The sequence below is a fragment of the Arachis stenosperma genome, chromosome 7, assembly GCF_014773155.1.
Source record: "Arachis stenosperma cultivar V10309 chromosome 7, arast.V10309.gnm1.PFL2, whole genome shotgun sequence".
Lineage (NCBI taxonomy): Eukaryota > Viridiplantae > Streptophyta > Magnoliopsida > Fabales > Fabaceae > Arachis > Arachis stenosperma.
In genome coordinates, this window is record NC_080383.1 from 14,482,566 (window position 1) to 14,554,654 (window position 72,089).

General features: G+C 35.2%; 4 protein-coding genes across 4 annotated transcripts; 3 read left to right on the forward strand and 1 right to left on the reverse strand.

The window, feature by feature from the left end:
- Nucleotides 1-26,371: 26,371 nt before the first annotated feature.
- Nucleotides 26,372-30,254, reverse strand: LOC130939447 (uncharacterized). The gene is made up of 4 exons (XM_057867551.1): nucleotides 29,651-30,254; nucleotides 29,211-29,552; nucleotides 26,908-29,097; nucleotides 26,372-26,793 (listed from the first exon to the last, which is right to left on the reverse strand). Exons 1-4 carry the CDS (start codon nucleotides 30,252-30,254, stop codon nucleotides 26,372-26,374), a joined length of 3,558 nt encoding a protein of 1,185 aa, XP_057723534.1.
- A 2,578-nt stretch (nucleotides 30,255-32,832) lies between these two features.
- LOC130940417 (peroxisomal nicotinamide adenine dinucleotide carrier) lies at nucleotides 32,833-37,069 on the forward strand. Its single transcript, XM_057868547.1, has 11 exons — nucleotides 32,833-33,077; nucleotides 33,186-33,266; nucleotides 33,784-33,858; nucleotides 34,316-34,446; nucleotides 34,536-34,590; nucleotides 34,861-34,971; nucleotides 35,491-35,559; nucleotides 35,626-35,733; nucleotides 35,852-35,920; nucleotides 36,331-36,385; nucleotides 36,554-37,069. The coding sequence occupies exons 1-11, from the start codon at nucleotides 32,997-32,999 to the stop codon at nucleotides 36,745-36,747; spliced, it is 1,029 nt and encodes a 342-aa protein (XP_057724530.1). The 5' UTR covers nucleotides 32,833-32,996; the 3' UTR covers nucleotides 36,748-37,069.
- Nucleotides 37,070-42,089: 5,020 nt separating this feature from the next.
- On the forward strand, nucleotides 42,090-44,761 carry LOC130940341 (signal peptidase complex subunit 2). Its single transcript, XM_057868452.1, has 5 exons — nucleotides 42,090-42,336; nucleotides 42,461-42,612; nucleotides 43,017-43,098; nucleotides 44,134-44,276; nucleotides 44,378-44,761. The coding sequence occupies exons 1-5, from the start codon at nucleotides 42,256-42,258 to the stop codon at nucleotides 44,472-44,474; spliced, it is 555 nt and encodes a 184-aa protein (XP_057724435.1). The 5' UTR covers nucleotides 42,090-42,255; the 3' UTR covers nucleotides 44,475-44,761.
- Nucleotides 44,762-46,678: 1,917 nt separating this feature from the next.
- On the forward strand, nucleotides 46,679-52,008 carry LOC130942024 (uncharacterized). Its single transcript, XM_057870700.1, has 4 exons — nucleotides 46,679-47,301; nucleotides 47,472-47,587; nucleotides 50,067-50,310; nucleotides 50,441-52,008. The coding sequence occupies exons 1-4, from the start codon at nucleotides 46,909-46,911 to the stop codon at nucleotides 51,770-51,772; spliced, it is 2,085 nt and encodes a 694-aa protein (XP_057726683.1). The 5' UTR covers nucleotides 46,679-46,908; the 3' UTR covers nucleotides 51,773-52,008.
- Nucleotides 52,009-72,089: the final 20,081 nt, after the last annotated feature.

Below are 72,089 nucleotides of genomic sequence, written 5' to 3' on the forward strand. Positions count from 1 at the left end.
CTGTTTTCTCTTGGTCCTGAGGATCTACTGCAATTTGGTTGTAACCTGAATAGCCATCCAAAAAGCAGTAATAATCATGACCAGTTAGTCTTTCTAGCATTTGGTCTATGAATGGTAAAGGAAAATGATCCTTTTTGGTGGCTGTATTGAGCCTTCTGTAGTCAATACACATACGCCACCCTGTGACTGTTCTTGTAGGAACCAGTTCATTTTTTTCATTATGAACCACTGTCATACCTCCCTTCTTGGGGACAACTTGTACAGGGCTCACCCAGGGGCTATCAGAAATAGGATAAATAATCCCAGCCTCTAGTAATTTAGTGACCTCTTTCTGCACCACCTCCTTCATGGCAGGATTTAGCCTCCTCTGTGGTTGGACCACTGGTTTGGCATTATCCTCCAACAGGATCTTGTGCATGCATCTGGCTGGGCTAATGCCCTTAAGATCACTTATGGACCACCCAAGAGCTGTCTTGTGTGTCCTTAGCACTTGAATCAGTGCTTCCTCTTCCTGTGGATTTAAAGCAGAGCTTATAATCACTGGAAAAGTGTCACCCTCTCCCAGAAATGCATACTTCAGGGATGGTGGTAGTGGTTTGAGTTCAGGTTTGGGAGGCTTATCCTCCTCCTGAGGAATTTTCGAAAATTCCTTTGTTTCTTGTGGTTCTTCTTGATCAGGTTGAACATCCTTGAAGATGTCTTCAAGCTCTGATTCTAGGCTTTCAGTCATATTGATCTCTTCTACCAGAGAGTCAATAATGTCAGTGCCCATGCAGTCATTTGGTGTGTCTGGATGCCGCATAGCTTTTACAGCATTCAACTTGAACTCATCCTCATTGACTCTCAGGGTTACTTCCCCTTTGTGTACATCAATGAGAGTTCGTCCAGTTGCTAGGAAAGGTCTTCCTAGAATGAGAGTTGCACTTTTGTGCTCTTCCATTTCCAGCACCACAAAGTCAGTTGGAAAGGCAAATGGCCCAACCTTAACAATCATATCCTCTATTATGCCTGATGAATGTTTAATGGAGCCATCAGCAAGTTGGAGGCATATCCGGGTTGGTTTGACTTCTCCAGTCAACCCAAGCTTTCTGATAGTGGATGCAGGTATTAGATTGATGCTTGCTCCAAGATCACATAGGGCTCTCTTGGTGCAGGCACCTTCTAATGTGCATGGTATCATAAAGCTTCCTGGATCTTGAAGCTTTTCTGGTAAACTTTTCAGAATGACTGCACTGCATTCTTCAGTGAGAAACACTTTTTTAGTTTCTCTCCAATCCTTCTTATGACTTAGGATCTCTTTCATGAACTTAGTGATGAACGGATAATTTGTACGCTTTTTGGCATTATTTTTAGTATATTTTTAGTATGATCTAGTTAGTTTTTAGTATATTTTTATTAGATTTAAGTTAAAATTCACTTTTCTGGACTTTACTATGAGTTTGTGTGTTTTTCTGTGATTTCAGGTATTTTCTGACTGAAATTGAGGGTCCTGAGCAAAAATCTGATTCAGAGACTGAAAAGGACTGCAGATGCTGTTGGATTCTGACCTCCCTGCACTCGAAGTGGATTTTCTGGAGCTACAGAAGCCTAATTGGCGCGCTCTCAACGGCATTGGAAAGTAGACATCCTGGGCTTTCCAGCAATATATGATAGTCCATACTTTGCCCGAGATTTGATGGCCCAAACCGGCGTGGCAAATCAGCCTCAGAATTTCCAGCGTTTAACGTTGGAACTGGCATAAAACTTGGAGTTAAACGCCCAAACTGGCATAAAAGCTGGCGTTTAACTCCAGAAAAGGTCTTTACACGAAAATGCTTCATTGCTCAGCCCAAGCACACACTAGGTGGACCCAAAAGTGGATTTTTACGTCATTTACACATTTCTGTATACCCTAGGTTACTAGTTTACTATTAATAGGATCTTTTGACATTGTATCTGGACCTCATGACACTTTACACGTTTCTTTGTGTACATTCCACGGCATGAGTCTCTAAACCCCATGGTTGGGGGTGAGGAGCTCTGCTGTGTCTTGATGGATTAATGCAATTACTGCTGTTTCTTATTCAATCATGCTTGCTTCCGTCCTAAGATATCACTTGTTCTTAACCCGGATGAATGTGATGACCCGTGACACTCATCATATCCTCAACTATGAATGCGTGCCTGACAACCACCTCCGTTCTACTTTAGATTGAGTAGATATCTCTTGGGTTCCTTAATCAGAATCTTCGTGGTATAAGCTAGAACTGATGGCGGCATTCAAGAGAATCCGGAAGGTCTAAACCTTGTCTGTGGTATTCTGAGTAGGATTCAATGATTGGATGACTGTGACGTGCTTCAAACTCCTAGCAGGTGGGGCGTTAGTGACAGACGCAAAAGAATCACTGGATTCTATTCCGGCCTGACCGAGAACCGACAGATGATTAGCCATATGCTGTGACAGAGCATAGGAACGTTTTCACTGAGAGGATGGGAGGTAGCCACTGACAACGGTGAAACCCTACATACAGCTTACCATGGAAGGAGCCTTGCGTGTCTGATGAAGAAGACAGTAGGAAAGCAGAGATTCAGAAGGTGGAGCATCTCCAAAACCTCAACCTATTCTCCATTACTGCATAACAAGTACTTATTTCATGTTCCTTTGCTTTTCACAATCAATCCTGATAATTTCTGATATCCTGACTAAGATTTACAAGATAACCATAGCTTGCTTCAAGCCGACAATCTCCGTGGGATCGACCCTTACTCACGTAAGGTATTACTTGGACGACCCAGTGCACTTGCTGGTTAGTTGTGCGGGATTGCAAAAGTGTGATTGCAATTTCGTGCACCAAGTTTTTGGCGCCGTTGCCGGGGATTGTTCGAGTTTGGACAACTGACGACTTATCTTGTTGCTTAGATTAGGACTGTTTTATTTTTGTTGGTTTAGAGTCTTTTAGTTGAGTCTAGTTTCATATTTTAAGTTTGGTGTCAATTGCATGCTTTTGTTTTTCTTCTAATTTTCGAATTTGCATGTCTTTAGTCCCTTTTTGATCCGTAAAAATTCTAAGTTTGGTGTCCTCTTTGTGTTTTTCCTTTAAAATTTTCGAAAATTAGTGTTTGATTTTCTAAAAATTTTAAGTTTGGTGTCTTTTTGTTGTTTTTCTCTTTCCTCTTTTCAAAAATCAAATCTTTTTCATAAAAATTTTTCAATCATATCTTTTTAATTGCTATTTTCAAAATCTTTTTAATTAACTAATTGATTCAGTTCTCAATTTGCTTTGATCTTATTTTCTTTTTGGTTTTCGAATTTTTAATTTTCTTTTGTTTTATTTTATTTTTTTCGTTTAACTCAAAAAAAAATTTATCTGTTTGCAATCATTATCATTTCCCTTTTGTCCATTATGGACCTAAGTGGGATTGATCAGTCCAAAAGGACTCTGGGGTCATACGCTAACCCCATTACAGCTGCATATGGGAGTAGCATCTGTACACCTCCCATCAAAGCAAGCAGCTTTGAGCTAAATCCTCAACTCATTATCATAGTGCAGCGAAATTGCCAGTATTCCGGTCTTCCACAGGAAGAACCTACTGAGTTTCTGGCACAGTTCTTACAAATTGCTGACACAGTACATGATAAAGAGGTGGATCAGGATGTCTACAGACTATTACTGTTTCCATTTGCTGTAAAAGATCAAGCTAAAAGGTGGTTGAATAACCAACCTATAGCAAGCATAAAGACATGGAAACAGTTATCAGACAAATTCCTGAATCATTTTTACCCTCCAAAGAGGATGACACAGCTAAGGCTGGACATCCAAGGCTTTAAACAAGAGGACAATGAATCCCTTTATAATGCCTGGGAGAGGTATAGAGGTATGCTTAGAAAATGCCCCTCTGAAATGTTTTCAGAGTGGGTACAGTTAGACATCTTCTACTATGGGCTTACAGAAAAAGCTCAGATGTCTTTAGACCACTCATCTGGTGGATCTATACACATGAGGAAGACAATTGAAGAAGCTCAAGAGCTTATAGACACTGTTGCTAGAAACCAACACTTATACTCTAGCAATGAGTTCTCCCCAAAAGAGGATGTCATGGCAGTAGTCACTGATCCTAATCCTCAGGAACAGATGATTGAGCTTAATCAACAGTTATTCCAGATGACAGAACAGTTAGCAGAATTTAAAGAGATGCTCCATGAAACTAAAGTTGCTAACAAGAACATAGAACTGCAGTTGAATCAAGCAAAACAACAGATGTCTAAACAGATAACAGGAGAGTGTCAAGCAGTTCAATTAAGGAGTGGGAAGACACTGAACAACATCACTCCAAAGAGTAAAAAATCAGATAAAGAACAATTGACAGAGGATAACCAAACCACTGTTCAAAATCCCTCTGAGGACAGTAAGAGCCCAGAGAGGAATGTTATTGGCGTTCAAACGCCAGAAAGGGAAGGAAAGCTGGCGTTAAACGCCCATTCCTTGCCCAGTTCTGGCGTTCAAACGCCAGAAAAGGGGGAAAAGTTGGCGTTAAACGCCCATTTTCCACCCAATCCTGGCGTTCAGACGCCAAGGGAGGGTCAGACACCTGATAGTGCTGACAGTAATCCCTCTAAAAAGGCTTCTTCAACCACTTCTGTAAGGAATAAACCTGCAGCATCTAAGGTTGAAGAATATCAAGCCAAGATGCCTTATCCTCAGAAACTCCGCAAAGCGGAACAGGATAAGCAATTTGCCCGCTTTGCAGACTATCTAAGGACTCTTGAAATAAAGATTCCGTTTGCAGAGGCACTTGAGCAAATACCTTCTTATGCTAAGTTCATGAAGGAAATCTTAAGTCATAAGAAGGATTGGAGAGAAACTGAAAAAGTGTTTCTCACTGAAGAATGCAGTGCAGTCATTCTGAAAAGCTTACCAGAAAAGCTTCAAGATCCTGGAAGCTTTCTGATACCATGCACATTAGAAGGCGCTTGCACCAAGACAGCCCTATGTGATCTTGGAGCAAGCATCAATCTAATACCTGCATCCACTATCAGAAAGCTTGGGTTGACTGGAGAAGTCAAACCAACCAGGATATGCCTCCAACTTGCTGATGGCTCCATTAAACATCCATCAGGCATAATAGAGGATATGATTGTCAAGGTTGGGCCATTTGCCTTTCCAACTGACTTTGTGGTGCTGGAAATGGAGGAGCACAAAAGTGCAACCCTCATTCTAGGAAGACCCTTCCTAGCAACTGGACGAAACTCTCATTGATGTACAAAAAGGGGAAGTAACCCTGAGAGTCAATGAGGATGAGTTCAAGTGAATGCTGTGAAAGCTATGCAGCATCCAGACACACCAAATGACTGCATGGGCGCTGACATTATTGACTCTTGGTGGAAGAGATCAATATGACTGAAAGCCTAGAATCAGAGCTTGAAGACATCTTCAAGGATGCTCAGCTGATCAAGAAGAACCACAGGAAACAAAGGAATTTTCAAAAATTCCTCAGGAGGAGGATAAACCTCCCAAACCTGAACTCAAACCACTACCACCATCCCTGAAATATGCATTTCTGGGAGGGGTGAACTTTTCCAGTGATTATAAGCTCTGCTTTAAATCCACAGGAAGAGGAAGCACTGATTCAAGTGCTGAGGACACACAAGACAGCTCTTGGGTGGTCCATAAGTGATCTTAAGGGCATTAGCCCAGCTAGATGCATGCACAAGATCCTGTTGGAGGATAATGCCAAACCAGTGGTCCAACCACAGAGGAGGCTAAATCCAGCCATGAAGGAGGTGGTGCAGAAAGAGGTCACTAAATTACTGGAGGCTGGGATTATTTATCCTATTTCTGATAGCCCCTGGGTGAGCCCTGTCCAAGTTGTCCCCAAAAAGGGATGCATGACAGTGGTTCATAATGAAAAAAATGAACTGGTTCCTACAAGAACAGTCACAGGGTGGCGTATGTGTATTGACTACAGAAGGCTCAATACAGCCACCAGAAAGGATCATTTTCCTTTACCATTCATAGACCAAATGCTAGAAAGACTAGCTGGTCATGATTATTACTGCTTTTTGGATGGCTATTCGGGCTACAACCAAATTGCAGTAGATCCTCAGGACCAAGAGAAAACAGCATTTACATGCCCTTCTGGCGTATTTGCCTACAGAAGGATGCCTTTTGGTCTGTGCAATTCACCTGCAACCTTTCAGAGGTGCATGCTCTCTATCTTCTCAGATATGGTAGAGAAATTTCTGGAAGTCTTCATGGATGACTTCTCAGTATATGGAGACTCATTCAGCTCCTGTTTTAATCACCTAGCACTTGTCCTGAAAAGGTGCCAAGAGACTAACCTGGTTTTAAACTGGGAGAAATGTCACTTTATGGTGACTGAGGGAATTGTCCTTGGGCATAAAATTTCAAGCAGGGGAATAGAGGTGGATAAGGCAAAGGTAGAGGTAATTGAAAAATTACCACCACCTGCCAATGTTAAGGCAATCAGAAGCTTTCTGGGGCATGCAGGATTCTACAGAAGGTTCATAAAGGATTTTTCGAAAATTGCAAAACCTTTAAGTAACCTGCTAGCTGCTGACACACCATTTGTGTTTGACACACAGTGTCAGCAGGCGTTTGAGACCCTGAAAGCTAAGCTGGTCACAGCACCAGTCATCTCTGCACCAGATTGGACATTACCATTTGAATTAATGTGTGATGCCAGTGATCATGCCATTGGTGCAGTGTTGGGACAGAGGCATAACAAACTTCTGCACGTCATCTATTATGCTAGCCGTGTTCTAAATGATGCACAGAAGAATTACACAACCACAGAAAAAGAATTACTTGCAGTGGTTTATGCCATTGACAAGTTTAGATCTTACCTAGTAGGATCCAAGGTGATTGTGTACACTGACCATGCTGCTCTTAAATACTTACTCACAAAGCAGGATTCAAAACCCAGGCTAATAAGATGGGTGTTGCTTCTGCAAGAGTTTGATATAGAAATAAGAGACAGAAAAGGGACAGAGAACCAGGTAGCTGATCATCTGTCCCGAATAGAACCAGTAGCTGGGGCGTCCCTCCCTTCTACTGAGATCTCTGAGACTTTCCCAGATGAGCAACTCTTTGCCATTCACGAAGCTCCATGGTTTGCAGATATTGCAAACTATAAAGCTGTGAGGTTCATACCCCAGGAGTACAGCAGAGTGCAAAGAAAGAAATTAATTTCAGATGCCAAGTACTACCTATGGGATGAGCCATATCTCTTTAAGAGATGTGCAGACGGAATGATCCGTAGATGTGTACCCAGAGAAGAAGCACAAAGGATCCTATGGCATTGCCATGGATCACAGTATGGAGGACATTTTGGAAGTGAGCGAACAGCCACTAAAGTCCTCCAATGTGGCTTCTACTGGCCTACTCTCTATAAAGATTCCCGAGAGTTTGTGCGTAACTGTGACAGTTGCCAAAGAGCTGGTAACTTGCCTCACGGATATGCCATGCCTCAACAAGGGATATTAGAGATAGAATTGTTTGATGTATGGGGAATTGACTTCATGGGTCCATTCCCACCATCATACTCAAACACTTACATTCTGGTGGCAGTAGACTACGTATCTAAGTGGGTAGAAGCAATTGCTACACCCACTAATGATACCAAGACCGTGCTGAAATTCCTCCAGAAACACATCTTCAGCAGGTTTGGTGTTCCCAGAGTACTAATCAGTGATGGGGGCACTCATTTCTGCAATAGACAACTATACTCTGCTATGGTTAGATATGGAATCAACCATAAAGTGGCAACTCCGTATCATCCACAGACAAATGGGCAAGCTGAAGTCTCTAACAGAGAGCTAAAAAGAATCCTAGAACGGACTGTGATAGCCCGAAGAAAGGATTGGGCAAAGAGCTTGGATGATGCTCTGTGGGCATACAGAACAGCATTCAAGACTCCTATAGAAACCTCTCCATACCCAACTGGTGTATGGGAAGGCATGTCATCTGCCGTAGAACTGGAGCATAAAGCTACTGGGCAACCAGATTCCTAAACATGGATGCTCAGTTAGCTGGTGAAAAAAGATTGCTCCAGTTAAATGAGCTAGAGGAGTTCAGACTCAATGCCTTTGAAAATGCAAAAATTTATAAGGAAAAGGCAAAGAAATGGCATGACAAGAAGTTGTCAACCAGAGTCTTTGAGCCAGGTCAAAAAGTTCTGCTCTTCAACTCTAGGCTCAAATTGTTTCCAGGAAAACTCAAATCCCGGTGGAGGGGTCTGTATGTGATTACAGGAGTGTCACCATATGGATATGTTGAGCTTCAGGATGTTGATTCTGACAAAAAGTTCATTGTTAATGGACAGAGAATCAAGCATTATCTTGAAAGCAATTTTGAGCAGGAATGCTCAAAACTGAGACTTGAGTGAGTCTCAGTAAAAGTCCAGCTAAAGACAGTAAAGAAGCGCTTGCTGGGAGGCAACCCAGTCATTAGGAGGTTATATGATTTGTTTTTACAGAGGCAAGTATCAAAAATGAAGGAATTCACAGAGTTACAGAAGGATTCAGCTCAAAAAGCAGAGAAAAAGAGCTTGCTGGCGAAAAAACGCCAGTAAGAGGCATTTTGGGCGTTAAACGCCAGAATGGGTACCATTCTAGGCGTTTAACGCCAGGAATGGTGCCATTTTGGGCGTTAAACGCCAGAATGGGCACCATTCTGGGCGTTTAACGCCAGGTGTGCAGCATCCTGGGCGTTTAGAAAAACACCCAGTGATAAAGGAATTCTGGCGTTTAACGCCAGCCAGGGCACCTGGTTGGGCGTTAAACGCCCAAAAGGGGCAACAAATGGGCGTTAAACGCCAGAATGGGTGCCATTCTGGGCGTTTAACGCCAGAAAGGTGGGGGGACCACAATTTTGTTCTCAAATCAATTTTTTTCAAACTTTCCTTTTCCTACCCATGCTTTTCTACAAAAATACATCTCAACCCTTCATCATTCACTTTCAAATCTTCAAAAATCTAAAATCATTCTTCAAATCTCTCAAATCAATCCCAAATCTTGTTTAAAAACTCACCCTTCTTTCAAATTCTTTCCATATCTTCTCAAATCTTCTTCCAAATTTTTCTTTTTTTCGAAATCTCTCCTCCCCACTTTATAAATACACGTTTGGACGCCCCATTCCCCCACACCATTCGAATTTGCTCTTCTCATCTCTCTTCTTCTTTCCTTTCTTTTGCTTGAGGACAAGCAAACCTCTAAGTTTGGTGTGCTTTTCCGTGATCACTAAAGCCAAGATTCATCAATATCATGGCTCCTAAGGGAAAACAAACCAATTTAAGAGGCAAGAAAGAAAATAATCCAAAGAATCTTTGGAATCAAGAGAAGTTCTTAACCAAAGAACATGAAGACCATTATCACAAAATAATGGGTTTGAGGTCAGTGATCCCGGAAGTGAAGTTTGATCTGAAAGAAGATGAATATCCGGGGATCCAAGAGCAAATTCGAAACAGAGGATGGGAAGTTCTAACCAATCCTGAGATAAAGGTTGGAAGGAATATGGTTCAGGAATTCTACTCAAATCTGTGGCTAACAGATAAGCAGAGAATGACTGGAACTGCTTACCATACCTACAGAACCATGGTCAGAGGGAAAGTTATGTACTTCCATCTGGACAAAATAAGAGAAATCTTCAAATTGTCTCAATTGCAAGATGATCCTGACTCCTTTAATAGGAGAATGGTGAGAGCAGATAAAGGGTTGGATCAAGTTCTAGAGGACATATGCCTCCCTGGAACTAAGTGGATAACCAATTCAAAGGGTGTCCCAAACCAACTCAAGAGGGGAGACCTCAAACCAATTGCAAGAGGTTGGCTAGACTTTATTGGGCGTTCCATATTGCCCACTAGCAACCGTTCCAAGGTCACTATCAAGAGAGCAGTGATGATTCATTGCATTATGCTTGGAAAAGAAGTGGGGGTTCATCATGTGATTGCTTGTGAGATCTACACAATTGCAAATAAGAATTCCACTGAAGCCAAACTAGCTTACCCAAGCTTGATCTCCTTGCTCTGTAAAGAGGCTGGGGTGAAGATGGGAGTAGATGAATTCATACCCATTGAACATCCAATCACCAAGAAGTCAATGGAAGGACAAATGCAAGACAACTCTATCAAAAGGAGGGCGCAGGAGTTCCTCCCTGAATTCCCTGAAATTGGCTACTGGGCCAACCTAGAAGCATCTATCAACAAGTTGCAAGAGACTATGGAGCAACTTAAGGAAGAACAGCAGAATCAGAACTGCATGCTCTGCAAATTGCTGAAGGAACAAGAGAAGCAGGGGCGTGAACTCCAAGAGATGAAACGCCAAAAGCTCTCCTCTCAAGTTGAGGGAGCATCCACTTCTCAAAATCAAGGTTGTTGAGTCCTAACTCTATGAAAACCTCTATCATTAGGAGCCTATTTTTTTTAGTTTCATTTTATATCTATATTTGAGTCTTGTTCTTAATTCATAATTAATAAAATTTATGCCTTAAAGTTATGAATGTCCTATGAATCCATCACCTCTCTTAAATGAAAAATGCTTTAATCACAAAAGAACAAGAAGTACAGGATTTCGAAATTTATCCTTGAAACTAGTTGAATTAGTTTGATGTGGTGACAATACTTTTTGTTTTCTGAATGAATGCTTGAACAGTGCATATGTCTCTTGAACTTGTTGTTTTGAGAATGTTAAAGATTGTTGGCTCTTGAAAGAATGAAGGAAAAAGAGAACTGTTATTGAGGATCTGAAAAATCATCAAAATGATTCTTGAAGCAAGAAAAAGCAGTGAATACAAAAAAAAATTTCGAAAAAAAAAAGAAGAAAGAAATAAAGTTGTGAACCAAAGCAAAAAGAGTGTGCTTAAGAACCCTGGACACCTCTAATTGGGGACTCTAGCAAAGCTAAGTCACAATCTGAAAAGGTTCACCCAATTATGTGTCTGTGGCATGTATGTATCCGGTGGTAATACTGGAAGACAGAGTGCTTTGGGCCACAGCCAAGACTCATACACTAGCTATGTTCAAGAATCATCATACTTAACTAGGAGAATCAATAACACTATCTGAGTTCTGAGTTCTTATAGATACCAATCATTCTGAACTTCAAAGGATAGAGTGAGATGCCAAAACTGTTCGGAGGCAAAAAGCTACTAGTCCCGCTCATCTAATTGGAACTATGTTTCTTTGGTATTTTGGAGTCTATAGTATATTCTCTTCTTTTTATTCTATCTTGATTTTCAGTTGCTTGGGGACAAGCAACAATTTAAGTTTGGTGTTGTGATGAGCGGATAATTTGTACGCTTTTTGGCATTGTTTTTAGTATGTTTTTAGTATGATCTAGTTAGTTTTTAGTATATTTTTATTAGATTTTAGTTAAAATTCACTTTTCTGGACTTTACTTTGAGTTTGTGTGTTTTTCTGTGATTTCAGGTATTTTCTGACTGAAATTGAGGGTCCTGAGCAAAAATCTGATTCAGAGACTGAAAAGGACTGCAGATACTGTTGGATTCTGACCTCCCTGCACTCGAAGTGGATTTTCTGGAGCTACAGAAGCCCAATTAGCGCGCTCTCAATGGCATTGGAAAGTAGACATCCTGGGCTTTCCAGCAATATATGATAGTCCATACTTTGCCCGAGATTTGATGGCCCAAACCGGCGTTGCAAATCAGCCTCAGAATTTCCAGCGTTTAACGCTGGAACTGGCATAAAACTTGGAGTTAAACGCCCAAACTGGCATAAAAGCTGGTGTTTAACTCCAGAAAAGGTCTCTACACGAAAATACTTCATTGCTCAGCCCAAGCACACACTAGGTGGACCCAGAAGTGGATTTTTACGTCATTTACTCATTTCTGTATACCCTAGGTTACTAGTTTACTATTAATAGGATCTTTTGACATTGTATCTGGACCTCATGACACTTTACACGTTTCTTTGTGTACATTCCATGGCATGAGTCTCTAAACCCCATGGTTGGGGGTGAGGAGCTCTGCTGTGTCTTGATGGATTAATGCAATTACTTCTGTTTCTTATTCAATCATGCTTGCTTCCGTCCTAAGATATCACTTGTTCTTAACCCGGATGAATGTGATGACCCGTGACACTCATCATATCCTCAACTATGAACGCGTGCCTGACAACCACCTCTATTCTACTTTAGATTGAGTAGATATCTCTTGGGTTCCTTAATCAGAATCTTCGTGGTATAAGCTAGAACTGATGGCGGCATTCAAGAGAATCCGGAAGGTCTAAACCTTGTCTGTGGTATTCTGAGTAGGATTCAATGATTGGATGACTGTGACGTGCTTCAAACTCCTAGCAGGCGGGGCGTTAGTGACAGACGCAAAAGAATCACTGGATTCTATTCCGGCCTGACCGAGAACCGACAGATGATTAGCCATATGCTATGACAGAGCATAGGAACGTTTTCACTGAGACGATGGGAGGTAGCCACTGACAACGGTGAAACCCTACATACAGCTTGTCATGGAAGGAGCCTTGCGTGTCTGATGAAGAAGACAGTAGGAAAGCAGAGATTCAGAAGGTGGAGCATCTCCAAAACCTCAACCTATTCTCCATTACTGCATAACAAGTACTTATTTCATGTTCCTTTGCTTTTCACAATCAATCCTGATAATTTCTGATATCCTGACTAAGATTTACAAGATAACCATAGCTTGCTTCAAGCCGACAATCTCCGTGGGATCGACCCTTACTCACGTAAGGTATTACTTGGACGACCCAGTGCACTTGCTGGTTAGTTGTGCGGGATTGCAAAAGTGTGATTGCAATTTCGTGCACCACTTAGCATAAGAAGGTATTTGCTCAAGTGCCTCTGCAAACGAAATCTTTATTTCAAGAGTCCTTAAATAGTCTGCAAAGCGGGCAAATTGCTTATCCTGTTCCGCTTTGCGGAGTTTCTGAGGATAAGGCATCTTGGCTTGACATTCTTCAACCTTAGATGCTGCAGGTTTATTCCTTACAGAAGTGGTTGAAGAAGCCTTTTTAGAGGGATTACTGTCAGCACTCTCAGGTGTCTGATCCTCCCTTGGCGTCTGAACGCCAGGAATGGGTGAAGATTGGGCGTTAAACGCCAACTTCTCTCCCTTTTCTGGCGTTTGAACGCCAGAACTGGGTAAGGAATGGGCGTTTAACGCCAGCTTTCCTTCCCCTTCTGGCGTTTGAACGCCAATAGCATTCCTCTCTGGGCTCTTACTGTCCTCAGAGGGATTTTGAACAGTAGTTTGGTTGTCCTCTGTCAATTGTTCCTTATTTGGCTTTTTGCTCTTTTGAGCAGTGTTATTCAGTGTCTTACCACTCCTCAGTTGAACTGCTTGACATTCCTCTGTTATCTGTTTAGATATTTGTTGTTTTGCTTGATTCAACTGCAGTTCTATGTTCTTGTTAGCAACTTTAGTTTCATGGAGTATCTCTTTAAATTCTGCTAACTGTTCTGTCATCAGGAGCAATTGTTGATTAAGCTCAATCATCTGTTCTTGAGGATTAGGATCAGTGACTACTGCCATGACTTCCTCTTTTGGAGAGAACTCATTGCTAGAGTACAAATATTGGTTTCTAGCAACAGTGTCTATAAGCTCTTGAGCCTCTTCAATAGTCTTCCTCATGTGTATAGATCCACCAGCTGAGTGGTCTAAAGACATCTGAGCTTTTTCTGTAAGCCCATAGTAGAAGATGTCTAACTGTACCCACTCTGAAAACATTTCAGAGGGGCATTTCCTTAGCATACCTCTATACCTCTCCCAGGCATTGTAAAGGGATTCATTATCCTCTTGTTTAAAGCCTTGGATGTCCAGCCTTAGCTGTGTCATCCTCTTTGGAGGGTAAAAATGATTCAGGAATTTGTCTGATAACTGTTTCCATGTCTTTATGCTTGCTGTAGGTTGGTTATTCAACCACCTTTTAGCTTGATCTTTTACAGCAAATGAAAACAGTAATAGTCTGTAGACATCCTGATCCACCTCTTTATCATGTATTGTGTCAGCAATTTGTAAGAACTATGCCAGAAACTCAGTAGGCTCTTCCTGAGGAAGACCGGAATACTGGCAATTTTGTTGCACTATGATAATGAGTTGAGGGTTTAGCTCAAAGCTGCTTGCTTTGATGGGAGGTGTACAGATGCTACTCCCATATGCAGCTGTAATGGGGTTAGCATATGACCCCAGAGTCCTTCTGGACTGATCAATTCCACTTAGGTCCATAGTGGATAAAGGGAACTGATATGGATTGCAAATAGATAAATTTTGTTTTTTTTTTTTGAATTAACCGAAAAAAATAAAATTAAAATAAAACAAAAGGAAAATAAAATAAAAAAATTCGAAAATTAAAAGAAAATAAGATCAAAGCAAATTGAAAACTGAATCAATTAGTTAATTAAAAAGATTTTGAGATTAGCAATTAGAAAGATATGATTGAAAAATTTTTATGAAAAAGATTTGATTTTTGAAATGAAGAAAGAGAAAAACAACAAAATGACACCAAACTTAAAATTTTTAGAAAATCAAACACAATTTTTCGAAAATTTTAAAGGAAAAACACAAAGAGGACACCAAACTTAGAATTTTTACGGATCAAAAAAAGGACTAAAGACATGCAAATTCGAAAATTAGAAGAAAAACAAAAGCATGCAATTGACACCAAACTTAAAATATGAAACTAGACTCAACTAAAAGACTCTAAACCAACAAAAATAAAACAGTCCTAATCTAAGCAACAAGATAAGCCGTCAGTTGTCTAAACTCGAACAATCCCCGGCAACGGCGCCAAAAACTTGGTGCACGAAATTGCAATCACACTTTTGCAATCCCGCACAACTAACCAGCAAGTGCACTGGGTCGTCCAAGTAATACCTTACGTGAGTAAGGGTCGATCCCACGGAGATTGTCGGCTTGAAGCAAGCTATGGTTATCTTGTAAATCTTAGTCAGGATATCAGAAATTATCAGGATTGATTGTGAAAAGTAAAAGAACATGAATTAAGTACTTGTTTTGCAGTGATGGAAAATAGGTTGAGGTTTTGGAGATGCTCCATCTTCTGAATCTCTGCTTTCCTACTGTCTTCTTCTTCAAGCACGCAAGGCTCCTTCCATGGCAAGCTGTATGTAGGGTTTCGCCGTTGTCAATGGCTACCTCCCATCCTCTCATTGGAAATGTTCAACGCACCCTGTCACGGCACGGCTATCCATCTGTCGGTTCTCAATCAGGCCGGAATAGAATCCAGTGATTCTTTTGCGTCTGTCACTAACGCCCCGCCTTCAGGAGTTTGAAGCTCGTCACAGTCATTCAATCATTGAATCCTACTCAGAATACCACAGACAAGGTTTAGACCTTCCGAATTCTCTTGAATGCCGCCATCAGTTCTAGCTTATACCACGAAGATTCCGGTTAAAGAATCCAAGAGATATCTACTTAATCTAAGGTAGAACGGAGGTGGTTGTCAGGCACACGTTCATAGTTGAGAATGATGATGAGTGTCACGGATCATCACATTCATCCGGGTTAAGAACAAGTAATATCTTAGAATGGAAGCAAGCATGATTGAATGAGAAACAGCAGTAATTGCATTAATCCATCAAGACACAGCAGAGCTCCTCACCCCCAACCATGGGGTTTAGAGACTCATGCTGTAAGAAGTACACAAAGAAACGTGTAAAGTGTCATGAGGTACAGATACAATGTCAAAAGATCCTATTAATAGTGAACTAGTAACCTAAGGTTTACAGAAATGAGTAAATGACAGAAAGATCCGCTTCCGGGCCCACTTGGTGTGTGCTTGGGCTGAGCATTGAAGCTTTCATGTGTAGAGACCTTTTCTGGAGTTAAACGCCAGCTTCCATGCCAGTTTGGGCGTTTAAATCCAATTTTTATGCCAGTTCCAGTGTTAAACGCTGGGATTTCTGAGGCTGATTTGCAACGCCAGTTTGGGCCATCAAATCTCGGGCAAAGTATGGACTATTATATATTGCTGAAAAGCCCAGGATGTCTACTTTCCAATGCCGTTGAGAGCGCGCCAATTGGGCTTCTGTAGCTCCAGAAAATACACTTCGAGTGCAGGGAGGTCAGAATCCAACAGCATCTGCAGCCCTTTTCAGCCTCTGAATCAGATTTTTGCTCAGATCCCTCAATTTCAGCCAGAAAATACCTGAAATCACAGAAAAACACACAAACCCATAGTAAAGTCCAGAAAAGTGAATTTTAACTAAAAACTAATAAAAATATACTAAAAACTAACTAAATCATACTAAAAACATGCTAAAAACAATGCCAAAAAGCGTATAAATTATCCGCTCATCAGTTTTGCAGTTCCTAAATTTCATCTCATCATTCTTTTCATGATTTTCATTGCCATCTATAGGGAGTCTACACGGCCCATCAACAAGGAATGTTGCGGGAAACGTACAATCCTATCCAACTCACCAAATAGAGGCAAGTTTTACTTTGTAGCTGTAACTAATATTGTTCGATTTTCATTACTATAGAGCTATCCATTTATGATTTTTAGTACTTGTTCAGATTTCTATGCAGCCATTATATTAGCATCTATTGTAATAAGAATGAATTTTAGTACTTGTTCTTGTTCAGTACTTAAATTTATACACACATTACTTAAGACGAAATGCATATCCAGCATATGCCAGCAAGACCCCATTCTGGAATCTTAACCAAATCTCCTTGTATCTTTCCGTTAGTACCATTCAGATTTTGTGAATACTAATAGCAAGTTCTATATATAGCTATTGTACCAATCATTTGTTTTCTGAAGAAAGCAACAATACGATCCGTTTTTCCTATTCTCTTCTACTTCTTCTCCCTTTCTGCGCGAGCTCTCTCTTTTCAACCACAACAACATCAGCGGAATCTATTAACAATATAGGCAACAATATTTTAGCTAACATCAGCAGATTATAAACTAACAATATAGGCAACCATACTCAAATATGTCACAATCTGACTCAGAACAAGCATAACAGTGACAATAAAATGTGCAAATAGACCGTAATCAAGGAAAAGATCACTCTAGAAATAAAGAAGTAGCATCGGACTCACCAGACAGCAACTCTAGCAGATCTGTAATAGCACCAATGCCAGTATTCCAAATGATTGTAGTAGACAAACAGATGAAGCAAAGGGGCTGAATTAAATCAGAGATACATGCTACCATGAGTGAAACAGGAACATAGTAGAGAACAAAATTTAAAACAGAACAAAGGTGAAGGGGATTACGCTTCAAAATTGGGGAAATTGAAATCAGAACAAGGAGGATGCTGCTGGCCAAGGTGAAATATGGTGGCGGCAGCTTGCTCTCTCTGATGACAAACAAGACGGCGGCACCCAAGAATCCCAGCGGCGACAACGACCCCCTTTCTCTCCCTCAGTCATGTTCTGTCTCATTGCTCCTTTTCCTCTCGCGCGCAGTGGCAATATCATCGACCAAGGTTCGGTGGCGGAGACACTCTCAACCGCAGTGAAACGCGGCGGCTATGGAAGTTCGGCGACGACAATGGCGACGTGGCCGAGCTTGTGGACGACGGCGGCGCAGAAGCAGTTTCTTCCTCTCTCGTGCGCGCCACTTCCTCCCGTTAGTCTCCCTTTTCGTGAACTCAAGGATGGCGGCGACGTGGTGAGGACGAATAGCGACGATGAACAGAGGTGGCGGCTCCCTGGACGACAGCGGCGGCGTATGCATCAAGGCGCAGTGGCGGCGGCGAGCTCCTCCTCCTTTGGCGCTCCCTCCGCCACGGTTTTGTTCTCCAACGACAGCAACAAGCGCAGTCTCTCCCTCTCTTCCCCTTTCCTGATTCTGCTTTCCCCTTCTCTACCTTCGTTTGTTTCTGCTTTTCCCATTCCTGAGATTGCTGTGTGTATTGTGTTGTGTTATGTTGTGTTATGTTGTGTTTTGTGTGTGTGTGTGTGTTTAGGATAGGGGTTGTGGGCTTGTGGCTGTTGGGTGGGTTAGGGGAGTTAGGATTAGGTTAAATTAGAATTAGGGTTAGTTGGAAAATAGGGTTTAATTTGAAAATTTTTGTGTTTAATTAGAGTAGAATAATTTGAATAAAATTAGGGCATAGGATATTAATTTGAATTCTTTTAAAATATTTAAAAATGACTTTAAAATATTATTTGTTGTACTAAAGTACTAATTAATTTAAAATAAAATATTTTAATTGAGTTTATTAGATAATAAGATTAATTTTTTTAGGTCTAAAAATTAAAGTATTGAATTATAAAAATATTAACTACTTAAATTAAGTCATAAAATTCTTATTATTTCATAACTACTAACGTTATAATTTAAATATAGAAAATATCTCAATAATTATAAAATTGAATAAAAATCTTAATTTATTTCAAATTCAATTAATCAAAACTTACTTTAATTATTTTTAATAAAGAAATTTCTAAAATTAAAACTAAAAAAATATTGAATTTGAAATTGGCTCATGATAGTCCTTTTTCAAAAGTTTTGGGTCTTACATTATGTAAAATATTTTAATTTTTGAAACAAAATAAAATTATTCTAAAAAAAATTATATAAAATTTTTTTTTACTCTCTAAGTGTAACATTTTGAAATAATTTTTTTGTTATAAAATATACTTACATTTTGTGACAAATTAAGTAACTTGTTACAAATAATGTTAAATTTTGTGACAAATTAATTTTTTGTATTTTAAATTTTTGCAATGACTTTTTTTTGTTACAAAATATTACAATATTTTGTAACAAAACACCATCTCGTTACAAAAATTAACATAATTTGTAACAAAATAAAACGGGTTGTTACAAAATATTATCATGTTTTGTAACAATTTGTAATATTGTTACAAAACATTATTCTTTTGTAACAATCACAAATTATTATTACAAAATACTATTTTTTTGTAACAATTTTAAGTTTGATACAAATTTTTTGTTACAAATGTTCCATTTTCTTACAGTGATTACCCCATGCTGAAGCCATACCCACTATCCGTTTTCACTTTCATCTTTTCTTCAAAGAACAACCACTACTTCTTCTTCTTCCTTTCTCCACTGGTTCTTAATTTGCATGGTGGAAGTAAACTCAAAATGTCAAAATAAAAAAATTTAGAGATGTTGATCGTCCTGAACTTCATATCATATATTATCTCAGTTATCCAAAATATGTAAGTTTTTTTGAAAGTTTTTAATATTTTATAATTAAAATTATTATTGTTAGGAAATTAATTATTATTATTGTTGTTAGAACTTGAGTAAGAATGTTTATTATTGGTTTTTATGTGATTACGTTTTTTTTTGGAATTTTTTTAATATTTTATAATTATAATTGTTATTGTTAGGAAGTTAATTATTATTATTATTGTTGTTAGAATTGAATTTATGAATGTAAATGATTACTGTTATTTTTACCTGATTATGCTTTTTTTTTTTTGAAATTTTTTTAGTTTTTTATAATTATAATTATTATTGTTAGGAAGTTAATTATTATTATTGTTATTAGAATTGAATTTAGGAATGTAAATGATTATTATTATTTTTGTGACAAATTAATTTTTTGTTACAAAACAATTGAAGGTTTTGAAACAAAAAAATATTTTGTTACAAAATATTTTAAATTTTTGCAATGACTTTTTTTTGTTACAAAATATTACAATATTTTGTAACAAAACACTATCTCGTTACAAAAAGTAACATAATTTGTAACAAAATAAAACGGGTTGTTACAAAATATTATCATGTTTTGTAACAATTTGTAATATTGTTACAAAACATTATTCTTTTGTAACAATCACAAATTATTATTACAAAATACTATTTTTTTGTAACAATTTTAAGTTTGATACAAATTTTTTGTTACAAATGTTCCATTTTCTTATAGTGATTACCCCATGCTGAACCCATATCCACTATCCGTTTTCACTTTCATCTTTTCTTCAAAGAACAACCACTACTTCTTCTTCTTCCTTTCTCCACTGGTTCTTAATTTGCATGGTGGAAGTAAGCTCAAAATATCAAAATAAAAAAATTTAGAGATGTTGATCGTCCTGAACTTCATATCATACATTATCTCAGTTATCCAAAATATGTAAGTTTTTTTGAAATTTTTTAATATTTTATAATTAAAATTATTATTGTTAGGAAGTTAATTATTATTATTGTTGTTAGAACTTGAGTAAGAATGTTTATTATTGGTTTTTATGTGATTACGTTTTTTTTTGGAATTTTTTTAATATTTTATAATTATAATTGTTATTGTTAGGAAGTTAATTATTATTATTGTTGTTAGAATTGAATTTATGAATGTAAATGATTATTTTTATTTTTACCTGATTATGTTTTTTTTTTTGGAATTTTTTTAGTTTTTTATAATTATAATTATTATTGTTAGGAAGTTAATTATTATTATTGTTGTTAGAATTGAATTTAGGAATGTAAATGATTATTATTATTTTTACCTGATTATGTTATTTTTTATTTTGGAAATTTTTTTAGTTTTTTATAATTATAATTATTATTGTTAGGAAGTTAATTATTATTATTGTTGTTAGAAATTAAATTTAGGAATGTAAATGATTATTATTATTTTTACCTGATTATGTTTTTTTTGGAAATTTTTTTAGTTTTTTATAATTATAATTATTATTTTTAGAAAATTAATTATTGTTATTGTTGTTAGAAATTGAATTTAGGAATATAAATAGAATAATTATTATTTTTTTAAAAAAATTAGGAATATATGTAAAAGTAATAGTTAGAATATTTCTTTAAATGTAGTTAGAATATTTATTGTAATAATTTTTAAAGTTATAATTAGTTAATTAAATTTTATAATTAATTTTAGAGATTATGGTTTTAGATATTATAACATTTTTTTGTGTTACCGTGAATAAATAAACAACTAATCTGGAATTGTTAATTAAATAGGAGCATTATTAGTCTAATAAGAATTGGAATTATGTATTAATTGTTATTGTTAATAGTTAGTTATGAATAATTTTTAGGATTATTAAGTTAATTTAGAAGTTAAAATTATTGGTTTTAATTAGATTTAGTAAGATAATTTATGATAGTTGTGTGTTTTCAATTAATATCTTGTTGAGTTAGTTGTTCAGATGTTTTACTAATGAGAGTTAATAAATTGGTGGGTTAGTACACGGATTCGGTACGAATTGAGGCCCATTGTAAGTGGGCCATGTAGTAGGATTCTTCAGTGGCCTAAACCTAGCTCGGTACACCCGCCAAACTTGGTCCATCTTATACACATCATGCATATAGGCTTGCCAGTCCAGTCGTTGATTTGCACAACATACAAACACATGTCGACAAGGAATCCGATCCACCCGGAACTCTCCACTGTCACATCGTTGTCGACGGAGGTCGACGGGATATTCCAGTCCACTTGGCATCTCACGCACCTCAGAGACCTCATTCTGCCGGTCGAAGCAACTGACTTGGATGTTTCCTGATGCTAGCTGGTTTGCATGCAACTTTGAGGTCACGAGCTCAGAAAAAACATGCCCAGCATTAATCCGTGCTTCCGCCTCAGCTCTTTTTTGGGTGAACAACTCGTTAAGCCTGTAGAATGTTGCCTTGACAAGAGCAGTGATGGAAAGATTGCGTGCACCCTTCAACACTGAGTTGATGCACTCTACTAGGTTTGTCGTCATATGGCCCCATCGGTAGCCACCATCAAATGCTAACACATACTGTTCGCAGAGAATTCGGTTTAACCAGTTAGTGTAAGTCTCGCCCCGTTCTCGTAAACGCTGGTAACACACTTCCTACTTGCGCACCGTCTGCGAATAACCTGCACGATAACAAAAAATAATCGTAAAAAATGGATGACAAGCACTTGTTCAAGGTAACTCTGTTAGCAACGAACTTAGAATTCCTTAACGTTACCTATACTGTCGACTAGTTTTTCTAGGTACGGTGCCTTGAATTCTCTCAGAAAATTCGATTCTATATGCCTGATGCAAAACATGTGGAAACCTCTGGGAGGTGACCAAGCTCCGTTACTGCGTGCCACAGCTGGATTGATGGATTCGTGTTGGTCGGATATCAGCCCCACACCATCCCGAGTGACAACATGTTGCCGCAGGTTACTGAGAAAAAGTGTCAGGCATCAGAAGTCTCTCCCTCCACAATAGCAAATGCAATTGGGACGATATTGTTGTTGCCATCCTGTGAAACTGCCACTAACAGACAACCCTTATACTTTCTGTACAAGTGAGTCTCATCAATTTGGACAATTGGCTTACAATATCTGAATGCTCTAATGCAGGGGTAATAACTCCAAAATACTCGATGCAATACCCGAATATCAGTCACCAAGTCATCGCCTTGATATACAGGCATAGTCTCAAAATGGATGACAGCTGATGGCTCCTTATGACACATGACCTCAAACCATATAGACAATGCTTCGTATGATGCTTCCCAACCTCCGTATATTTTTTTCACTATCTTTTGCTTAGCCAACCATGCTTTCTGATAACTGACGGTGTAGTTGAACTTCGATTGCACTTCTGCAATAACTGATTTTACCTTTAACGAGGGGTTAGCCTCGACCAACGGCTTGATGGCTTCTGGAATTGTGATCGAATCCAGCTTAGAATGATCATGAGAAATGGTGGCTCTGGTACAGGTGTGACTACCATTATACCTCCTTATAACCCAACAGTGTTTCCTGCTGATCATGCTAACCCTGACAAGCCAATCACACCCTGACCCATACTGTGTACACTTCGCATAAAATGTCAACAGCCCTGTCTCATGCACCTGGTAGTCTACACTTCTTCGGATGGTATACTCTTTATTTGCCTTAATAACAGCTTTCCTGGAACTAAATTCCATCACGACGGCAAATTCACCATCTGTGACAATAGGAATTTCTGCGGTGAAGGCAGCCGAACAGAAAATACTTAATAAACAAATATTTAATAATCAAAACTAGAAGTAAATTAACACTCACAGCATCAATTATGATATAAATAAATTGTACATCTGGTCATTATCTCATTCTAAACAAAATAACAACATAAACGCATAATTAAATACTGATTAATAAATACAATTTTTTTAAACTAAATCAATAACTAACTAACAACATTACTACCTTAAACTTAACTAAATAAACCGATAAACAAATGCTAGTTGAGTATATTTTCACACTTCACTTAACTATTTGGTCCATCGATCAATCTAAATTATTACAAGCTTCTAATCCTATTTATAAACATACGCAACCACGTACCTGGACTCATATATTCCGAAAACTCCGGAACATGCATGGCATCCAAATCCAAAACTCGCATGAAAGATGGCTCCTCAAACGGCACTTTGTTTGCGAGTACATTTGCCACGTCCGTCACATTTGGAGCCATGATGCTGTCACCTTGATCTTCATCATCGTCTGTACCAACAACTTCGTAATTGCTTTCGAACTCTTCTTCACTGTCACTATTGTAATCTTCGCGTACAATATTCTGGTCGGCCTCAGATTGTTCGAACTCAACGTACAACTTGATGAACGAGATTTGAGCACGACTTTCAATATACATTGAAAACATCTCTTGAAAACTAACTTCGTCCGTTACATATTTGACTTGAAATTGGACGAATCCACCAAACATCGGTATGGGATATCTGTATAAAATACAAGATATTTTTCTTGACATCTCAGAATCTATCTTCTCACATATCACACCTTTGAGCTCTTCAAATGAGGTTGTGAAGGGAATAACAACATCTAACGGATTTTCACAAATAAATTTTACTCCTTCAGATGTTTGTAACAAAATCTGATAAAAATAATACACTTTTAAAAAAACTCCGTCATCCATTTCTCTCACTCCACTAAATAATAACATAAACTACATTACCAGATTTTTGGGTTACATACCAAGAGGGAGAAAAACAAAAATAGAGAAAACCAGAAGAAGAAGCCGAGCAAGATGAAGAAGAAGATGAGATCTGAGACTCTTCTACGAGTTGAACACTTTTATATATACAATATCCCTAAATCGGACTCAACGATTAGAGAAAGCTGATTCAAATTAAATTTAAAAAATAAAACTCAAACCGTGCAACTTCATTTTACTATTTATACAAAATTCGTATATATATATATATATATATATATATATATATATATATATACTAAATGCACGGTTCGATTTGCATGCTGCGAAATTCAAATTTTATCAATTGTCAAATCGAATCCTCCGACTTGTTGGCCAATTTTTTCAAAACAAAGAACTCGGACTATGCGAGTTCTATCCCCTACCGATCACTTTGGCTGCGTTTGTTTTTAGAGACATGATAGAATATGACACTGAAACGGAGACAATAAGACGAAGACACTAAAAATTATCCTTTTTGTATTGTGTTTGGATACGATGGACAAGACACTAATGTAATGTCTAGTATTATGTTTGGATACACATGGACAAGACTAAAATATTATATGAAATGACTAAAATAGCCCTGTGATTCCAAATTTTCTACATCAATACAAATTAATTTAATAAAAAATGAGATTACGTAAGAGTATAGACGAAACTTAAAAAAAATATTTGAAGAGGCAAAAAATTTTAATAAAAAAATATATTAGTATTTATATTAAAATAAAATTTATAAATATAATTATTTTATTTTAAAATTTATTATTAATATGTAGGAATACATATGGTTAAGATTAATAAAAAAAATAAATTTGAGTTTGATTAATAAAAAAATTTGTTTAAGTTAATAAGCCAAATTAATTTTAAATAAAAAACTAATTTAAAAAAAATCCATTTTTACATGAAAAACAATTAGTTTTTGCATATAAAAATCTATTTTTATTTAAAAAAATTAATTTTTTTTATCTAAAAACTGATTTTTTTTATAAAAAACTGATTTTTCTTTAAATTATATAAAATCAATTACAATTTATAAATTATTTTTTAGTATTTTAAAAGATCAATTTTACTTTTGATAATATTTATCTTTCAAAAGTTTTAAAATTAATTATTTTTGTTATTATTTTTATTACAAATCAAATAATATAATATAAGGTTAAAATGGTATTAAAGTAAAACGATAAAAAGAAAAGAAAGAGATAGAAAAAGAACAGGAAGAAAAAAGTATCTCTGAACAACGCAATAGAAAAAATAAGAAGGGATAATAGTGAAAAGAAAAAAAAAAAACAAAATTTATAAAATTGTTCGCGTCCACTCTTCTAAATTTAGTGTCCATCATTATCCTTCGTGAAAGAGTGGACACAAAAGTATGAAAAACTGTCTCAGAGACAATATATCTACTGTCCATATATTTCTGTTTTCAAATACTTTTTAAACAAGTGTTGTCCATGTCTCCGTATTCTGCCCAAAAACAAATGCTACCTTAAAATTGTTCCACCGTTTAATCTAGCACGCTCTATTTCCATATCTAAACACATTACACTCATGGATTCGATAACAAAAAAAAAATTGAGCCATTTAAAAACACTATTAAAAAGCCAATAACAAAAATAAAAAGCGTCGGAAAGGAGCCCAGCACAAATAATAAGCGGTATTTTATGTGCGTCTTTAATGCTTGGTTTCTACGTCGCATGATATGATGTTGGAGAATTTTTTTGGATACTTTAAAATTCTTAATCAGAAGTTTATTTATGCAGAAAAAATATAAATCCATGTGTTTTGTATTGTCTCAAAACAAGGAAGACATACACATGTAAATATATATAGTTCGTTTTGATATTAAAAATCTGTATGTATCTGTATCTAATAATATTTATATGTTCCAACTTTTTGATAAAAACTAAATTAAAAATACTATTTATAGATTAAAATTAATTATTAATATCTTTACATATAAATATATATATATATAATTTAATTTATTTTTACTATATATTTATATTATAATATATATTTATATTAATAATTAATTTTGATATACATATAACATAGATAAAACTAAATATATATATTTTGTACATCGCGTTTTATATTAACGTATCTTTTCAAAACTCATATCTCCTCACTAAATAAATAATAAACGTGTATAATTGAATTTATATCTCTGTTAAAAATAAATAAATTCTAATAGTTATTTAATAGAGTAAAATATCATTTTTGTCTCTAACATTTGGGGTAAGTCTTATTTGTGTTTCTAACGTTTTTTTGGTGACTTAAAAGAAAATAAACAAAAACTAAGAATGAGAAAAAAAACAAGAAACTGCTTAAGAAAGGCAGTCCCGCTGAATACTACTCTCAAATTCTTTCCAAGGCAATGGAAGCTCCACTTGGGGAGAAAGGGTCCTCATTGCGGTCTTTGCCATGATGTCTGCTACTATATTTGCATCTCTCAAGATCAACCGAAGATCAGCACGCCATTTTCAAGACATGATATCTCGAATTTTTAACACCAAAGGATCAATAAACCCAGAGCAATCTTGTAAATTATTGACAATAGTAAAAGCCTCCACACAATCTATCTCACATATAATGTCTCTTTGTCCCGAGTCCCATGCTAAAAGAAAGCCTCTCCAAATAGCAAACAACTCTCCTTGCAAAATGCTACGACTCTCAATTGTTCCCAGACAGCCTCGTTGCCACCTTCCCTTCGAATCTCTGCTAACACAAGCAAAACCAACTCGAGCACCACTACCAGGATAGCTAGCATCACAATTAATCTTAAAGGTACCCACTGAGGGGGGAATCCAAGAGCCACTAATGGTTGAGGGGATAGACAGTCGTTGCAACTCAAAAATATTTCGGAGCTCCTTTTCCAAGGACAAAGTCATACCAATCACCTTGTCTGTGGTCCAATGGTCGTGAGGATGAAAGATCTCGTTATTCCTCAAACGTCAAATCCACCAGAGACCAGAAAAGAATCTAAAGGGGTGCTGTTTGCTATTATGTAAGAACCAACTCATCAAATCCACTGGTTGATCGGAGATCCCTAAAGCTTGCCAAACAAGTTGGGCTTTTGGACAATCCCGAATACAATGTAATACCGATTCCTGACCTGAGAAACATCGTGGACAACTATCCGTGTGCGAAATGCCCCTCCTAAAACGAAATGCAGCAGTAGGAAGAGCCTCCCAAAGACATAGCCAGGCCAAAAATTTGTGCTTTTTCGGAACATGTTGACGCCAAAGCCAAAGCCAATTACCCCTATCCTCCCAACTAAACATCTTCTTACTGAGCCACAAATAACCACTATGAGCATCATAAACCTTTGAAACCGCACCAGTCCAACACCAACCGACCTCTGAACCAGCTTGAACATCTGGGTTATAAGAGTTAATGTTGCTCTGCAGAGACTGATTCAGAGGAGAATAGATATTCTCAAGGTTCAACTGTCCAGATGACCAAAGGTCCAAGATCCTGAGATCCGAATCAGAAATATGAACATAATCCATCTCCTGACACAGTCGCCCCTCTCTTCTCCATTTAGAAAACCAAAAGTTCTGTTCCAAATTCCCAATGCACCAAATAAAACCTTCCTTCAAGATATCCCAAGCTCGACATATACTCTTCCAAACATAAGATCCCCTTTCTCGAGACCGACTAAGACAATCATCCTTAGAAGAATGGTATTTCTCCGTCAACAGTTGAACCCATAGCTTATCGGGATGGTGAAAAAGTTGCCAAACTAGTTTTCCAAGAAGAGCAATATTGGCACAAAAAGGATCTCTAATTCTCAGACCTCCAAACTTCTTAGGGGTGACCAACACTTTCCAGTTAACTAGATTCAGGCCTCTACCATCAGCTTGACCCTTCCATAGAAAGTTTCGCATCATGGATTCTATCTTATTAGTTACCCCTTTAGGGAAGAGAGATACTTGCATACGATAAGTAGGAATCACAGTCACTACCGAGTTGAGCAAATAGAGTCTACCTGCCTTATTAAGCAATCTCCCTTTCCAGCTGGCTAGCCTTCCCCGAATCTTGTCCAGAACATCATTGAAAGTTGCGCGTGTCACCCGAGAGTGATTAAGGTTCACCCCTAAATACTTGCCCAAGTTCTGGACAAATCTGATGGAGGAGACTCCAGTGAAAATCTCTTTTCTTGTTGCTGAAACATTTCTAGAGCATAGCGCTTTAGATTTCTCCACATTAACCTTCATCCCAGAGGCTTTGCAGAAATTTTCCAAAGCTACCATTACAGTTTGAACTTGCTGTTTTTCAGCTTTACAGAAAAGAAGCAAATCATCGGCAAACATCAAATGAGAAATTCTTGGACCCCCTCTAGAAATCGCAACCGGCTTCCGCAAGCCCTTATCAACTTGCTGATTAATAGAACAAGACAATCTCTCCATACACAACACAAACAGATACGGTGATATAGGATCTCCTTGCCTAAGACCCCTGCTCGGAGTGAAACTATTTAATCTATCCCCATTCCAGAGGATAGACAGTGAGGAAGCAGTGACACAACGCATAATCAGATTGACTGTCGGAGGAGGAAAGCCAAAACTCACCAGGGTTTGTTTCAGGAATCCCCAATCCACTCTATCGTACGCTTTCTCTAGATCAATCTTAAAGGCCAAGGTGCCTTTCTTTGACTTTGTCTTCTTCATGAAATGGAGAACCTCTTGTGCTACAATGATGTTGTCTGGGGTTCCTCTCCCCGGGATAAACCCTCCTTGAAGGGGCCCAATAATCTCTTTGAGATGGGGACGAAGTCTATTGACCAGGACCTTCGTTATAACTTTGTAAACCACATTACAGAGACTAATTGGTCGGAAATCCTTCATGGAAATCGGGTTTTCTACCTTCGGAATAAGAACCACAAGAGTTTCCATCATCCTTGGATCCATATCCAAACCAGAGAACGCATGACGAACCATAGTCCAAACATCAAAACCAACAATCTTCCAGTATTCTTTAAAGAATAAAGCTTGAAACCCATCAGGGCCCGGCGCCTTAAAAGAATGCATACTGAAAACGGCCGACTTAACTTCTTCCAGAGTAACTGGCGCTGTGAGGCTACAACAGGCTTCATCATTCAGGGAAGGTAGCGGCACATCACCAAGACAACCTAAGTCTACATCCTCCGACTGGCAGAAAAGGTGTTTATAAAAGGATTCAGCTTCCCTTCTAAGGACATCCAGGTCTGTTTCCCATACCCCATCTTGAAGAAAGAGACCATGAATCTTATTATGTTTTCTCCGCACAAGAGTCTGGACATGAAAGAATTTGGTATTTCTATCCCCAAATTTTACCCACTGCTCTCTAGATTTTTGAAACCATAGAGTTCCTCCTGCACAAGCGTGTTATTAAATTCCTCAATCAGTTGTTTTTCTTTTTGCCGCATAGACAAATCCTCCATTACTTCAAGTCGCTTCTGAAGGAAATTAATCTGTCTCTCCAATTTGCATTTCCTAACGAAAATGTTGCCGAACACTTTAGAATTAAACTCCAAAGAGTTCTTCTGCACTTCTGAAAGCTTGCCATGCATCTCTCTGTAGCTAGCCTGCCATGACTGGTTCACAATATTTCTGTACTCCGGATGAGTTGCCCAAGCCGCAATAAACCGAAAAGGTCTATTCTTTTTCGGTTGGGGACGACCTGCACAGCGCACTAGGATAGGACAATGATCAACTGAAGCCTATTAAAAATTTCTGCATAAGCCTCTGGAAAGAGAGATAGCCAGCCACTATTGATACAAACCCGGTCAAGTTTTTTCGCCACCTCAACACCATTTTTAACCCTTCTGTACCAAGAAAACCGTCTTCCAATAGTCTTCAAGTCAAACAGATTACTATCCCCTAGAGATGTAGCAAGCCGATCTGCATGACGACTCGAGAAGAGGCAACCCTTAGATTCATGAGAGAATAGTACTTCATTAAAATCACCAAGAACAATCCATGGCCCGCAGAAAGACGAAGACTGAGTAACAAGATAATCCCAAAGCAGAACTCTGGTATTAAATTGAGGACTACCATAGATACCACTGCACCTCCAAATCACATTATTTACTTGAACCTCAACTGTAACACACTGATTGAAAGCATCAACCCATTTGCAGTGAACACCCTGCATTGCAGAAAGGAACCAGATACCCCCCTTATGTCCTGACGCCTCCACTATACCAATAGGGTGATAACCAAGTCTTTCCCAGAACAGTTTCAAGTGTTGAAAAGGACAATGAGTTTCAACCACAATAAAAATTACAGGTTTAAATTTTCTAACCAGCTCTTTACAATTCACCCGGGCTAACTTATTAGAAGCACCTCTAATATTCCAAACTATTATATTTAAGCTATCCATAATATAAAATATAAAATTATAAAACAAGGAAATAAAAGTGCTTCACCAACCTCAAACCGAGGCTTGCCCAGCAGAAGTGACTCCCGTGACCTTTAGGTTTTCCGGATCTCCATGGAATGTCTCCTTATTCTCGCATACCGACGCAATAACAGCCGGCAATGCGCCTTCCTTCACAATGGAACTGCCACGGTAACATCCTCCTTCACGGTTGCAGGAAGACATGACGATGCTTCCACCACCGTGCCTCCATTCTTCTCAACTGGCGAGCTCTGTAGGGACCCCGACCTTGGTCGTTTCCGGAGAGAGGACCCGCAAGGCACTGGGGTGTGTCGGGTTGAGGAGATCGACGTCTCACCAACACGGAAAGTGCTGTGTCCGACCTTGACTCGTGACCCGACCCTGGCGCGATAAGAGCTGGATCCACTCGTGTGAGAGAGGTGGATGGTGGGCCTGATTACTCTATCCGAATCGGTTCTGGATTTAGTGCCTCTTTGGACCTTGTTAGATTGCTTCTGGCCCAGCTTGGTTTTACCTTTCCTCACAACTTGCTCCCAGCCTGGTTCATCATGCATGCAAGCCTCCTCAACATTATTTCCTTCCAAATTATTAGCCTCTATATCCTTTTGTAAACTCGGTGCAGGATTCTCGCCAGTAACGCCACCTACCACATCAGGTTCTACTTCATTTGAATTGTGAATTTTGGTCTCAGGATGTGGCACTGTCTTTGTACTGTCTCGTGGCTTGGTGGCATCGAAATCAGCACTCTTTCCTTCCCTAGAGTCTCTACCCAAGGCCATATCGTGACCATAACGTGCACAAGAGTTAGAAATTAAATTTAAACTTTCATACTCCACTACATGAGTTACGCCTTCCACAATGATATGCTTGATCACTGGCAGTCCTAAATTTATTTGAACACATACTCGGGCATATCGTCCTCTCTCAGCCAACTTAGTGGCTAAGTCCATTTTGATGGGAACTCCTATTGCAGAAGCAATACGCATCATGGCTTGTTCCTGATAGCACCAGATTGGAAGCCCCGAAATCCAACCCATACAAGTGTAGACCCGAAGGATTCCTCACATGGCCGAAAATCTATATCCCACGGTTTTACAGCAACATAGTGTCCCTCAATCAATCACGGGCCACCAAGCATGACCTTCTCACGATCTTCACCTGCATCAAATTTTACCATGAAGTACCCAATCCCCACATCAAGCAGATCAAAGCCACCTTTGATGCGCCAAACCATCCGAAGCTTGTGTGAAAGAGCTGTGTAACTATAATTTTTATCAAGAACCTTTATCACCAAAGCTTCTCGATAAGGCTCTGCCAAACAAAGCTTGGCTTCTTCAGTGAAGTTTATACATGGAGGTTGGGGATCGCCCTGCTTGCCCACCACTGTCGCTATACTATCCCCAGATAGAGATCCTGCAAGTGCAAAGGCTTTCGATTTCTCTGGACCAATGACTTTATCTCTAAAGGAGATCTTTGTAGACTTTGAAAAACCCTCCCGTGAAAAACCCTCCTTAGCACCGGATGCACCCCCACCCACACTCTCCCCCTTATCTCTTCCGACAGCATGGCCGCCATTCTCACTGTGTTTCACCCTCAAACACTCGTTCCCGCTCTCTCCTTCTCTCATTCTCTCTGAGTACGGAGTACGTACTCTTTCTCTTTGTGTTTCTAACGTTTAAATCGTCCTATTTGTATCCTTAATGTTTATAAAAGTAATTTAATGTTATTCTACTATCAATTATACTAACAAATCATATTATATTTTCAATTATTCTTACTTGGATGCATTCATTCTCAATTAGATTTCACTTGAATGTGTTCGATTTTAATATTATACCCTGTTTGTGTTTAGATTCAATTATGTTCTTAAAAAAGTGAATTATGTAAATGTTGTAGGAATTAGTTTCAACTTTTGATAAGCTATTTTTCGGAGTGGATCATCAATTCTATTCCGAACATTTGTATTCTAACTTCAAGAAGAGATTTTTAAAACTCAAACTAAAGCGTTCATGATGTGTAATTGACGGCAAGATAACATTAAATCACTTTTACAAACGTTAGTGATACAAATAAGACGATTTAAACGTTAGGGACACAAATAAAATTTATCTCAAACGTTAAAGACAAAAACGATACTTTACTCTAGGTAATATCTTTTAAAATTAAAATATTTTATGTTATAGAACATAACTTGAAAGGCTTAATTATTAATAAAATTGTTATCATACCATAATTTCTATTTTTAATTAAAAAGTAAAATAATTAATATTTAATTTAAATATATAAAAAAAATTTAAATATTTAAAATTTAGTATAAAAAATAAACTCTGCAAAAATTCAACAATAAATAATAATAAACACTGTAGAACTGGTATGGTATATACCTATGATCTATCCCTAATATGTTCCAACACACCCTCCAAGAAGAGAGGTATGGAAACGGCAATCTTCCCTGTGGTACCCTTTTATCTATGAGCATACCAAGGCGAATAGCAGTGGCATATTCCCCCTCAACCAAGGGCATAATAGTCCATACACATAGTCCCTCTTAACAACGTTAACGTCATTTCCCTTTCCCAAACGCAACGTTGACAGTGAAACAAAATCGATCATGTGCAAACTTTGAAAAACCCCACCGTCACAAAAACAAATGCACTGGTAGGCGCAGTTTCTTGCTTCTCCCACTTTCTCTCTCGAATTTCATCTTTCTCTCTTCACCCAAACATGTCTGAAGCTTTGATCAATGGCTTGGCTGGTGCTGGTGGAGGGATCATAGCTCAGCTCATCACATACCCTCTTCAAACTGTACCAACTTCCTTCCAACAAATTTTCACTCTTTTCTCAATTGGGTGTTCCATTTTGTTAAAAAAATTGGAAAATTTTAACTTCTTATATGGTGATCTGTATACGCAGGTAAACACTCGTCAGCAAACAGAGCGTGATCCGAAGAAGGATAAGACCAAAAGCATAGGAACTCTCCAGCAAATGTGCCAGGTTCTTTTTCTTATTGTTTTTTGAATCAGGGATCATGTGATTGGCTAGCTGAATTTTGTTTGTTTTGGTTATTGATGTAAGAAAAGTCCAAACTGTTTGTTGGGTTTTGGAATAAAATAAAGATGTGATCTAAGCCTAATGTTATGTACTTGTGTCGTTTTATAACTCGTAAGTTCTTTATATTTTGGATTTAAATTTGAGGTTATCAAATTTCTAGAGTTGAGTTTTACAGTTTAATGTTATAAGCTCTAGGATTTTTGGTGAACACTTGAATATGATAAAGATAAACTTGTTTGATATTATGACAAAATAAATTATGCAGTCATCTAGTAATGTATGACCAAGTCTTTGATTCTTACCACAATTACCTTGAATGGCACGGGAAAGAAAGAAATGCACATGATTTTTGGTAGTTTAAAACATTTTACAGTAACCATGTATCAAAATTTAATTTCTTTTTAATTTTTTAATTCATATTTTAATTATAAGTGATAATAGTTATTGAAAAATATTGTAGGTTGTGAAACATGAGGGGTGGGAGCGGTTGTATGGAGGTTTGATGCCATCTCTAGTGGGTACAGCTGCATCTCAGGTTTGTGAATGCTGCACTTTGTGCCAGAAGCTTCTTCATAACTTTGTGATCTTATATTTTAATGTTGAAGCAGTGGGAAAACTATAACTGTACATCACTTGTTTCTGATTTGTGTATCGAAGTTTTAATGACATCATCGCAATGTACACTTTATTATAATAGCTACCAGTGTTAAGAGTTTCAAGTAAAGCTTGAAGACTGTTCTTGTTGAAATTGAATAAGTTTAATGAGAGAATGACTTGGAAATAGCAAGAAGCTAGTTTCTTATTCACCTGAATCACCTCTGAGATAATACTTTGATAAAGACTTCTTTGTTTAATGTTGTATGATTTATAGTGTAACTCTTTTCTATAAAAAATGGTTAATATTTTCCAGCAATATATTTTCTGGACACCTGTTCAATGTTTTGATTTAGATTTCCCCATTTTTTAATTATGACAACAATTTTATGATACAGGGTGTTTATTATTATTTCTATCAAATATTCAGGAACAAAGCCGAAGTGGCTGCACTAGAACAGAAAAGGCTAGGCATTGGCGATGGATCAGTTGGGATGTTCTCCTCACTTATTGTTGCTGCTTTCTCCGGGTAATTTTAATTTACTTTGCCAAAAGATCTCCTATGAAAATTGGTCAAATGGAATAACAGATTATGTAATCAATTCATTCCTCTTGTAGGTGTGTTAATGTGCTATTGACAAATCCCATATGGGTAGTTGTTACGCGCATGCAGGTAATTCACTAGTCGATAGTCAATTCCATTCACTTTTCTCATTGCATCCCCTTTCCTTGTTCTCTTTGCTTTCCTTTTCCTGTCTCTTTGTTGTTCTGATTAAGCGCTGAACGTCAAATTGAAACATGATACTATTTTACTTCTGTAAGAAGGATAATGTTTCTTTCTTTGATTTTAGAATTTGCTTAATTGAAAATAGAATGATTCATGAACCTTTATGCTTGTCTCTTTACTTCCTTTCTTACTCACAAAAATATTTTTTGCATGTAGACGCACAGAAAAGAGTCAAGCAGAACTCCGCCTGGTGATGTGTTGTTAAATGCTACTGAACAAGCATTACTTCCCGCAGTTGAGCCTCTTGCTTATGGAACTAGCGATGTGGTAGGTAAAGTCCATCTTTATGGATAGCCTCTCTTCTTATCTTTTATCCTTATTATATAAGTACCAATCACATGGCGTTGTTTGATCTATGTAGCTGAACTCACTTAGTGAGATAAGACTTTGTTGTTATATAAGTACAACTCAGATGATGCCTTCGGTAGCTATTTAGGGAAGTTATGTAAATTGATTGTTATTCTGTGTTAAGCTATCCATATGCAAGAAACTTTCTGGCAAACTAATCCCATAGTTTGGAACTTTAGATTAGTATGGTAAATTTCGTTTGATACTTGCTCCAATTAAAAGAAATTATCTGAAACTTTTTGTTTCATAATTATAATGGTTTTCCTCTATCATTTAGCGAGTTTCAGTGCAGTACTAAAGTCTGTCTTCGTGTCTCATGAACTGAGATGATCCTTTAGATTTTGCAATAATTTCAATCTGACTAAGATCATAAACTTTCATGTAGTGCTTCCTTTTATGTGTATTATACCATTATGGTAATGTAATTCATATTTCCAGATTCAAGAAGTCTACGGTGAAGCCGGAGTTTGGGGGTTTTGGAAAGGTGTATTACCGACATTGATCATGGTACGTTGGAAATGAATCCATTTCTCACTATGGGAGTTTTACTGAATTGGTTGTTTTGTATCTCAGGTAAGCAACCCTTCTATACAGTTCATGCTGTATGAAACCATGTTGCTGAAGTTAAAAAGAAGACGTAGCCAAAGTAAGAAGGGCAACAATGGAGTATCTGCATTGGAGGTATTTTTCTCATTTAAATTCACTAAGGGAAAATGGTATGTGAATGATGTCATTGACAGTTATGTTTTTTATTAGTTGTTTCAAACATTGTTGGACTAAGTTTACCGAATGTAACTAGGTATTTCTTCTTGGAGCTTTGGCTAAGCTTGGAGCTACTATTGTGACATATCCTCTTCTAGTTGTGAAGGTATATCCCAGCTTTCGCTATATATCATGGGATTATAATCTTAGCAGAATAAAAACAATAACAAGAAATTAAATATAATATTAATTAGAAACATAAACAAGGGTTGAAACTAGAATGGGCGATGGACGTTTTTTCTGGCAGATAATGCCAACATAAACAATCACCCGTGATTCTTAATAGTGGTGTCTGATTTCGGTTAAATTATACGATAATTGTTCTTATACTCACTACTAGTCAATGTCTTACTTATTCTTAAATTCATTGCATGATCATATATTTTGTATCGTTGTTGTTTGTGTCCATGGTGACGGTATGTATAAGAATAATGAGGAAAGCTGAGAAGAATAAAAGAGGATTTGCATCTAAAATGCTTCTTTTCGATATTTCTCATTTGTTATTCTCTATTGCAGGCAAGGCTGCAAGCTAGACAGGTCCGAAATGGAGACAAGAGACACCATTATAAAGGTTTAAGTCATGACTATCGCATTTTTACTCTTTGTTTCGCACCGTGCCTGAGCTGTTTCAGCCAGTTTAAGTTAAATCAGATGGAAAACACACCCGGATTTGTGTTTTTGTTTACTTGCTTATCTATTTTATTGAACTCCTCTTAATTTGCATGTTCTTGAAACTCAGGTACATTGGATGCCATTATCAAGATGATCCAGTATGAAGGGTTTTACGGATTTTACAAAGGCATGGGAACTAAGATTGTTCAAAGTGTGCTAGCTGCTGCTGTTTTGTTCATGGTGAAGGAAGAACTAGTTAAACAAATTCGTTTCTTGCTCACTAAGAATGCCTCCAACTCTGTAAAACCAAAGCTTGTTTGATTGGAGATCACTACTAATTTCATTTTTTTATCTAGGTTGAATATTCTATTCAGTTGTCATATTCATTCAAAAATGATAGGAAATATTAAATATCTTATGGCATTGGAAAGCTTGTAAGTTGTAACTTATTGAACAGGAGATTAAAATGTGGCATGTTTAAAAATTACATGCCAGAATATTACTTGCCTATTAAGAACACGTAGAATTGTAGATTATGCAGAACAGGAATTTGGAAAATTTGTAAGCTACTTCTAAGCAGAAAACATTGCAGCTCAGGGAGTGGTGTTGGTGAAAGGAAATAGATTTTCTCCATTTTTTTTAACACTTAAGAGAATAAAGTGTGATTTCTCACCTTTAATTTTATAAGTGGGACAAAAGATAAATAGAAGAGAGAGAGTAATAAAGAGTGAGATTAAACACTGAATACTATTCAGATTTTTTTCTACTAAAGAAGATTCACTCCTTTGGTGAAATGATGGATATGATTGGTTTTTTTGTTATAGCAAGCACCTACTCAACAACCATCAAAATTTCCTTCTATAAAAAATAAAAAATAAAAATAAACCCATCAAAATTTTCTATACTTTGGATATGCCTTTTTGTGCTGTGTAACATTATTCTTTTATAATACACTAATGAATTATTGGCTCTTTGAAAAAATAATTGTAATGAACTTATAGATCCTTGAAAAATAATATCAAATAATTAACTGAATTTATACTCCTTAAGAAATTGAGATGTTGGACACGATTGATTCTTCTGTCAAATCTACTATTGCAACTTTTTTCCATCGCTTTGTATTTTTTCCATCAGGATCCGTAAGTTCAAAACAATTTTTTTTCAAGAATTTACTTACTGCTTTATCTTTTTATGGATCTATAAGGCTGTTGCAATATTTCTCAAGGACCTCCTTGTTTTATTGATTTTTTATTTAAAAAAGGATCATGTGAAAATATTTAAACCTGAGATTCTTATTTTTATCTAATCAAGTGAATTATTTTTTTTTTTACTGAACATAGGGAGGCTCAAACTCGCGACCCCTTTAATGAGTATAGGAAAATTATGCCATTTGAGCTCTAATTCATTGGCGAATGAATTACTATTTTAACATTTAAAGAATTCAAATTTTGATAAAATATTCATGAATATAAGAAAGAAAACCCAAAACCCTTGAAAAATCACAAAGTTTGACAAAATTTACTAAACGTCCTCCTTTGTCCCAAAAGGCCAAAAGCCAAAATCCCAAAATTTAGACAAAATACAATCTGGTGAAACTTGGCAAACTTTTGAGCCAGTGTGTTTTTTTGCCCCTTCATTTATGAACTTTTTATTGCAATAAAATATTTTAAATGCTAAATAATAGTTTAATTTAGATAAATACTAATGTATTTTTGAAAAAATAAAAATAAAAAGTGCAGTACATTTTAGAAAATAACAAACTATTAGAATTAATTTTCTATTAATTTTAATTTTTTGTCTTTCTTTTTTGTAAAAAATCATAGTATTCCATTTAAAATTTTTTAAAAAAGATTTAATTTAATTAATACTTTTTTAAATCTTGAAAAATATATTAAAATAGAGAATTAAATTTGGTCAAATTAATAAGAAGCGTAATTCTCTTTACTTACTCAAAAGACAATAATAAAGTCCCCATATTGTCTATTTTCTATTAATTGTAATTTTTAATTAGGGCAATTTACAGAAATAAATAAAGTGGGAGAATTATTTACGTAAATGTGCAAATCTGTTTGTTGTTACGATTTTGTGCAAAATTGAATATTATGTAAACCGTGGCAACCCACCACGGTTTCAAAACAAACATAAACTGTGGGAGGTCACCACGGTTTATGAACAAATTGTGTTGCATGTAAACCGTGGGAGGTCACCACGGTTTACGTATGAAAAAGTGTGTGCATAAACCGTGGTGAGTCACCACGGTTTATGAGGAAGCAATTTTGAAAAAGTGTGCAAATAAACCCTAATTACGTTATGTTAATGTGCATGATTGTTAGTGTTATATTTCAGAGTTACTGCTAAATATTATTTATCTTTTGAGTATGTAGTGAGTGCCTGATTCAGAGTAATTCATCTGTTCATGTATGGTATATATTATAATGCACATTATCAAAGATATCTAAAGAGGTTTAATGAAACTGATAATTTAAAACGACGTTATTATACAAACAGATTTCGTTGTTGATGAAACAAGTTGAAAGTGACATATTTAACCAACGACGCATTACTAAGATTACTTAGAGCAAGAAACAAATAAAACAGCATAGACGAGGGTTACACAACATGGGATCTAAGCATCCCCTCCACCACTTTGTGATCGCTGCTGACAGTTCCTTCGCGTATGCCCAGGCTGACGGCATAACCCACAACGCTTCGGCTGATTCTGTTGAGACTGATCCATGCTTCCTCGGATCCTGGTTGACTTTGGACGACCTTCCTTTGCCCGCCGCAGATTAGGGTCAGGAATAATGGTCGGGCCACCATATGGAGGCCACAGGCCTTCAGGAATAGGTGGGAGAAACCCATGATTGTAAACGTTGAACACCTCAGTCATACGATACACCTCATGAACATATGACGCCCAGTTTAACCGGGAGTAGGCGCAACAGGCAATGGCGTGGCAACATGGATAATGCAGCGCCTGGAAGTGCCCACAATCGCATCGGTGATCTTTAAGGGAAACTCTGTAGCTACCAAGAGAGAACGTCCCCGTTGGTGTTGTCTCAGCCACGATGTACTCTAGTTGGTGCCTGTCGTATAATGTCACAGTAAAGCACCTGGAGTCTCTAAGGTTCCGATCAATAGCCTTGACCAACGCCTGACAGAATTCATGGCCGGCTCCGAGTTGTGCCTCTGCTGTCTGTCCCCGGACTACAAATAGCTGTGCAAGCCTCCCGTAGGTTGACTTAACCAATGATGTGACAAGGAGGTTGCGAGTTCCCTTTAGCACGGAGTTCACACATTCACTGATGTTTGTGGTCATGTGCCCGAACCGTCGACCAGCATCCTCATGTTGGGTCCATTTGTCATACTCCATACGGTTGGCCCAGTCACACATTGCTGGATTCTCAGTCCGCATGATGTCGAACCAGTAGTAAAACTCACCCTCAGTCTTGGCGTAGGCAGCATTGACCAGTAACCTCCTTGAGTCCTTACCTTTGAACGTTAGGGCGAAATTGGCGGCCACATGCCTTATACAGTAGGCCCGGAATGCACGAGGAGGCAGCCATCCATTCTCAGGTGCCTCAAGGGCCGCCTTGATCCCATTATGCCTGTCTGAGATAACTAGGATACCCTCCTGAGGAGTCACATGCTCTCGTAGGTTTGACAAGAAGAATGACCACGACTCTGCATTTTCCCCTCTACAAGGGCGAATGCTACCGGGAGGATGTTCGAGTTTCCGTCCTGAGCTATAGCCAACAGGAGCGTCCCTCCATACTTCCCATACAAGTGGGTACCATCAATACTGACGAGTGGCTTGCAATGCCGGAAAGTCTCGATACAGGGTGGAAATGTCCAGAAAAGTCGGTGAAAGTACACCCTCGACTCATCAACAGCACCACCAATCTGAACCGGAGACGTCTTCAGCACCGTGATTGTTCCCGGCATTGTTGCCTGGATCCCTAGCATCCAACGGGGCAGTTCCGCGTAAGACTCTTCCCAATCTCCATATATTTCTGCCACAGCCTTCTGCTTAGCCAACCAGACCTTCCTGTAACTAGGCCTGAAACCGTAATCAGCTTCTGTCGCTTCTTGAAGTACCTTTACCGTAACCGCAGCATCAGCCCTAACCATAGGAAGAATCCTCGCACATATAACGTTATAATCCAGCTGACGGTGATCACTTGATATAGAAGTTGCGAGGCACGTGTGTGGCCCGTTGTACCTCCTAACCTCCCAAGTTCCCTTTCGTGCACGAAGCGCTACACGAATCAACCAAGTGCAACCCTTGCCGAATTGCTTGCATTTTCCATGATACTTCAAATGATCCGATTCGATGACTCTGTACTCAACACCTCGCCGGATGCTATAGTCCTTCACACTGAGCACAGCTTCATCTTTACTCTGAAAAGATTGCCCAATCTCAAATTCTGTAGAAGATCTACCGACTATGTTACCACTGTCTTCCTGTTGACGAAGAGCTTCCAAGTTTAGTGTCGAGAAGTGTGGAGGGTATTGATGAGAAGCAGAACTTGAAGGCCGATGTTGCGCATCTGGATCGCCGCCTCTGTTTTCGTCGCTGTCACCATCGATATCAACAGGCTCCTCTTCAGATTCATCGTCACGCATTGCATTCTCTATATGATCAGGTCCACCAAAGTCTTCGAGATAAGGCACAATACCACCACCGGTGCCCACGACGTTGGCAGGCTCAACGACTGCTACAGGCTCGAAAGGGACAGAACCAACAACCTCCGTTTGTTGTAAGTCAGCCGCAAAAGAAGGTGATTGAACCGGCGGAAGACGCGGTCTGACCGGAGGCATCGAACTAGATGCACCACCAGCGGAAGCTACGCAAGGAACTGGAGCGGATGCCCCAGAACTATCGACACCAACCTCCAACTTCGCAAACAACTCATGGATTCTGATCTCCGGAAAACTCCTTACACAGTAGAACAGAACCCTAATATCTTCATCAGACTTAACCGCAAAGGTTTCGTACTGAACACCGGTCGAGACAACCGCCATTGGAATCTTGTAGAATAGTTTCTTCACCCACTTGGAACCCAACACGCCAAGCTTCTCCAAGATGCTGGTCTTCAAGTCCGACAAACTCATAGACGAACTGATAAACATACTTAGTGGTTCTCTGTCGGTGAACTTCACACCATGGCTTTTGCTTTTTTTTATTTTTCCAGAGCAATGCACCAGAGCAAGAAAGCTCTCTTCCTCACTAGCCATTGTGAGAATGATCTCTTCTGGTGCTTGAATCACCCACATATATATAGATTTTTCGTCAAAGTAAACCGTGGCAACCCACCACGTTTTCTAGCTCCTCATAAACCGTGGTGACTCACCACGGTTTATGCACACACTTTTTCATACGTAAACCGTGGTGACCTCCCACGGTTTACATGCAACACAATTTGTTCATAAACCGTGGTGACCTCCCACGGTTTATGTTTGTTTTGAAACCGTGGTGGGTTGCCACGGTTTACATAATATTCAATTTTGCACAAAATCGTAACAACAAACAGATTTGCACATTTACGTAAATAATTCTCCCACTTTATTTATTTCTGTAAATTGCCCTTTTAATTAAGACCCAAAAAATCATTAAGAAAATAAATAAATAGAAAATGAAACCAGGCGCAGCTTTAGCGAGTGGTAGTAGCCACTAGACACTACAAGCAACACTTCTAAGTTATTACAGAACCCTCAAAACTGAAGAGTGTTGAATTTGAAACTTGAAAACGCTGAGATTCATCGTCTCCGGGTCAAGCCAAGTCTTCGATACACAACCCAACAAAACAATTCAGATTCGAACAAAAAATGGCCTCTAAATCTGCCAAGAAAGCCAATCTCTTAGATCACCACTCCATCAAGCACATCCTTGACGAGTCCGTTTCCGAGGTACTCACTCACTCTTGAACCCTAATCCCCTTTCGATCTTCTCTAATTTCGACCATTTTATTCTCGTTTCAAATTGAAATTGTTTCAATTGGTTAATTGAGCCTGAATACCTCGAATTTCTTAGGTTGTGACGAGTCGTGGATACGTGGAAGACGTGAGATTGAGCAACGTGAGGCTCCTAGTTGGAACCATAATCATCGTCATTGCTCTCTTCGCTCAGTTTTATAAGAAGAAGTTCCCTGAGAACAGGGATTTCCTCATTGCCTGCATCGGATTATATCCTTTTTTTTTGTGTAAACAACAAAAATTATGCATATATCTGTTTGATGAAATTACTGTGAGGGAAAATTTAGCTTCGTTTTGGTTTAGGGTTTGATCTGCACAGTCAAATTGATGATGAAATTTCCAAAGTTTAGGGCATTTGGATTTGGTTATTTTTTTTTTTTATCTTGGTCGGGTTGAGGTAATGGCTAATGAAATATATGGGATTGATCTTTTTTAATGGCGTGGGATGCAGGAATTGTTTCAATCTGGAAGTTTCTTAGGTTCCTCTTTACATGACTTTGATGCTTTATTACGGGAGAAAAGGAAATTTTTTTTTGTTGGTGTGTGTATTATGTATATTTACTTCTAATTCATTCAACGCCAGTGTAGTTGTTTGATCTTTAACTCCTGTGCACGTATGTAGTCTTCAATGGGTTGTTGCAGCTGATCATATACACCAAGGAGAAGGATGCCATTCTGTTTACCTATCCTCCAGCTGTAAGTGTCTGTTAACCTGTATATAAGATCATGTTTTTGATTTTGTTGCTTTGTGTGTATGTGGAGGATAGGTGTTGTGCTTTATTGAGACTGGCTTAGAATACATAAAACTCATACTGCTTTAGTATTTCACTCCTTTGTATAATGTTTATTGCGGTCTTCTAGAATGTGTGCCAATTTTTTATGACCCATTGATTTCAGTTTATGAAGGTTATACATACACTTGATTGTACATCTTTTAGATTTATGTTCAAATGGAATAGATGAAAGTTGTTGAAATTCTGTAGCTCCTTGTTTTGAGATTTGATTAAACATTTGTTGTGTTGTTTTTTCTGTGTCATTGTGTGTGAGAGAATCAAAGAAGGACCTTTTTTGGGGAGGGGTTTAGCTATTTTCTTCTTAATTATGTTCTGATAAAGCAATAATGTTGATTGTTCATTCTGGTTTGGTATACTATGATACACACCATGTCATGCTCATTACACACACACACACATTCCCCACCCCCATGTACTAGTCTCTTTAAATGGTTGATATGCACCTTTGATTATGCATTGTAATGATTGATCTTTCTACTTCTGTGTAACTGGGTGGCATTAATGTGTCTTTGGTTTGGAACTTGGAAATTTAACCTGGATAGTACCTATATCATTGTTGTTCTAAACTTGGAATACAAATTATATGGATTTTAAGTTGATATGACTGTGCTAAGCTGTTTGGGTTTTAGTTGCTTTCAGTCTTAAAATGAATATTGAATTTGATTTATTCATTTGTCATAAGTGATTTAAAGGGGGTTAACCATGATATCTGATTAGAAGTTTAAACAACTCTTTAAAATGATGCAAGCTGGTGGTTGCTGGAATGCTCGGTCAAATATATTTTTCATTCATCTAGACAATCTTGATCTGTCTTTAAATGCTGTTAACAAATCAAGTACATCCTTGGTACTTTTTAGCAGAAGCCTAGGACATCTTCAACTTGAATTATGAATTTATTATCTTGTATTCCAACATGGATGCAATTCCTCTTTTACAGGGGTCCTTTACCAGTACCGGTTTGGTAGTTTCCTCCAAGTTGCCTCGATTTTCGGACATGTACACCCTCACCATAGCAAGTGCAGATCCAAAATCAGTTTCTGCACAGGAACCAGTCCATTTGACCAAGAGTGTTACTCAGTGGTCTCTCTCTCCCCCCTTAACTTAGTAGGCATTGACAGCATCTATTGCCTTGCTTTCTGCAGATTAAGATGCATTTATTATTTCTTTTGCTTTAATTGCAGGTTCACGAAGGATGGAGTCTTGGTTGAGGGCCTCTTCTGGAAGGATGTTGAATCTTTAATAGACCAATATACCAAAGAACCAAAGAAGAGCAAGTAATTCGAGTTCGTTATGGAGGAGGGTAAAAGAAAAAACCATATCTGGATCTGGTTTATAATTCTATACATTTTTAATATTTAGGATGGAAATGAGGGGATAAAACAGTCACCAGCTTTAGAACACATTCATTCCCATATTGCATCTGGTTATCTGGTAGAGGGAGATTGAACTTAGATTTTTATTTATTTTCCTAAAATCCATTTACTTTTAGCTCTTTGGACAAAGATACTCCTCACCTTGGATCAATAAAGTTAAAAGTGCGACCCATCTTCATTTTATTGATCCAACATCCAAGGGTAATGCTTGTTGTTTTACCCTCCAAAGTAATAACCTTATTTCAATTATTCAAATCTATTTTCTTGATTGGACATGAACAACTATTTCTATCTAGGGTTCCGATTATAGTGCTTGCCCATGTTAAACACAACTTTTATGTTCTTTTGAGTAACTGATGAAGGACCACAACCCAAAGGAGAAGAAAATGCAAGTTATATGCCTATAAAGAGTTTACTAACACTCATGGTATGCCCACTATCCCGCAGCAAACAACCCTTAACAGCTATTAAATGGAGTGGATCCTTGCTTCGTGGGTCCACATCCAAAACTCAGCAACAAAATAACGCCGTTGGATAATACTTCCTAAACTCATGTTTCATTTTTCAATAACGCATACTAATGATGTGGTATGGTATTAGGTTATCCCTTTTCCTCTAATTCGATCAAAAGTGATGCCATTACTGCTTCCCAATCCAAACAAACGTAATGACTCGGGATTCTTTACTCAAATAAATTCTATTCAAATTATGTTGCTTTACAAGTTGAGGGCTGGAGGACACTAGATAGAGCTAAACCTTTTTCTTAAGGGAAAAGAATAGGAATAACATAAACATAGTTTAATGCAAGTAGAATATTCAATGATATATATTTGTAAGATAATATAACAATTTTCTTAAAATGCAAAATGCCATGTAATAGAAGTAGTAGACTAGTAGTCGAGTCCTCGAGGGACCTACCAAGAAATATGTCTGTGAAAGCGGGGCCCTTATACGGAGATAAATAAAAAACAACTGAGAGTGAGAACCACAACAATTATTGAACCCAACAACGGTGGACCCCTAATCCCTTGTCACTCCACCCATCATCCAAAATTAAATTCTTCCTAATCAATGATAAATTATCCTAGACTCTTTGTAGATTAGATTTGGTTGATTAGTTTATGCGTCTATATAAGAATCTAATTTTTATTTTTGGTCAGATGGATGGGACAATCTCTAATCTTAGATATCACAACATATTTATACTATATATTTATCTACATAATACTAAAAGATTTATATTTAATATTTGGTGTATTTGTCAAAATTTAAATTCAAATATAATATATTAAGAGACATATGATTTTACCAATTAAGTTAAGTCTTAGCTGCAAAAATTTAATATTTGAAGTTTACTATATACATACGATATATTCATAAATGCTTTTAAAATGAGAAGATTTTGTCTTATCAATTTTTTATTTTAGAATAACTTATATAAAAAGACATATATTTGACTATTAATTTTTTGTTTTTTTAAATGATTCATTTGCCACAAAATTATCGTAATACTTCGATAAACGATCTTATTAAAAAGAATAGAACATCTCTCTTATTTTTAAAACTAATGGTAATGAGCATAAAAATAGAACACAATAATAAGGAAATTTTAATAATTAAAATTACTTTTTAAATAATCTGTCTAAACAATAACTTATATATCTTAAAATATTAAAAGTATAACACTATAACGCATATATACGCAAGGTGAGGATAACTGTATTTTTCTTGGTCGTTGTTGTTAAATTACAAAATTAAAATTAAAATATATACAAAAAGAATCTCCTCCTATGAAAGGCAGTGAGCCCTACCTGCAACAGGGTGCCCATCAGTATCATCGTCTTTACTCGACGCTGTCGTTTTCAGAAACCTAATCACGGACTCAGAGTCGGCCAAGATCCTACGTGGCACCGCCTTTCTTCCACAAACAGGACCACAGTGCTGACGTGGATCTAGTGAACCCCACCAACTTACATCTTCCGGATCTCAAGACGAGTCTCCAAAACCCCATTTTACAATTCGATTTGACGTCCGCATACGTCACCCACACGCGCCTACTACTATTTATGGAACAACCCTGCGTTTTCACACCCCTCTATTTTGATTCCTATCATTGCATACCACCACCACAACCAGCTGCTCAGGAGATATTATCTCTCTCTCTAGAAACCGTTTTCTTCCTCCCCTCACTTTCTCTCTCTAAAATCGGTTACCAATTTCAATCGGCCAGTTCAGGCATTCAATTCCGATCTCGCACCGGAAGCTAGGGTTTCCGTTTTCGGATTTCTATCTGCTTTTGCTTCTCCGATTTGATTTCATATTTTCGTTGAAGTTTTGTTATGTCGAACAGAAGAGGACGAGATTCGCTTAACGGCGGCTTGGATCCATCGTCTAACGGCGGCTTGGATCCATCGTCTAACGGCGATGATTTCGACGATTCTTCGTCCGTTAATAGTGGATCCAGCTCGAGTCAGTCTTTTTCGGAAGAGAACGGCGGTTCGAGAAGCGATTCTGGTCTCACCGAGAGGCTGGCGGAGATTCTCGTCGAGGAAGGTGACGGCGATCTGTTGATTCAGCAGAGCAACCGTGAGGATCGATTGCTGCAGTGGCTGCAGGCTCTTGACATGCAAGTCATGGGAGCGTGCCGCGCCGACGAGAGGATGAAGCCTTTGCTGAAGATGAACGCTGCGTGTGGTGTCGCCGAAGATCATCTGCTGACTCAATTGAGTCAGGTATGCTTTGTTCTCGATGATTTTGTTGATATTTTTTAGCACCGTTTGATGAGTGGTGTATCCTTCATTGTATGGTTGTGACGATTGTGATAATTGTCTTGGTGGTAATGCTTTCTTTTATGTTTCACTGAGGATTTAATTTATTTCTTTCTATTTTCTTCTTGTTGCAGCATTTCGAGCCATCGGAGGTTGGAATGCTAGCCAGATGCTTCTGCGTGCCACTTGTTTCGGTCCGCGTTGGGAAGATTAACAAGGAAGGCACACGATTATGTCCAACTGCTATTAGGTATTGTCATTTTAAAGTTTTGCGGAACCCTAACTATTTTTTCCCCCCATTGACGGGCAAATATTTTTCAAACTTCTATTGTGCATCTTTTTTCCTCTCCATTTTCCTACAAAACTTGTTTATATAATGCAATCCATTGGATAAGATAAGGCGCAAACGCCTAACTATAAATCCTGCGTTTATTGTTGTGTAAAGTAGTTTGAATTTGTGTTTGTTTTCCATCTCTGTCCCCCCTTCTTTTTTTTTCCCTCTCCCGTTTATTAGGTTGTTAAGTGTCTACAATTCATCTTTTTCTTTCCTTAATAATTTTTTTCAGATAAACAAATTTGGTGTTTGTTCGTCTCTGTATGCTTAAAGGTTGTGTTTATGTTGTTCTTCTTATTTGTCATGCATGTGTCTCTGCATTTCCTTATAGATCATTGCAACATTGTTTTTTTTTTTTTGGGTAACTGTTAGGTGTTCTATTTCTTGGTGACCAGTTTCAGTCTCATTGTAGTGAGGCTGTTTTACATGTACATTTCTTGACCTTTATCAAGTGAGGCTAGTTTATTTCATCAGTTCCAACTTCTACATAATCGAAAGTATAGTGTGTCTAATTGATTGATTGATTAGCACACATACATCTTTGACTTATCTGCCTCTACTCCAGTGAAGTTGAAACGTTTTTTCTATCCTGAAAATAAAATGGTTCAGCTGCCGTTTCTTTTAAGTCTTTCTAATGGGCAAGCTCTTGCTCCCATTTCTTTTAGGCTGGTCTACCCTTGCCTCTGTGGGAGCCATGTTGATGTGGCTTACCATCACTGCCCAAGGATAATCTAATTTGTGCCATGTGTTTAATGACAACTACAAAGTTCACAGCCACATTTATGGAAGCCAATGGGCAGAGTTCAGTTGTCAAACCTTCTGGTTGTGGGAGAAAAAGTGTTCATAAATGCATAGAATATTTTAGTGCTCTAAATATACTCAAGTCTTTGTAAATATGTGCAGTGGACTTCTGTACCGCGGCCTGAATATGGTGGCTTGATAGCACAAATCTTAATTTAACATACCTTGTATTTTAAAACCTATGGCTGTTAGTTGACTTATACTGGCACAGCCATTGATATAATTGTGCAGACATAAGTTTTTTTTAACTGTTCTGATTTTGTTGTTTGATTATTCTCTAATGTGATAATCTTCATGTGCATATTTAAATTCTCATTTATTTAGCTGTCTGATCCATTACAATATAATTAGTTTCTTTTGCTGTTGATACTCGTTGACATGGCTATTATAAAAATTGAAGTAGCATTCAAGTGTATTCTATACATGATTGATAACTTATCTGTTGTGTAGCAATCTAGCTTCCTGTAATATCTGTCTATCTGTTGGCAATAGTTGAAAATATTTGTTTGAGATGCTGTCTTTTCTTATATAAAATTTGCTCGTGAATATAGTTTTGCTAAAGTTTGCTTGATGTTTGGCGGTAAATGCTGGAGTCTATAGTCTAGTTTATTGATGGTAATATGTTCATTCTTCCAAGTAAAAATGTCTTTTGACTTGTAGGTAACTGGGCGTATTTATGATCTCTGAAATAAGAGGAAGTAAAGGTAGTTTCATGATCCTATATTATATATGTTGCTGCTGTTTAGCTTTTCAGACCTATAGGTTTGAATAACTTATGTGGGGATAAAGCAGACCAGTTAGATCACACTATTTTAGACCTATGATGTTTACTTGTCTATTAGTATGCTTAGCTTTGTTGTGAATTGATATTGTATTCTATGTTTACAGTGAGATGCTAAACATGTTCTCTTTTGTTTTTCTTTTCCTTTTTTCAAATTTTGCTTCTGTTGACTGCATATGCATAGAATTTCTTTTGATAATTATCTGAATTGACCATAGTTGATATGAATTTTATTTAGTATTTCTGATATATATATTCATACCATGTTTGATCAACTTATTCATGAAATAGAAAGTTATATTCTGTGTTAGGTTTATTTATAGTGGTGGGAAGGGTTCAGGGTGCTTGTAAGTTAGTATGATTTTACTTCTAACAAAAATGCCTAATTATGTGCATTTAATTGTAAATACTTCTCAGAGAAGATACCAAGGTTTTTCACCAACTATGAATTTGTCCCCAGTGTTTGATTGGCTATTGAAAACAATGTTGAATAGAACAACTTCGATGAATTTGTTTGGTGTATATTCTTGATACCATAAAAAGTAAGAACTAGAATTTCCATGTCTAGTGATGCAGACCATTATCTTGCTATGTGGTCTAAAACTCATGTTAACTGAAATAAGGTCTTCTTTTTCATTCAAATAACTAATAATAGTAATATAATAATAATTCCCAAACTAAGCTTGTAACTGTTGGAGATTCTGAATCCCAACATATTTGAGAAAGGGTGATACAATTGCCTGTTTGTTTAATTTCTTCACAGTTATCTTCTCAACTATCGACTAATAGGTCATCATGCTATATTGTTCTCAGGGGCAACCTGACACTTGTATTACTGCCAAGTTCTGATCTTCGCCTTTCCTTCATTGGGGATGATGGCAAAGTAGAGCGAATATTTACATTTTCCAATGAATTGCATTGCTCTGCAGTTCTTGTTGATGAAATCTCATCCGACCCTTCTGGTCGATCCTTCATTGTAAGAACTCCAGATAGTAGAACATTTTACTTCTGGTGCTCAGAGAAGTCTAAGCTTTTGGGAGTTGAGTTACTTGGAAAGGTAATTTTTGGCATGTATCTGTTTTGTGTTGTACATGGCATGAGACTAGATATAAAATTAATTCGGCGTACTTCCTATCTTCTGTTTTTTGGTGGTGTTCTAAAGATGTTTATTTCCTGCAATATATCAGATGAAGGATCTGCTAAAGAGGAAACCATCCATCGCTGAGTTGAGTGGCATTAGCAAGTCTCGGCTTGATTGCTTTGCAACTCAGCTTCGTGCATATCTTGTGGGGTCTGCAGAAAGTTCAATGTGTGCTTCCCCATGTGCTAACTCCACATCCAGCTGTAATTCAGCTGTTGAAAATTCACCCATCTCGACAAAATTTCCTCGATCTCGAAATGTTGGAGGTCAGGCAGGGAAGGGAGATAGCGCCGTTTATCAGAATATACTTAGTCCAAGGTCTAGTTCTTTCAAAGAGGCACCCCCAAGGATATCTCCCCACAGGATTGCTGCCAGGGAGAAAATTAAACGCCGAGGTGACAGCCATCAGTCATTTGTTGATAACTCGATAAATGATTCAACAAACAACTTGGATTTATCATCAACTTTGGATCATAACAAGGTTTCTGAAGTTGCGCATAGTTTAGCATATCCTTCCTCAAATTTTCTTGAATCACTAGGGAAGCTTGCTACTCCATCTAATGTTAGCATAGCAGGGAGAATCCCTCCCCTTGTGTCACCCCTTCTTTCTCCCTATTATTGCTGGTGTCCAGCTGGGATTTCAAGTATTCCATCACTTGGATCACTTCCACAATCCTCCGACTCATCTATTGACTCACCTTGTCCTTCAGGTGCCTCTCTGTTACCCAACACCCTGCCAGCCACCCTGTTGGAGCCTGTACAGCCTCTTGATATTAGTGCAACCATGGATTTTCCTCCATTTCTGCCTGATCCGTTGGTTAGAATGTCATTACCAACGTCTCAGCAGATTCCTACTTTCACACCGTTGATGTGTGATCCAATTGTACATGTTCCAGTAATTGATGTTTGCTCTTCAGGTCAGGGCTATCTTGTGAGTGCTGGCCCTGCTATGTCAACTAGCATCCCTCCATTGCATCCAAAGCTTGTGAACCCACTGATTCCTGAATCTGATTCTGTGGTGAAGGGTGCGAGAGAAACTCTAAGGTTGCTGATTAGTGGTTCAAACCAGAGTAACCAACAGGTTATTGGGGATCCTCTTCCAGCAATTTTAACTAATCCCAATGAAAAACCGAACAACCTACTTGTTGCCGGAAGCCGTGGTCTTTATACTGGTACCAGCGACATTGGTGTTATTGCAAACAGCATTGCTGCCATGGGATTAGCATCACTTACCGGAGTGTCCAAGGCAGTTGGGGAGAGTGCGTCAGATTTATGTGGCAAATACGGTATTTCCGATTTAGAGGTGAAGAATCCTAATGATGCAGGTGGTGGTTTTTCAGATGAAGAGGTGCCTTCTTTTGAACCGAAGCAGGAATAGTGATATAGATGCAACGATGTTTTCCTTGTAGATGTTGTCCATCAAATGTAGATAGTACCGTAGCCCTTCGGGATAGGTTTAAGTCCGTAATTTCACCATTGTTCAGCCTTGTTCCACCTGTTAGTCATGGCTTTATTAATTCTCTTAATTTGCAATCTGGGGAATGAGATTTTGCTTATACTGTATATGCGGGCCTTCCGTTCATGGCTTAATGCATTTTAGAGTTAGTGATTTAATTTAATGGAATGCGGTGGTATGCAAATTGCTTGTACCCGCTACTTCCCAATGGTTTTGGGGGGCTGGGGTGCGAGTATTGTCCGATCTAGGCTTGATGCACACTAAATATATTATGAAGTATTCGTAAAATTAAATACTAAGTAGTCTTAAAATCTTGAGAAATATTGTAATCTTGATGGTTAAATAACCACGGGGTGAGGTGCAAAACACAACCTGCTTCTGCAAGAATTATGATCTCCGGCGGCACTAGCAAATGTTGGTTGTTCAGTACAATTGGAGTTCTTAATTATAGATAATTTGATTTGACAATAGAGTTTATGTTTAAACAGATAGAAAAAGATTGTGGGCGTAAATAACTTTGTTAACAGGATGTGTAATTTAGAGTTGGCAACATGTACCTTACTCTGGGTATTTCTGATTGGATAGGATTGTTTATACGGCACTCTGAATAGAGTAGAGAGGGTATTGAACCCATGACTACTTGTAAAAATTCAAATTAACCTAAGCTAATCATTGAAATCATTAATTTAGTAAGTTTGTATTTTTATAAAGTTTACTTAAAATAAAAATAGAACTTAAAAACAAAATTTATATATCACAATTTGTCAATTTCACAAACTAGCAAGTGAATTCAGAAACCCTAAGTTGATTTCGCCGTTTCTCATATTTTTTTCATTTAAAAATCCTAAGTTCTTCTTTCCTTCGTCGCTGAACTCTAAGTTTTTCTTCCTTCTTTCATTGCTGCAATTCCTGCGGGCGTTGCTTCAACTCCCAGTATCGCTGCAACGTCTCCTCACTACTCTTCCTGTTCATTGCGCCGTTATTCTTCACCGCATCATTCTCTCTGTTTATGACATTCATTCTTCTCTCAACCACTGTTTCGTAATATGTATCAAATATGACATGATTGAATTTTATATTTGAAAAAATTTAATTTTTGTGTGGATAGGGTAGTGTTGAAAACTTTAAAGGGTGAGTAAGATTATGGTTGAGATATTGTTAACTCGAGTTAGAGTATAGTTTAAACGCTACCCTACCCATTACTAGTCCTAATTACTAGTCCTAATTTATGCATACCAAACGAAAATCAACTTATCTAATCATCCCGAAACTTGCAACATCTTGGTTTTCACCAGACATCCACACCGAATCAACATCAAACTAAGCCTTTGCCTTTCTCCAAATACAGATCTCCCCAGCTGCAACTTCACTCAATTGAGACCAAAATTTATCTCTAAACATAGGAGGAGATCGATGATGCAATACACGGGGCAGGGACGAATAGAATACATGTTCTGCTAAGCATGGTCATCATCATTGAACACACATGGATGCATGGGACGATATCAAACATGACAATTGACAATAGATACCAAGTTGCCAACAAAATTAATAGCCTATAAGCTTGCTTTATGGCCCGTAATATATTCATTAGCATTCATGTGTGGGAATTTTTTCAATCTAAAAATTATCTATGTTAAATCATTAAGAAAGAAAAATATTAGATGCGAAAGTGTATCTAAATTTATAAATATGAATCACGATCGGAAGAGTTTGGATTTTGTGGTTCTTTCGATCTTTCTCGACCAAAACCTATCCCTAGCGACTGAATTGTGACTCTTCTGATGGAGAAAGAGCGACAAAGGCGGTTTTGGTATATTGGAAACCGACACCCTGAAGGTCTATTTATATTTAAGCATGGTACCATTAAACTCTAAAGTCCAAATAAAATAGTATCTAAAGTCCAAAAGATAATATATTTAAAATCCAAAAGATAATTATCTAAAGAACAAAAGATAATATCTGATTTTATTTTCATTTAATTTCAAATCAAAAGTAATAATGATTTATTCAATTTAGCATTTATAATAATAAATAAGATCACTATTATAAAAGTCATTTAATTTAAAATAGCATAATTTGTGAGTATAATTAATATATGTATTGCACAGAAACAAATTAGAAAATTAAAATAATTTCCTAACACCACCAGCATAAAACAATTTCTCCACCACCACAAAATGTCAAAATGTGTATTATTGTTATTTATTTTTATAATTACGTCAACCTACTTTAAAAAATTCATATATTTAGTTGACATTATGATAACTTTACTTAATTTTTCTGAGTTATAAAAATAGAAGTTACTTCCTTTCATTTATTTTTTGAGGAGAAGAAACAGAGAATAAGACATAGTAAAAAAAAGTTCTTAATAAATGTAACAAGCTATATGAGTTGATAGAACCAATTCTATTAGTACCATAAAGACTCAGCATTCAAGATTATTAATTGTATAATTGAGGGGAAAGTAATCACTATCCGGATATCACAAATAAACAGATGTAAGTATAAAGGGGCCATCTAGTGTACAGATATGTCTGTACAGATTTTTGTCCTTTTGTGGCTGAAAAAAGCGTGTCATTAAAAATATTGCTTAAAGAGAAAGTGTTACTCTTAATCGTTAACTTGGCTCTGATACCAATTTTTAGATGTAATTTCTTTTTCAAAATTTCTATTAATTCTTCATATTTTGCTTCGAATAAATTTATAATTTGTATAGATTTGGTTGGTGGTACTTTATAGTTTACAATTTCATAAAAAGTATTGACAATTTCTACTATTACTAATTCTGATTTCATTTTTATAGTTTTTCAATCTTGTTTTAGTTTATAATATACTTTTTTGCATGGATTATTGTATATAAAATCTTTTATCTGTTTGTCTTTTTCTTTAATATAATTTTTTAAATCTTCAAAAACCTCTTTTATTTCTACACTTTCTGTTGTTTCTAAATATCTTTTTAATTTTTCAACTTCATTCTCCATTTTTTCTTTCAACAGCTTTAATTCTTTTAAGTCATAATATGGTTTTCCAGGCATTTATAAATTTTTTAAGTTTAGCTTCAACTTGTTTATATTTATTCTTATTTCTATCCTTTTTATTATAAGGTCATTAATTTCGAACTGAAGATTATTTAATTCCCTTTTATACTCCTTTATTTTACTTTTTAATTTTTTCGCCCTTTTCCTATTTATTTTATTTTCTGGTCTTTCAATCTTTGTATGCTTCATTATTTATCTTAAAATTTCTGCAAATTCTATCATTGATTCATCACTATTTTCTAGAGATTCTATTAATTTTTCTAGTTCTTCGACTTCTCTTTTTAACTTGTCATAAATTATTTTTAGAGCTTCAAATGTTCTTTGATTTATTTCAGAAAACTGTAAATAATTCAACCGATTTTCTCTTTCAAAGAGCTCTTGTTTCTTGTCTTGATAAGTTACATATATTTTTTCTTTATTTATTGTCATAATTTAATGTTTAGGGTTTCATTTAATTTTTCGACCTTTTTTGTTAATTCTTTTATTTCAGAATTTTCTTCTTTAATCTTTAACTTGGATAAACTTAAAGGGCTATTAATTTTAGATTCTCTTATTTGAAAATTTGATGAAACTAATTTTTCTGATAGTTCTTTTAATAATAGAACTGGGTTTTCAATAGCTTTATATTTTGGTATTTCTGTTTTTACAATTTTCTGAAATAATTCATCAAGATAAATTCTTTCTTTGTTTTTAAATATTATACTATGATGGCTCTTTGTTAAAGCATAATTTATTGCATATGTAATTGAAAAAGGTTCATCGTCTTGTTCCATTAGATTCTTTCTATGAAATTTATAAGCCAAACTTATAGATCTTCCAAGGTTTTCAGTTGATAAATGTATAGCATATCCAAGATGGGCATTGAATTTAACATTTACGTTTGCCAAGTTTCCATGAACAATTCCAATTATTTGATCTATTGGGTCATCAGTAATTCTTTTATCACAGATTGCTAAGCTTATTGGTGAATTAATTCCTTTCATATATGTAGATTTGATTAAGACTTGTATAGTACTAATATGAATCCATCCAATTTTAGATCTTTTTTGTTGATCCTTAATTTTCTCAATCTGTTTACTCAATTCTTCATCATTTATCAAAGCTATTTCAAGTTCTCCATTGGCGGATTTTATCTTTATAGGGGCTTCAAGTTGAATTTTTTCATAGTATATTATATTTTTTCTATTAAAAACTTCTTTTAAAAGATTTTGTTTATTGAAATTTTCATTTGATTTGAGATTTAATTCTGTTTTTAGAACAGCCTGTCTTTCATTATCTAATAAAGCAGTTAATCTATAATAATCAGATTCTTCTATTAATTCTAAGCTTTCTAAATAATTCATAACTAAGAAATTAGGATAAAGGCGTACCTTTCTGAAGAAAAACTTCCTTTATTTAGTATATTTTACATAAGATGTTTTTATCTCCAGAGGGGAGTTTAGAATTGGTTTTTCCTAATGGAATTCTTCTTCAAACTATAGAATCGCCTCGGCAGCTTCCTCCTTGCTCTCCTAGCATATGAGTACTCTTAGCCTCTTGCTTTCTATGGTTTGATCATTTCTACAATTGCCTAAGCAACCTATTTATAATGGTTGGGTCTGATGGACAATTCCCATCCTTACCCTTCTTATGACGTCATTGCTTACGTCATTGTTTATTATCTTGCACTAGCTACATTGTTGGTGCTCTATGACCTAAGCGCTTACGTCATTATGCAATAATGTTGAGAGATGCTTCAGATGTGCTGTCCTCCTCTTTCATTATGTGGCCTTCAGATGCGTTGTCTCCTTCTTTTATCATGTGGGTTGATTCCGTTTCATTATTGCTTTCTTCAGATAACTCTGAGACACATAGCTGGTACTTGTGGTCTTCTCTGTCTTTTATCAAATAGCAGAGATTCCTCTTTATCTCTTCGGGGAGCTTTTCTAAGAGTCCAGATAAGTTGTAGAATGCTGATTCAAATTCCACTAAGAATCTCATCTCTCTTTCTTCAATTTCATTCCTTTTACTGGACACAAGCAAAGTATTTCTGCTTTTATAATTGATTATTGTGTGAGATTCCCTTGTTATCTTTTGAGTTCTTTTGAAGACCCTTGCTAGTGTGCTGGCTAGTCTTCCTTCATGACTGTAGATTGTTAAATCTTGAACTTGATCAATTGGTTAAAAATTTCCTGGGAAGACGGACATGAAGATTACTTGATGTGCCGGAACCAAGCATTCTTCTTCTTCATTAAAAATAGGTTGACTATTCGTAAAATTTAGGGATATATCCCTTGGATTTACGTTGTCAATCATATTTTTAAATCTCTTTACTGCATCAGTGAATCCTGCAGGAAACTCACTAATAATTTTCAAGTCATTAAAAATTAAAATTGTATCAATTAATCCATACTGAAAAAACTGATAGGTGTCAGATGGGGAAGCATCTGGAAATATAACCAGCTTTGTTAGCTGTTCTTTGGCAATAGGATAATATCCCAAGATTGCCCTTTTTTCTTCAGTCCAATTTAGGACTATGTTAAGGGTTTCTCTGAGATTTGATCTACAGACCCTTTTTTTTTCCTTGATTTCAGCCCTTGTAGGAATGTTTCTTATTATTCCTGTTCTCTGGGTTTGAATTGGAGCTTTATCTGCTCTTTTTAGGGTTTGCTCTGGATGAAGAGCTTCATATTCCCTAAAAGATTCCTTTGCTTCTTCCAGTGTTAAAAACCCTCCTTTATGAATTATCTTTGATTGATGTGTAAATGGTGCTGCTTTTTTCCAGGCATCATATATTCCTTTCATGGGGCCATTATAAATTACATAATATTTTTTATCTTGGGTGAATTTTTTGATAATTTCAGCAATTGTTTTATTTTCTGGAATTTTTTCTTCACCTGATTTGTCCACCACGCTTAGCTGGCTGAACTCTGATGGTTTTGGTTGTTGTGTTGATTTCATTGCTTCGATGGCCTTCTTTAGGGATTGGATCTGTGTCCTTATTTGCTGACAATGCTTGCATTTTTCAAGTTCTTGTTCGTATTTCTGAATTTCTTGATCTAATGCGTTGTAGACGAACTCCATTCTCTTGTTAATGTATCTGCAATAACATTTTTGTCACCCTTAATATATTCAATTTTTATTGGATATTGTAACAAAAATAATTACCATCTTACCAATCGTCCATGATTATAATCAACTTTTAAATTATATCGTATGAAACCTGTTAGATAACTTGAATCTGTTTTTAATGTAAATTCTCTGGGTAGTAAATCAATTTTCCATTTCTTAAGAGATTTAATTGCTGCTAGAGTTTTCTTTTCATGAGTGGTATATCTCCGTTCTGTTGGAGTAAAAGTCCCTGAAATATACCTGCAAAGTAATTCCTTTGGGGAATATTTAGAATCTAGTGATTCTTTTTCTTGTTCCAAACTTTTTATAGCTTTCTTAGCTTTTAGACATCCTGACCAGGTTATGTTTGAAGCATCTGTTTCTACTATTAAGTAGTCATTTTCTTCTGGAATATAAAGTTCTGGAAGTTTTTCACATAATTCTTTAATCCTTTGAATTTGCATACTGTCTTTTTCATCCCATTTTCATTCTTTTTTAGTACTTATTTTTGGAAATAAGTTTTTAGTGTATTCTGTTATATTCTTTAAAAATCCTTGATCAGAAATATAATTTATACATCCTAAAAATCTTTGTAATTGTTTTCTATCTTCTATTTTATTAGGAAATAAATTTACCTTTTCTAGGACATTTGGTTGAAGTTTTAGCTTTCCTTGAGTGGATAGAATTAATCCAAGAAACTCTATTTCTTGTTTTGCTATTCTTGCTTTCTTTTTGCTAAGAACTAGTCCTTTTTCTTTACATCTTTCTAAAACTATTAATAATTTTTGAAGATGATCTTCTTTATCCTGTTTTGTAAAAATTAGTATATCATCAATGTACACTAAAATAAATTCATTTAACTCTTTTAGATTTTCTTCCATAAATCTTTGATAAATACCTGGAGCTTATTTTAATCCGAATGGTAATACATTCCATTCATAGAGTAACACACTTGTTGATTCTTTTGTTGGGCAAGTAAAAGCAGTTAATTTCTTTGTTTCTTCGTCTAAACGAAGTTGCCAATATCCTGATTTTGCATCAAGAGATGAAAACCAAGTTGCTCCTTTTATCTTTTCTAAAATAGAATCTTTTCTTGGAAGTTTATGAGCATCACCAATAGTTGCTTCATTCATCTTCTTATAGTTAATAACCATTCTTCGTTTTTCCCTTTTAATTTCATTATTGTTTTCGACATAAAAGGCTGGAGCCGCATGAGGACTTTTACTTAATCTTATAATTCCTTTTTCCAAAAGATCTCTACATTCTAAAGAGAACTCTTCTCTATCTCTTGCGAAATAAGGAATTTTATTTGGAACATTTATCTCTTTTGTAGGATCTTTTAATTTAATGCTTACTAATTCGTTATTTGTATTTTTAATATCTAAAGGATTTTCAACACAAATTTCATCCAAAAGTTCCTCTATTTTTATTTCAAGATTATTTTTTGGAATGTTTATCTGAAAGTATAAATTTAAATAACATGTTTCTAATATAGAAAATATTTTAAATTTTAAGATCTTATCTATAGTAGTAGTTGGTATTTTTATACGTTTTGATTTTTGATTTATTGAAGAATCGTGTGGAGATTTTAAAACTATATATGTTAATTCTTGAATGAATGGATGATATAGTTTTAAAAAGTTATTTCCTATGATAAAATTCATTCCAGAATCTAACATATATATAGATGGAACAATGAACTTATAATTTTGAATAAAAATTTCAGTCATCTCTGTTTTTTGGTCAATTTTATGTATTGATTTGTCAGCTATTTTAACTCTTAATGGTTTCTTTAATTTTTTCCAATCAAGTTTTATATTTGAACTAGTAAAGCATTGTGTTGCTCCAGAATCTATAAAAGCATTTATAAATTTTTCTGTTATTTTTATAGTAATAAATGTGGCATTATTACTCAGTCTCTGAGTCTGTTTCTGAGACATATTCAAAAATATAGTCTAGGTTATCATCAGATTCCTCTAAAGGTTCCATAAAACAAGACTTAGCAATTTCTATTTGTTTAGTAAGATATTTTTTATCCTTCTTTTTCGGACATTCATTTGCATAGTGTCCTTCTTCTTGGCAATACCAACACTTACAGTTTTCTTTTTTATTTGGGCAATAGTCACTTTTTTGCCTTTTGTTTTTATTGTTATTTCTTGTTCTAAAATACCTCTTTTTTCTCCAGTTTGGATAGTATTTTCTTTTTCTAAATTGATATTTTCTTTTTCTCTGAAAATTTTTATTAAGCCCATATTTTTGGGGTATCTCTTCATTATCCTGACAGCAAATTCTAATTATATTTGCAAATCTTTTTTGAGTGGCTTCTTGCATACAACGTTCTTTTATTTTCTCTCTTATTGCAGCGGTTGCTCCACCAAAATTATTTTCAATTGTCCCTCTATTTATTTCTCTTATAAATCTTCCCATTATAAATTCATTAGCAGGATATGGAAGTTTTGTTATATACATACTAAGATAATGATTTTTATCTTCTTCTTTTAATTTGTAATAATGTATTCTATATTCACATATATAAGATTCCACATTACATAGATCATATATCTGGATATTAGCTAAATGGTTTTTTGCTTCTTGATATTCCTTATCATAGACTTCTTGTCTATGATCTATAATATTTTTTCCAAAAAATTCTTTATATAGAATCATCATTATATATAATATCTTATCATAAGCTGGTATTTTTGTTGCTAAATCTTCTATTATTTGGTTTTCTATTGATGTCATATAATCTCTTATAGTTCCTTTAGTATGAAATATCTCTTCCAGACAATTCACTAAGCTTTGGATTAGTAAAGGCTTCTAATAAAAAGGAATTCAACCAATTTTCGAAAATTTCTTTTTCATTCTTTTTACAGTCTAAATCAAGCATTCTTTCTCCTTCCATATCCTGGATTTTAGGAACGTATTTTGATGATATTTTTGTATATTTTGAATCTTTATTTATAAACCCTTTTTTAAAAGCATAATTATCAAAACCTGTTTCCCATTTATATTGAGATTGGTTATCTTTAGATGTTTCAGCTTCATTTTTACTTGTATTGGAATTGCTGGTTCTTCGTCACTTGAATAATCTAGGATGTGTTCTTCATTTTCTATATTTTCAGAATTTACTAATTCTTCTTCTATTTGAAATCCTTGTTCCATAATATTATTTTCTTGATCCATTTTTAATTGTTTAAAAAGCATTGTAACTTTTTCTAATTTTTCTTCAATATTCATAATTTTAGTGGTGGTTTTACTTTTAGATCTGTTATGTTGATTATATTTTGAAAATTTTCTTCTTTGGGATTCTCTTTTTCTTTATTTTTTTGAAATTTTATGGATACTAATATTTCTTCAAGCATATCTACTATAGAATTTAATTGTGGGTTAAAAGTATGATAAAGATGTGGGGAATCATTTCCATGGTAACATTTCTTAGAAATTCCGTGTGAAAAATAAGTTTTTTCACGTTTTTGAAGTCCTTCAATAAAACTTATAGTAAAATAAAGATTTTGAAAAAAATCATTTTGTATTGATTTTAAAAATTCGGTGTCATTACAGTTAACATTAGTTAAAATCATTAATTTTTGATCTATTAATTTTGATAACTTGATTATTTCTTCTCTTAAATCTTCTAATTTACTTTTTTTCATTAGGTAACGCTTTTCTTTATGAAGAGTTACGGTTTAAAGTGTGACTTTAGAAAGTGTGGTGTAAACAAATCTTTAAATTTGTACCAATTTTGCTCTGTATACTAAAATTCACCAAGTATAAAATATTGATAAATTAAAACAGAGCGAGTACACACAAGATACTGGTTTCTTTTATTATTTATTTATTTATTTTGGTTTAAGTTTAGCTAGTTGAATCAACGGGTTAAACCTAATATTTACTTGGTTTGAAGCCAATTGTATTGCGAATCTGGCTATGCTTCAACACTGATGTTCAGATCAATGATGCTTTTTTTCTTTACTGGGAATAAGATGAAAACCAGCGAAAGAAAATGGATTATGGATAGAGGTCAAAGTAATGATAATTTATGTCATGTAATGTAAGGAAAAACTTTTTGAAAAGAACATAATTCTTTTCTTATTCATCTTAAGATAGTGTGTGTAGGACATTATTATTCCTGTGAAAAAAATATATATTAAAGCGAAGTAGGGAACATTTTTATATAATATATATATCTATATAATATAATGCATAGAAAAGCACCATTATAAAGCTTCCCTTTCTTTCTTGCTGCTTTTGAGCTTTGTCCCTTCCTGAACTGATGAGAAAATTAAACTTGGTAGTTTATATATATTTCTTTAGGGTTCTTGCTTGGTCAGAAAGCTTTAAGCACACTTAGTATACTTTAATAATTGATCATTGGCTTCTTCTGATACACCTTGTCAAGTAGTTAAATATAAGAGATATATATACACCGAGTAGCTTTTATTTTGGGATTTTTTTTAATCAAGTTACTGGAAACTGCTTTTTATCTTCTTTGTTTAAGATATATATACTTTAATCTAGTAGTTCTTTTTAATCTCTATTGTATCTTAAAACCTGTTTTGTTTCTATATAAATATTTTAAATACAACCTTAGGTTACACACACAGTACTGTACCATGGTCATCCAAAAAAAAAAAAAAAAAAGAAAACCGTATCTTCTCTTTAATTCAGTAATATTGTTCTACTGTGGGGAAAGAATATTAAGGTCCTTAGAGGATCAGTATCTTTGTGCAATTTTTTTTTTTTAATTTTAGGACTCATTTGATATTAAATCAATTTATAATTAAAGTATATTTTTTATTCATTTGTACATGTGACACAACCACATTTCACTCCTTTAACTGTCGAAATGACTATTCCACCCTCCACACAAATAAATTTTTATTATATTTAATTTATTTTTCAATTTTTTTGACAAATCCAATTATAAATTAAAATTACATTACATAAGTGAATTATAATTAATAAAATAACCTTTCATGTATTAGTGACATACAATTTTATAATTTAAATAGTATCTTTCATATAATAATGACACATAATTTATATTTAAACACTTGTAGAAAAAATCATATTGATATTTTATAAATTGAATAATCTATTACACTAGTTTTTATTCTTATTTATCCTATTTATATTTAAAATTAATTTATTCTTATAATTATACCTAAACCAAGTATATTCATTGGATTTTTATATTAAAAATGATAAAATATCATTTTACTTTATTTTAAACAACTAAAAAATCATATTAGATGTAACAATGTTTGATTATGTTAGACATTATAATTTTAATTTGATTATTTTTATTTTTTAGTATTTTTTTTGTGTTTGTCTATTTTAATCTGATTATGAGAATGTTAAAATTTTAATTTTATTACAAAAATAATAAAATATCTTCTAAACATTAAAGTAAAAAAACTAAATTATTCAATTTAATAGTCATATTTCTATATACACTATTTATATATAATTTAATAATTAAAATTATCCAATTGTATTTATACAACTTAAATTTTTAGAAGAGATTATTAATGGCACGTTATTGGTAAAAAAATTTAATGACTCCAGATAACTTGAGGTAAATATTTTATTTGATTCTTTATTATTTACATCTATTTTAAATAAGAATTAACTCTGACATATAACTGAAAAATTAAAATACAATCAATTAAGAATTTTATCTATAAAAAGAATTATTCATGAGATCTAATCCAGATGTAAATTATCATAGAAAATAAATCATATGAATATAGATTTTGACTAATAAGTAAGATTGCAATATAGATTTTGGAAGGACTAAAATTATATGAATAAAATTATAAAAAGAATTATTCATGAGATCTAATTGAGATGTAAATTATCATGGAAAATAAATCATGTGAATATAGATTTTGACTATTAAGTAAGATTGCAATATAGATTTTGAAAGGACTAAAATTATGTGAATAAAATTAAATTATGATCGACATATATATAACCTAGTAATTACTATATTAATTTAAAATAAAAAATGTTAAAAATTTTTCATTTTAAATATATTAAAAACAATTAAAGACTTGATTAAATTTACTTAACTAATAGTATTATACATATAATAATTAGAATAATTAAATAATATTACTGTATTTTTAATATTTATATTACTTATGATATATATAATTACTAAAGTTTATCTAATAATCTGTGTGAATATATATAAATTACATAGTTTGTAAATAAGGGTTTTAAATTGAATATTACTTTCCTCAATAATTTTGTTGAAAGATTCAAATTAATTATATATTTTTTGGTACCAATAAAATAAAGCAAAGCAAATAAAATTAATATCAATTTTATTTTATTTTTATTAATATAAAATTAAAGGAATAACTGATTATTTTGATATTTACTTATATATATATATATATATATATATATATATATATATATATTGTTTTTACTAAATATATGTTTATTTCAAAAAGTCCATATTTTTCTTTCATCACTAAATTTATGCCTTAAAATTTTTAGTATAATTGGACCATCTTTTAATTTATTTATTATAATTTTACTAGCTTAGAAGTCATCTATGTAATATAAAAAATAGTGTGAAAAATTCTCAAAGCCACAATAAAAATAGCATATTCTCTCTGGTCCTTAAAAAACCACTTTATACTTTCCTCACCATAGACATCTCCTAGAATAACTCACAACTTCTACCTACACCAACACCCGTGTCACTTACCTTTTTAGCCTAAAGCCTGGACTGGAAAAAAAATATATAATAAAATTATTCAAAAAGAGATATACATGTAAGCCCTTTAATTATAAGGTTCTATACTACAGACAACAAAGGTTATATAATGTATAACGATATGATTGATTGAATTTTAATATTGCAATGGCTCTATCAAAATTGCACCCAAATGATTTTGTCGTTGACAAAAATACACTCGAATTTTGTTATTAATAAAAATACTCTCAAATAATTTTAAAATACGATAAAAATATCTAACAGTAAATATATATTTTTAAAAAATGTCTTAGAAATTGAATTTCGATGCGATTTTTTGTAAGTATGATTAGAAAAATGAGATATTTTTATCTTTAAAATTTGGTGATTTTTAGTTTATTTTTTGTGATTTTTTGTCAACAACTAATAATACTTTTAAAAAAGCATAAAAAAATATATATTTAATAAAAAATTACCAAATTTTAAGAATAATAATATCTCATTTTTCTAACTATGTTTATAAAAAGTTGAATCAAAATTTAATTTTTAAAATATTTTTTGAGAAAAACATATTTAATATTAAATAATTTTATTATGTTTTTAAATTATTTGAGGACATTTTGTGTATAATAAAATTCGAATACATTTTTATCAGCAATAAAATTATTCGAATGTATTTTTAGTAGTTTACCCTTAAAAATTCCAATAATTATGGGACAAAAGAGATATAGAAGTATATCTCATGTGCTTGCATTGCAAACAAGTCATATATGTCTTCTGTAACAATGACGAATAATCAAGGCTCCGAATAATTGAAAAATATTCCTTCTCTTTCACAATATATATTTGTTCCTTAAAAAATAAAAATTAAGAATTGACATAAAATAATTAATTAAAATATTCCTAGTCATAATTAATTTACAATGTACATGTATTATTGTTATTTGTATCTAATACTGTGTGGGAGATAGTAAAAGTAAACAATGTTTAATAATAATATTACAGCATTGATGTTAAGAATAATTGACACCCAATTTCCCAACATCTTATATCTGGCTACAGATCAATGGAATTTGCCATGCATGAATTATAAAGTAAGATATCATGGACATCTATAATATATGTACGTGTTTTCCCATACTAGGTCTCCAAATGTTGAAGTGTGTTCCATAAATTATTGATGCTTTCTTTCTTCATCAAATCAAAGTTAATATACTTGATCCTACAAAAGTGGAGCATGCCACAACTTTACGTACCTTTCTTATTGCTGCTACTTATATATATGTTAAAACTTCATTGCTTAAAGCAGAATCTTCACCTTGATTTGTTGATGTCACAATGAAAATTTTGAATACTATATAGTGGATTACTGATTAGGCAAAGCGTCATATATCTAAACTTTAATTAACTCCTAAGGAACAAAATTGTCTTATACATATTACAGCTTCCTACACATTTTATTATGCATCAATAATATTCATACAATGAGTACGAAAATTTTAATAAATTAGTCCCACATCGAAAAAAAAATTATAAAATAAAAGATTCGTTAACTTAAAATTTTGAATTGTATGTAACATCTTTTTATTTTACATTCTCTCGTTTTGGTTCTTGTTCGACGTTTATTTCTTTCATGGTCTAGAGTTTTCTACGTGGCCCAACAATATTTTTGATTTGCTGTTTTTTAACACCTTGTTAAAACCTAGGGCATAATGCATCTTTAATCTGAATGGCTTAGCTCAATTGATTGATGGCAACATATACATAAGCTTTCAATATCAAATAATGGAAGCTATTAAAAGAAATAAAGATGGTATATATTATATAACCACCTTCCAACCGGCAAGCATTTATTGTCCATGTTCACTCCATTTTGCTTTTGATTTTTTGCTTTCTATACTTCTCCTGAAAAAGCGAAATTTGATGGTTCAATATTTGTGTTGCATATCATGCATAACAAAAAATAAAAAGGAAGAGATGAAGAGTAGAACTACTTGCCTTAATTAGAAAAGTTTGGTAGTGTACATTATACGATGAGATCTTTTGGGATATTTTTACAGTGACGAATCCAAAAAATTTTAAAAGTATGGACAAAAATAATGTTATTGAGCATTGTTAATTATATTAAAAATATAATAAATCAAAAATACAAAAATTAAAAAGAGTTAATGAATACTTTCATTTTTAAAATTCTATTTATTATATATAATTTATATAAAAAAATTATTTTTAAAATTTGAACTTAAAGCATCTTAATTAAATTATAAATAATTTGTCATCCTAATAAATTTTACTTTTATTTACTTCCATACACATTTAATAATAAAAAAAATGAATTAGTTAGCATGTTAGCGCTTATTAATACACTAATATTTATAATTTGAAATTAGAATTATATATAAATACCAATAAAAAACTAAACCTGTATATAAAAAATATGTTTATATAAAATAATAAAAACTTAATTTATAATTATTTTTATCTCTTTCTTCTTAAAATAATTAAATTTTTTATATATTTTTTAATTTAATTCTGATACACTATCAGATTAAAGATTTTATGCATCTATTTAATTATATATTATAATAAAAAATAACTTTTTACATTCATTACGTAAATAATTATTTAAAAGAATAAATATAATAATTAAATGATTATGTAAAAAAGTATATATTTTAATATATCAAAATTAACTTCTATACTTTTAAACAATTATTCTACAATTTATTATAATTTTTAAATATTAATTATCACCCATTAAATTAGAAAATTTATTTGTTATAATATTTATGATATAAAATATTTTTTAATCTAAAATAGTTGTTACAAGTAATATTATTTAAGAGATAAAATTAAAAGTATTATATAATTTTAAAATAAAAAATATTAATTAATAGATAAATACTATCTTTTTTATTTCAACTATTTTTAAAGACAAAATAGATATTGACAATTTTATTTATATTTATAAAACTGAGATTTATTTTGGTAATTAACTAATTAATTAATTTTAAAAATTATATTAACACTGTTTATTAATTTTTTAATGAGTTAATTTATTTATTTATTTTTAATTTTTATATTAAATCAAATTTAACAAAATAAATATTACATATTAAATTTAATAAAAATTATTTTTAACATAAATTTTAAGACTAAATTTTGTAAATTTTTATGAGAGCAAAAAGTATAGTTATATTGAAAGCAAATATATATATTTATATAATTTTTCTTTTTAATTTAGTGGGGCAAGTGCCCCTTTCCCATGCACCTGGCACCGTCCCTATCTATATACCAATAGTATTCTTGTGGAATCATTTCTGACATGGCATTTTGTGAGAATTTTGAATTTTTTAAAATAGGAAATTTTTCATTTTCTGTGGGCTTCACAGACAACTCATGATGGGTTGTTCTATGATATGTTATCTCTTGCCTTTTTCCTATCTTTTTCTCCCTCATTGAAACCCCAATTTCGCTCTTCTGTATTCTCCAGATTAACGTTTGTTTGCCTCTTCTCTATCTTCTTCTTCTATGAAATGTTATCTCTTACCTTTTCCCTATCTTCTTCTTCTTTCTCATTGAAACCCCAACTCCGCTCCTCTGTATTCCCTAGATTAATGTTTGTTTGCCTCTTCTTTCTCTGTTTGTCCGGATCGGTGTATCGAGCTCCGGGATCTTTCTCGTGTTTTTTTTCTCTTTCGTTTTATCTTTGTTGTTTCTTATCCTTCCTCCTCTTCGTCCAATAGTTTCTCTATCACCGGCGACGCTTCTTCTATCCGTGGTATCCACAACCTCATGGAGCGTTAGTCTCTCACTCGGCCGCTAGGACTCCTTGGCGATTCAGTTTTTGCAATGAAGATGGAAGTTAATTCGTTGGAGTTGTTTTGGATCTCGATGGCGCCAGCGATTCAAGGACTGTCAATGGTAGTCGATTGACTCCTTGGCGATTCCGTTTTTCCACTGAAGATGGAAGTTAATTCGTTGGGGTTGTTTTGGATCTCGATGGCGCCACGGATTCAAGGGCTGTCAATGGTAGTCGATCGGCGAGGTGGTTCTGGTCCCTTTTTTCAGCTCGCACAAGAACTATATGTCACAGAAGAGGTGGTATCCCTTATTTTGTTTTTTCCTTATTCTTTCTTGTCTCTGTTTGGAAGAGGTTTTTTATTTTAAATCACTATTTTGATTCTTCGTGTTTTATGATATTTCTATTTTATTTTTTCTGTTTGGAAATTGTTTGAGTTTTTTATTTTGGTTAATTTTGAGTTTTATAATTTCCTGCTTAGTTTTTTAATAGTTTGTTTCATTGTTATTAGGTTGAGACCAGAGTGCAGAGTGCAGAAGTCTTGGAGAAGTTTTTTGTTGTGTTATTGAGGTATTGGTGACTAAGTTTTCTTTTTAGCTCAATTATGCCATCATTTTTTAATTAATGTGCAACTGATTGATTTGGACTATTTGCCACTGATTTGATGTTGTACATGTCAATACTGCTGTTTGTTAATTTGCTACTGATTTTGGTTATTGCTTACCTAGCTTACTGAGCAATTTCATGTTCAATTTCATGTTGAATGGGTCTTCAACATCTCTATTGGTAGTTAAGGTTTGGGTGGACACTTATTAGCTGCTGGGTTCCAGTATTTTGTGTTTCAACATCGTTAGAGTTTCTTATTTTGGTTAATTTTAAGTTTTATAATTTCCTGTATAATTTTTTAATAGTTTGTTTCATTGTTATTAGGTTGAGATCAGAGTGCAGAATGCAGGACTCTTGAGGAAGTATTTTGTTGTGTTATTGAGGTATTTGTGAGTAAATTTCCTTTCGAGCTCAATTGTGCCATCATATTTGAATTATTGTGCAATTTAATGATTTGGACTATTTGCTATTGATTTGATATTGTACACGTCAATGCTATTGTTTGTTAATTTGCTTCTAAATTTGGTTATTGCTTACCTAGCTTATTGACTAATTTCATGTTGAATTTCATGTTGAATGGGTCTTCAACATCTCTATTGGTAGCTACGTTCTGGGTGGACACTTATTAGCTGCTGGGTTCTACTATTTTGTGTTTGTAAGTTGATGAGCGGATAATTTGTACGCTTTTTGGCATTGTTTTTAGTATGTTTCTAGTTGGATTTAGTTAGTTTTTAGTATATTTTTATTAGTTTTTAGTTAAAATTCACTTTTCTGGACTTTACTATGAGTTTGTGTGTTTTTCTGTGATTTCAGGTATTTTCTGGCTGAAATTGAGGGACCTGAGCAAAAATCTGATTCAGAGACTGAAAAGGACTGCAGATGCTGTTGGATTCTGACCTCCCTGCACTCGAAGTGGATTTTCTGGAGCTACAGAAGCCCAATTGGCGCGCTCTCAACGGCGTTGGAAAGTAGACATTCTGGGCTTTCCAGCAATATATGATAGTCCATACTTTACCCAAGATTTGATGGCCCAAACCGGCGTTCAAAGTCACCCTCAGAATTCCCAGCGTTAAACGCCGGAACTGGCACCAAAATGGGAGTTAAACGCCCAAACTGGCATAAAAGCTGGCGTTTAACTCCAAGAAGAGTCTCTACACGAAAAATGCTTCATTGCTCAGCCCAAGCACACACCAAGTGGGCCCGGAAGTGAATTTTTATGTCATTTACTCATCTCTGTACACCCTAGGCTACTAGTTCTCTATATATAGGACCTTTTACTATTGTATTTTCATCTTGGTTCTTCTGGTTCCCTCTCTGGGGCCGAAACCAATGATCACTCTTGTTCTTATGTATTTTCAACGGTGGAGTTTCTACACACCATAGATTAAGGTGTGGAGCTCTGCTGTACCTCGAGTATTAATGCAATTACTATTGTTCTTCTATTCAATTCTGCTTGTTCTTGTTCCAAGATATCACTTGTTCTTCAACTTGATGAATGTGATGATCCATGACACTCATCATCATTCTCACCTATGAACGTGTGACTGACAACCACCTCCGTTCTACCTTAGATTGGGTGGATATCTCTTGGATTCTTTAACCGAAATCTTCGTGGTATAGGCAAGAACTGATGGCGGCATTCAAGAGAACCCGGAAGGTCTAACCTTGTCTGTGGTATTCTGAGTAGGATTCAATGATTGAATGACTGTGACGTGCTTCAAACTCCTGAGGGCGGGGCGTTAGTGACAGATGTAACACCCTAATATTCAAATCCTTATGCTCGAGTCATAAGTCAATGATATTACGGTGGTACGACTCTCAGGTGGATTTTTAATATATAAATATAGTTAATTTTCGAAAGGAGTATTAATCGAGAAGCCTGAAAAGAGTAGAAATAAAATCGCAAAGACGTATCACTCACGTTTCGACAACGAAAAGTTAAACTGTGAAGCCGAGAGCGATAAACGGACAAGACATAAAGGAGATTAAGAGACAGATAACAGATAGATATATATAACGTAAGTAAATAGCCACTAGTCGCGACCCGCGAAGTTTAGGCCGGCTAGGGTACAGTACGAAAGTAGTTGACAACAATATATCCTAATCTCTCCCAAAGGAAACATAAGAGCCTCTATAGGCAAGTTCCAAAAGAGTTCAATACATAATATAATCTTTTCAAAACAAAGGTGGAGAGATTCTAATCAAAACACAAAGTAGAGGAAGTAAATATCTTCGCCGTCTCTCAGACGAACCACAGCTCACTTCTGAGCACCTGGACCTGTATCTGAAAAACAAGAGATATATACGGAATGAGAACCCCGGGCCCATGGGTTCCCAGTACGGTAAAAGTGCCAAATAAATACAATGCACTGCAATAAAAACTCACTAAGCATCCTAAACTCCTTTTCACCAATTATCCAGCCTAGATTCTCATTGATCCATAAATAGGCATCTGACGTAAGGGGATACTAAATCTAGTTCATATTACACATGTTTCCCAATCCGCTGATTCTTTCACGAATCAGACTCAGAATCATAAGCAAAACCATTATCAGTTGCTCTGCCTCAGCAACTCTATATCAATACATCATACCCTCGCCTGGAGCTAGTGAAATCACATCACTACGTCCACCCAGGGGGCTCAAATGATCTCATTCAAAAATCATCATCATTATGCAATCGCATTATCAATTCATCTCATCAAGAACAGCCCCCAACATCCACCAACACCATCATGAGGGATCTCCCAGTTGTACAAACACAAGCAATACAGACAAGTAATACACAAATAAGGTACAAGTAGAACAAGTAGCATGTAATCAGGTAACATAGCATATATGATATAGAAATCCAAAACAAATAGGCAAACCCAAACAATTCAAACATATGCAAATGATGTATGCCTGCCCTATGGCTGATGATATCATCTGTCGGTTATCAAGCCAACCCGACGTGTCCGGTAGCTAACCCGGGCACAGTCTCTCT

Coding starts and splice junctions, on each gene's coding strand:
- LOC130939447 (XM_057867551.1), bottom strand. CDS start 30,254: ATGGATAGCTTAAATATAATAGTTTGGAATATTAGAGGTGCTTCTAAT. Junction 29,553..29,650: donor GAAAAAACTTGACCGGGTTT/GTATCAATAGTG, acceptor TGCGCTGTGCAG/GTCGTCCCCAACCGAAAAAG. Junction 26,794..26,907: donor TCAACCAGTGGATTTGATGA/GTTGGTTCTTAC, acceptor ATTGGACCACAG/ACAAGGTGATTGGTATGACT.
- LOC130940417 (XM_057868547.1), top strand. CDS start 32,997: ATGTCTGAAGCTTTGATCAATGGCTTGGCTGGTGCTGGTGGAGGGATC. Junction 34,591..34,860: donor TAGTTGTTACGCGCATGCAG/GTAATTCACTAG, acceptor TTTTGCATGTAG/ACGCACAGAAAAGAGTCAAG. Junction 34,972..35,490: donor CTTATGGAACTAGCGATGTG/GTAGGTAAAGTC, acceptor TCATATTTCCAG/ATTCAAGAAGTCTACGGTGA.
- LOC130940341 (XM_057868452.1), top strand. CDS start 42,256: ATGGCCTCTAAATCTGCCAAGAAAGCCAATCTCTTAGATCACCACTCC. Junction 42,337..42,460: donor TTGACGAGTCCGTTTCCGAG/GTACTCACTCAC, acceptor CGAATTTCTTAG/GTTGTGACGAGTCGTGGATA. Junction 43,099..44,133: donor TGTTTACCTATCCTCCAGCT/GTAAGTGTCTGT, acceptor CCTCTTTTACAG/GGGTCCTTTACCAGTACCGG.
- LOC130942024 (XM_057870700.1), top strand. CDS start 46,909: ATGTCGAACAGAAGAGGACGAGATTCGCTTAACGGCGGCTTGGATCCA. Junction 47,588..50,066: donor TTATGTCCAACTGCTATTAG/GTATTGTCATTT, acceptor TATTGTTCTCAG/GGGCAACCTGACACTTGTAT. Junction 50,311..50,440: donor GAGTTGAGTTACTTGGAAAG/GTAATTTTTGGC, acceptor GCAATATATCAG/ATGAAGGATCTGCTAAAGAG.